This window comes from Hordeum vulgare, chromosome 2H (genome assembly GCF_904849725.1).
Source record: "Hordeum vulgare subsp. vulgare chromosome 2H, MorexV3_pseudomolecules_assembly, whole genome shotgun sequence".
In the NCBI taxonomy this organism is placed as follows: Eukaryota; Viridiplantae; Streptophyta; class Magnoliopsida; order Poales; family Poaceae; genus Hordeum; species Hordeum vulgare.
This window is the reverse complement of record NC_058519.1, coordinates 596,931,379-597,003,467: the sequence shown is the minus strand read 5'-3', so window position 1 is coordinate 597,003,467 and position 72,089 is coordinate 596,931,379. Positions and strand designations below refer to the sequence as shown.

The following is a 72,089-nucleotide window of genomic DNA, read 5'->3' as shown; positions in this document are numbered from 1 at the left end:
ATGATTTTACGAACTCTAAATCTAGGTTCTCGTAATTACTTCCTTCCGGAGAGCCCCTCATCCCAGATGATGACTTGATTCAGCACAAGACTCCGAATATACTCTCTCATGTTCTCCCAAGAACTTGTGCTCATCGCTTTTGCGATTTCCCTTCCTGTGTCAACCCCTATAGATGACTACATACAAATGTCGTTTATACCTTCCTTTCTAGTAGTTGCTCTTCGTTTTACAAGATGCAACAAATTACCTTACCGCGGATTCGTTCGTCCTAAGTTGCCATGGGTTTCACAAGTCACTAAAATTACTATTCGATCTTCCGAAATCCTTAATAGCCTATTGTTCATGACCTTTCTCACCTGCTTGCATTATGGTTAATTCCATGTATCTAGCAACTATCATTTGAATCCTTTGTGATTGTTTTTTGGTCTTATTGATTCAACCTGTGTGTGAATGCACACAATCATCTGTTGGTACTCATAAATTAGCTTTCCGGCTTAGATGTCCTTCGAGACAGGAGCTGGTTCTCAGCAAATCAGCTTATTCATCCTTGATAGAGCATCTGATTATGATATACCAACCTGGAAATCATAATTCCTTTGGTATTTAAGTATCGATATTTCTCATGTGTTCTATAAACCGATGCCTTGTATTTTATCTTCCTTTGATTGAGTATTGTCACTCGCATCCGGTCCTTTGTGGACCGCCAAAACCATTCTTGTGTTATTATCTGATGTCATCCTTCACATTCAAAATTCTTGTGATACTCTACCCCTGATACATGATGCCATTGGTAAATTTTGTCTTCTCCCTCTAATAAGTTGTATCCTATGTTTTTGTCAGACATGCTATGTTGTCAAGCATGTGTTAATTAATCTTGAAGTTTGTGGTATATATATATATGTTGGAGAACGTTGCATGGGAAACAAAAAATTTCCTACGCACACGAAGACCAATCATGGTGATGATCATCTATGAGAGGGAGATCGGATGTGCATACCCTTGTAGATCGCTAAGCGGGAAGCGTTGAGAAACGCGGTTGATGTAGTGGAACATCTTCGTGATCCAAATCGCCGTCGTCCCACGATCCGCCCCGATCTAGCACCGAACGGGCAGCACCTCTGCGTTCAGCACATGTACAACTCGATGACGATCTCCGCCTTCTTGATCCAGAAAGAGAGACGGGGAAGTAGATGAGTTCTCCGGCAGCGTGACGCCAAGCCGGTGATGGTGGTGATCTATTCCTGCACGGCTTAGCCTAAGCACCGCAGAAATCCGATCTAGAGGAGGAACTACAAACTAGAGGAGAGGGTTGCACGTGGCTGAAATAGTGTCTCAAAAACCCTAAAACCTCTAGTATATATAGGAATAAGGAGTGGCTAGCCTTGATCACCAAGGAGAACCTCCTTGGGCTCGACCGAAGCTAGAGAGGAGGAGTCCTTCTCCAATCCTACTTGGAGTAGGACTCCTCCCCAAGTTGTCCAACTCTTTTGGTTTTTTCCACTTTTACGTCATGGGATTTCTTTGGTTGACTAGTCAGCCCACTAAGAGATATTGCGCCACCATCAAGTCCACGTGGCCCTCTTGGGGAGTGGTGGGCCCACCTCGTAGGCCCCCGGTACCCATTCGTCATTCACGGTACACTTCCGGCAATGCCCGAAATTCTTACGGAATCCAAATTCCAACTTCCTATATATCAATATTCGTTTACGGACCATTCCGGAACTCCTCGTGACGTCCGATATCTCATCCGAGACTCCGAACAAAACTTTGGTCACCAACACCTATAACTCAACTATACCGAAACGTCACTGAACCTTAAGTGTGCAGACCCTGCGGGTTCAAGAACTATGAAGACATGACCTGAGACACTCTCCGGTCAATATCCAACAACGGGACCTGGATGTCCATATAGGATCCTACATATTCTACGAAGATCTTATCGGTTGAACCTCTATGTCAAGGATTCATATAATCCCGTATACCATTCCCTTTGTCCTTCGGTATGTTACTTGCCCGAGATTCTATCGTCCGTATCTCCATACCTATTTCAATCTCGTTACTGGCAAGTCTCTTTACTCGTTCCGTTATACAAGATCCCGTGACTAACTTTTAGTCACATTGCTTGCAAGGCTTATATGTGATGTTTTATCACCGAGCGGGCCCCGAGATACCTCTCTGTCACACGGAGTGACAAATCACAGTCTTGATCCATGCTAACTCAACGGACACCTTCGGAGATGCCTGTAGAGTACCTTTATAGTCACCATGTAACGTTGCGACGTTTGATACACACAAGGCATTCCTCCGGTGTCAGTGAGTTACATGATCTCATCGTCATAGGAATGAATACTTGACATGCAAAAAACAATCGCAACAAAATGACACAATCATATGCTACGTTCATAGTTTGGGTCTAGTCCATCACACCATTCTCCTAATGATGTGATCCCATCATCAAGTGACAACATTTGTCTATGGCCAGGAAACCTTAACTATCCTTGATCAACTGGCTAGTATACTAGTGTAACGACTAAGATGCGGTCCTTTCCGATTTAGGGAGCGATGCCCCGAATTGGAAAGAAGCGCATCTAAGCGTTTCGCAAGCACGGTAACATAGCACATACATAATAATAGTAGAATGACAATTCTGGATTCAATTGCCATCTCATAAATATATCAGAGTTACATCACGCATCCAAACAAGGTAGTTCCGCTATGGACTACAAAACATGTGAAATGACTATGCTACCCTGCATGCTTGCCCACGATCACGACCACGCCTCAGTCTTCTGGATAGTTAACGTACATTCGGTCGTTCTCCTCATCGTACTGCCACGCCAGCTGCGTGCCTTCGAGATCACTTGTCTTGGGGGTACCTGAACCTGTTGGTGTTGTGAAGGAATCTGTGAGTCACGGGGACTCAGCAATCTATGACCTCGGTGCCAGAACTAGTCAAGTTATTAGGTAAGGAAGGTGGAGTATTTAGGTTGCAGCATCCTAAGCATATATGGTGACTAACTTGCGTAGAACATATTTTGAGGCTGGTCTATACTAGCGGTCGATGATTAGCTGATCACTAAGTGATCCTGAACACCTACTTACGTCAATCATAACCCCACCGTGTTCCCGATCGAAGAGAGGTCTTCGAAGGGGACAATCACAGTTACGCACACAGTTGGCAATTTTATTAGATTATTTTCAAGTTATCTATAACCGGATGTTAAAAAATATTCCAAGTTGCCACATAACCGCAGGCATGGCTTTCCGAAAGATTAAACCCTGCAGGGGTGCTCCAACTAGCCCATCACAAATGGTCACGGGCCGCAAAGTAATCCTCTATCACGAATCTCGTGATCTCGTCGAATTCCTTAGAGGAAAACCTCAACTCTGGGGAGAACCAAAGCTTCACCGGGATTCCTATACGCAAGATATATCGGTAAGGTAAGACAAGACTAGCAGGACCTCCCGTCGTGTCGATGACCCCGATAAGAGACGCGTATCTCAGTCTCAGGACACGACGGATGGAACTAGCTACGAGAACCAAACCTCAAGTTTCCTTGTGGTGGCCCCGCAGGCAGACTAGGTTGGACCAACACTCATGAGGAGCACTGGCCCGGGTTGTTGATTAAAGTACCTTGGGGTGATCATTCCCTATGCATATTATTATTAAGTGATTAGCAATTAACACCAAGGTTGGGTCCTGCCGGATAAGTCTTAACACTACGCGATTTATCAAGGGGGTTCCCATAACAACCCCGAACGTGTTAGGAGCGATCAGTTATGGAATCAAACACCGGTAGCCGGTAACTATGGCGGAAATAACGGAACAAAACACCCGGCAAAAGGCTAGGCCTTCTGTTATTTACCAAGTATATAGGTGCATTAATTAAATAACAGATTTAACATAATGATATCAAACTCATGTTATCACATGAGAGAACTGCACCTGCAACTAGCAACGCTAACATTAGAAGCTTAGAAAAGCCTACTTAGCCATTCAAGATTTTCTAGGAAGGGATAAGTGTTTGGGTTTCATGGCAATATCAGGAGGCAATTATTTCAGTGGTAGGCAGCGAGCATATGACGAAGAAACGTGAATCTAGCATAACAAGTCTAGAGATGGAATCAAGGTCATATCATCTTGCGTGTGATGTCCTCAGCTTGGAATTGCTCCTGTTCGTCCTGCCCGTACTCTCCCGGATTCATGTACTCGTTCTCCGAACCCGGTGCTACCCAACATAAAAATAGCATCCAATGAACAACAGCACCTCAAGATGCAACAAGCACATGATGCATGAGATGAAATGAACATGCATCTCTATTCTAGTCACTAGAACAAGCATGACAAGTAAATACAAGTTCCTGGACAGAACTGCACTCTAAGCTATCTTGACATGCATGAGGATTACATGAACAGATGAGTCACGCAGAAACGATGCAAAACCATATAAAGAACGTTACAAACGGAGCTACGGATCAACGGGGAACAACGAAACAAGAAATAGAGTCCTACATGTCAGATCCATCTCTACACACACCAATGGCATACTTCTGGTATTCCCAGATTGACAAGACATAAAACAAACCAATATGGGTGGGGTGGTGCAAGTAATATCACCACACCATCATCTATGCACTCACAAGCATCAAAACATCAAAACTACACCATCTGCCATAAACAGCATCATAGTAGTTTGAGGGCTACATGCAAAGCACCTACAGCCACCCAAATATGCCAAATAAGATATGTGGCAGAAGCTATCCAAGAGTACTACAAGCACAAGCCAAAAGATCACACAAAGGAGTTACACATAGAAAGTTACACAACTGCTAACTTGGCCAAAAATATCAGTTTTCAGGGACTTAGTGAAAATTCCAGATTCTCACTAGCTGTTTATGGTGTGAAGCATTTTGACAGCACCCAAAACAATATCTACAGGACTCTAAATGGAATGAAAATTTACAGGATCTAAACAAACACAAAAGCTGCAACTTTCCAGTTGATCGCAAAGGCTGATTCCCAACACATGGACTTCTAAAAGCACAACAAGAGGAGAAGAAAATATAAGAAGATTCTCAGACTTAGTGAAAATCACAGATTTTTACTAAACTGGAATTTAAGCCACATGCCTACTTTGACTAGGCACAACTTGCACATGTGAGTTCCTAGGCATGAAACAAAAGCAAAATGTGGTAGAGGGGTTCACCCTCTACTGCCACAACAAAGAAACAACCTCTTGGGCTCACCACATCTCATGGAACCCAGCTCCAAACATAGAACAAAACTTAAATATGACATTCCCAGAAAGTGGTCCAAAGTGGAAACTAAAGCCACCATTGGATTCTTGGGATGATTCTACCCCAAAAACATATATAACACCTATGTACTTGCATAGAACAAAAGGGCAGAAACTTGAAAAGAAAATCCACATGGAATCACATATAGTGAATAGTGCATCATCACATGTGCTATACACTAGAACATCACTTATGCATGCTCTTGCACATGCCCACAATCCCAATGGTGACATGAGGGTTTAGACATCATGTATGTGTGCCATGGCACATCACCACACACACTCTTGCATCAAGCATGAACAAATAAATACATACACATGCTAGATAGAACACCCACTTACTACACACACATCATGCATCCCTACACTACACATATAACTTGCACATGTGCTACCAAGGCACAACTTGCCTTAGCATGTGTGTGACACACACACAAGCACTCACAACTCCACAAGAACAACTACCACACTCACACACATGTGCACCTATACACACACACAAGCACTCACTTGCACAACATGGTGCATGAGTTCATCACACAAGAGGACAAGAACCACACACATATGCATCACTAGGCTAGTGCAAAACTCACACATATACATGGATGGAGACACACATCTCCACATAAAAACCTAGTGCATACACACCATCACAAGATCTAGCTCACCACCTACACATACATATAAGGCCTACACATGCCATCTAACATGGTAGCAATAATCTAGAGACCACATGTTGTTTGAGAGCTAAAATAAATGCCACACATGCTACCTAGTGCACCACAACAACTACAAGCAGCCAAAGAGAACAGCACAAGAAAAAGATACACAGAGAAAATAAAAGGATGGGGAGAGGGATCGAACCCTGGACCCCCTGGTTCTACAACATGTTGGCCACCACTCTGCTACTGCCCAAGTGCTTGACAGGAACAGAGAAGACAACAAGTTAAGCTACACTCTGCGGTATTGCTACTGTGCCGAAACAAAGGAAAATAAAAAGGGGGGATGGCAACCCTAGGACTCGAACCCACAACGCTCAGGCCAACACACATACCACACAAGCACTGCAAACCACTCGGATACTCTTCGGATCTCGACAGAACAGAGGGGGGGTAACAAGGTATAGCACACAGTTGGGGCGCCCTGCCCTGCTACACAGAGACGGCGACAAAAGCGACGATCGCCAGAGCTCGGCTGACCTAGCTACTGCTGCTCTACGCTAGAGAGGGGAGAAACCACGGCTAATACTACTCTACGTCTACCTGCACAAGCATGAGCACGCATACTACATAGATCACTCATGCACAAATCTGCCGATCTCCTCTCGGAACAGAGGCATGACAACGAGCCCTACTGCGCATCTACCACGGGGAAGGAGGGAGAAGCTAGATCTCACCGAGGGGAAGGAGGGAGAGGCCGATCGGAGGAGCAGGCAGGCTGGAGAGGAACGACGGCGATGTGACGGAGTCGTGCTGCAGACCGAAGTAGAGGAAGAAGGTCGCTGGGTGCACGCCGTAGACGAGGAGTTGCCCGTCGGTGAGGTCGCTCCCTGGCCTCACCGAGTACGGGAATGGAGCACGGGCACCTCTCCCGAGCCCCCGGACATGGTGGCCGGCGCCGGAGACGACGGGAGCAGGCTGGACGACGGCGGCTACTTCTCTGCACTCTCTCTGCTTTCGATCTACAAAGCCTTACCAGGGGAGGAAGAAGAAGGAGGGAGATGGTGGCGACGCAAGGAGGGGAGGCGCGGAACCCTAGGGAAAGAAGGCACGGATGCCAAGGCTTTAAGGGGCCTCTGATGGGATGGACGACATCGTGCCGCACTTCCCCCTCTCTGTACTCGAACGGAAAGCGGGCACGGGGGCAGACGCCATCAGGAGGAGGAAGGAGGGACGCACAGGTGGGCTGCCACGCGAGACAGAGACGAATATGTGCCACATAGGGGAAGGAAGAGGCCCATGCTGGCGCCTGTTAGCGGAAGGGAAACCCTGGGGGTTTTCTAATGGAAATAAACCAGAGAAAAGATTTAAAGCCAAGGAAAAACTGATGGGGTTTAAAATAAAACAAAATACCCCCTGGTCATTAGGGAATTATGACCCATTTGAACAAAATAGAAAAGAATTATTTGGAGCAATTAAATATTTACAAAAAATCATTTATATTATCTGTTTTGGGAATATTTGCACCTTTCAGACTTGTTTTCAAATCAGCAAAACACCTCCTCACAAACACCACAAAACAAAGCTAACACTTGGGCATTTTAGAAATAGGAATGGAACAAGTAATTATTGGTATTGAGATAAAATAGAGAAGGGGAAGTTTTATAAAACTTAGAGCAAACCACATGCTATCTACTAACACTCACTCCACTCCACATCACTACATATCATTACATGATATGCAACACCAACATAAGATCACAAGGTACAAACACCAAGACATGGAATGAATGGTATGCATGCATGCAAAGGACACAAATCAAGGTGACACATGAAATCATAACACATAGAAGCTCTCATATCAATGACAAGGTGGACCCACATAGAGAAGGTTCCAAATAGGGAAAGATAGACACTTGGGGCATTACAACTAGAGACTCACTAGGGACACAGTTTTGTCTATACATCCACACATGCATTTATGTTTCCATTCAATACAGTTATAGCATGGGTAATAGACGATTAGCTTGAAACAAGAAATTTAATAATAATTATTTTATTATTGCCTCTAGGGCATATTTCCAACAATATATATATGTATATATATATATATATATATATATATATATATATATATATGTTCCTAAGATGCCCCGATGGGTTGAACCTATGCCTTCCCGAATCCGTGTGATCCCAAGAGTTTTCACGAGTCTTGCTCTTCTGGTGTTTTGCCAGATAATCTTTCCAAGCTACAACTTCACCAAAGATGAGTAGTAAATGGCAGGTGATCTTATCATAGAAGCTTCTCGTATCAATAATCATTCATTATATGATTTGAACTTGTATCTGTGATTTGGTACTTGGCAACCGTGGTTCCGACCATGGTTGTTCTTCTTTGATCCCATATGTAGAGAAGTTAAAGTGCTTGTCTTCCACAGATCCGTACACTAGTCTAACCTCTATTCTGATCTACCTCCGAGTATTATCCCTGGTATCTCAAGAATATCACGGAGCTATATAACTTCTTATGAGCTCCTCATCAACTATGATATTTCCCCGATTCCTGTTTTCTCGTGTTTTGAGTTGTTGGACATTCAAGGACACCGATAACTAAATTGAGTATGCATTGTGATTCAACAACTCTTAGTACTCTTCTTTGTTCATGATTTTGTACTCGATCATGTCCTTCCAAGATGTTAGACTATATCATCATCTTCATGCTAGAGCTTGACCATGCTATCTCTTTCTTTCATCCCCGGAACACATTTAGAACTGTGTGTTAAGCTTACATCGATATTTCAACATCATGTTTGTTGTCTTGAAAGGCAATTTGGATTCTGAGCTATCAATCTTATCTGTGGTTCCAACAACCATTCGCTTCACCATTCCTTTGCTTGATGTCGTCGCTGATCGATTACATCTTCATGAAACTTCTCGACAAATGTGTCGTGATCATCATCAGCATTCTAAGCTCTTCCAGGATATCGATCGAGTTCATGATGAGAAATACCATCCTTTCCCCTCGATGATTTGTATTATCCTTGACATCCTTGTTGCCTTCCCTCCAACACAAACATGATATGTTTTGTGTTGTCCTTTGAGTTCCTTGCTAATTCAACTTATGTTATCTTCTACCTTGGAGTATCACCATCTTTATGTCAAGGATGTTGTGAGCATCGTTGCACCTCTTAAAGAATTCTTGATATAGTGATACTTCTCGCCATCACCATTCATTTCTTGGTCATGTGTTGTTTCTAACCGGAATACCGACAAGTGAACTCTGATGTGTGTTTCCAATACTTCTCGCAACCCTATTTCTTTGAACTTAATGACTGGTAGCTTTATTCTTAGCGTGTTGGTTGTTGACTCACCCTTTTATCATTGGTCACGCTACTCGGTCCGTATCCGCGAGTGCACCCTTCAATCAATGTTTGATTGTTTATGTTTCCTCAAGCATACATCATTATGTCACTTGATCTGACAAATGGTATCTCCTTGTCCTTATAATTTTGGAAATTCATCCCTATCAAAATCTTGAGGGATTGTTGCTGAGCCCATCGGCCACAGCCTCAACTTCTCCATGTTTCATGATGAAGCTCTTGAAAGTGTTATCTATGTGCCTAGCTCATGAAGAATACGTTAGGTAGAAGAAGTAATTTCCCAAAGTTCACGTGCATTCTTGTTGTCGTGAATATGAGAAAGTTTTTCTCTAGCTTCCTCTGGGATCATCCCAAATCATTCACGCATGTGCGAAGTGTTATATGTTTTGAATATTTGCTATATTCACTTCATATAGTTTTTCTTAGCACCCCAAGCCACTGACTAATCTGATCAAGCAAAATAAGTTCCTTCATAAGATATAATCCAAGCTTACACAAGGACCTTGATATCCTCGAAGATGGTTCCCAACCCGAGCTCGATTGCATTTCATGGTAAGAATCCCATGTGGGCACGAATGTCTTTTCATTGTTTCATGTGTCTTACAATCTGATTCAGGATTCAAGACTTGCTTCTGTAGTTCGTATCCTGAGAATCTTGCATCATCATCTCGTCAATTATTGTTGCCCCCTTTCTTCTCATATATCCTGAGGCCAAGGTGTTCTAACACCAATCAGATCTGAATCTTGGGCAGATATGATGGTTGGAACATTTCCCAATAATTATAACTTTAGTCTTTATGTAATCCGGTACAGTGATGTCTTGTCTAGCACACCTGGTCGAAGGGCCTATTATTGTAGTATCTTGTTCAGCAAGATTCGTTAATTTTCCATGAGGAAATCATATGACTTATTTATATGGATCCTTTGTATACCCAAAGTCCGAACTTTATATGATGACCACGTCGATGTGACCTCGAAGCATGAATGTGGTACTTCAAATGTCAACAGGAACATTCTTAGAAATGCTAAATTGTTCTTGATCAATTATCCAAACACTATTGTATGGATAAGAATCATTATTCTCCTTGCCCCTCTATCTAAATGGTTTGATGACCTATCATGTGTACTATGACTGTTTTCCTTGGGAAAGGTATACTCTAATACTTGTGTGTGAACACAATTTCCTTCTCATTAGTCCGTTCAAACCTTTCTTGAAGTCTAACTTATCTGAGCAGTGATGATTCCGTGCTTAGGTAAAAATCTCGGTGTACAACTTTGTCAGTAAGACCCTGTTAATATTGTGGATAACATTGTGGTAGCCACGGGTGGACGAGAACTTTGCCTAATTGGTTCGCCTCCTTTCAACGAGAAGGAAAATGGTTCTATTCATTCTCCGCCCTTGGTACCAACGTTATTGCCAACGTAACTAACAGGCTATCCTATGACATGTGTTCCTACCAAGACGGTGCAAGATGTCACCGTTGTGCCTACTCTCAACCCACATGGTAGGCCCATAACCCAAAGTTCCACACGGTCGAAACTAGACTCTCCTGTACATCTTTGACTCCAAGGTATCCTTTGCACTTAACTCCATGTGAAGTTTTTGAGCCACCGTCCAATGGGACGATCTATTATTGCATGAGACACAATGTTTATTTTCATTTCTCTAATTGCCCTTTCATATTTTGTTTAGGCACCAAACAATTACCTAACCGTTTGAAACCTTGCTATCCTCGCATGTTACTTTCAATGAATTCCGTAAGTTACAACTAGAGGAATAATTCACGTCCTCTTCCCTAAGTTCGTTGTGAGATGCCTGATATGTCTCCAACGTATCTATAACTTTTAATCGTTCCATGCTATTATATTACCAACTTTGGATGTTTTATATGCATGAATATGCTATTTTATATTATTTTTGGGACTAACCTATTGACCTAGAGCCGAGTGCCAGTTCCTGTTTTTTCCTTGTTTTTGACCTTTTTGAGATAGGAATATCAAACGGAATCCAAACGGAATAAAACTTTCGCCGTGATTTTTTATGGAAAATATCAAAATTATCAGAAGAAAAAGATACCAGAGGGGAGTCCCGAGGAAGCCACGAGCCAGGGAGGCACGCCCACCCACCTGGGCGCGCCTGGGTGGCTCGTGACTCCCTCGTGGGTCCCCCTGACTTGTTCTCGATGCCATCTGGTCTTATAAATACAGGAACCTCCAGAAATAAACCTAGATCGGGAGTTACGCCGCCGCAAGCCTTTGTAGCCACCAAAAACCAATTGGGAGCCCGTTCCGGCACCCTGCCGGAGGGGGAAACCATCTCCGGTGGTCATCTTCATCATCCAGGCGATCTCCATGACGAGGAGGGAGTAGTTCACCCTCGGGGCTGAGGGTATGTACTAGTAGCTATGTGTTTGATCTCTCTCTCTCTCTCTCTCTCTCTCTCTCTCTCTCTCTCTCGTGTTCTTGAGATGTCTTGATCTCGATGTACCGCGGGTTTTGCTACTATAGTTGGATCTTATGATGTTCTTCCCCCTCTCCCTTCTTGTAATGAATTGAGTTTCCCCTTTGAAGTTATCTTATCGGATTGAGTCTTTAAGAACACTTGATGTATGTCTTGCATGTGTCTATCTGTGGTGACAATGGGATATTCATGTGAGTACTTGATGTATGTTTTGGTGATCAACTTGCGGGTTTTGTGACTTCGGGAACCTATGCATATGGGTTGGCACACGTTTTGACTCTCTGATAGAAACTTTGGGGCACACGTTGAAGTTCTATGTGTTGGTTGAATAGATGATTCTGAGATTGTGTGATGCATATCGTATAATCATGCCCACGGAAACTTGAGGTGACAATGGAGTATCTAGGTTACATTAGGGTCTTGGTTGATGTGTGTCTTAAGGTGTTATTCCAGTACGAACTCTAGGATAGATTGAACGGAAAGAATAGCTTCGTGTTATTTTACTACGGAGTCTTGAATAGATCGATCAGAAAGAATAACTTTGTGGTGGCTTCATACCCGACAGTAATCTCTTCGTTTGTTTTCCCCTATTAATGACTTTGGAGTGACTCTTTGTTGCATGTTGAGGGCTAGTTATATGATCCAATTATGTTATCATTGTTGAGAGAACTTCACTAGTGAAAATATGAACCCTAGGCCTTGTTTCCACGCATTGCAATACCGTTAGTGCTCACTTTTATTATTATTTACCTTGCTGTTTTTATATTTTAAGATTACAAAAACCTATATCTACTATCCATATTGCACTTGTATCACCATCTCTTCGCCGAACTAGTGCACCTATACAACTTACCATTGTATTGGGTGTGTTGGGGACACACGACACTCTTTGTTATTTGGTTGCAGGGTTGCTTGAGAGATACCATCTTCATCCTACGCCTCCTGCGGATTGATAGACCTTAGGACACCCACTTGAGGGAAAATTGCTAGTGTCCTACAAACCTCTACACTTGGAGGCTCAACAACGTCTACAAGAAGAAGGTTGCGTAGTACACATCAAGCTCTTTTCTGGCGCCGTTGCCGGGGAGGTTAGCGCTTGAAGGTATATCTTTATATCTTGCAATTGAATCTTTTAGTTTCTTGTTTTATCACTAGTTTAGTTTATTAATACGAAACTAAAAAAATGGAATTAAGGTTACCTCATATGGTTCATCTTTTTAATGTCTTTCGTGAAAATGATGGAAAAGAAAAGTGTGCTCAAGTGCTAGAAGAAGAATTACATAGAATGCTTGGCATAAAATATGTGAACGATGAGCATGATTGCAATGTTGTTAGTATGAATTCTTTGAATACCCATGATGCTAATGATATGCAAAGCCACAAGCTTGGGGATGCTATGTTTGATGAAGATGATCTTTTTATTTCCCCCACTTTGAATGATCAAATTTATTATGATGAAAGCATGCCCCCTATTTATGATGATTATTCTGATGATACTTATGCTATAAAGAAGAAAGATGATAAAACTTGTCACAATTATGAGTACCCTTTTACTGAACATTACTCTTTTAATGTGGAAACAATTCGTAGTGTTCAAGTCTTTTACGATACTCCCACTATTAATCATGAGAATAAATTCACTATTGTGGAGAGTAGTAAAATTTCTATGCTTGTAGATCATGAAAAGAATGCTGTAGGTGCTGGTTATATTGTTGAATTCATTCATGATGCTACTGAAAATTATTATGATAGAGGATCATATGCTTCTACGTATTGCAATAATATCAAGTTTCCCCTCTATGTGTTGAAAGTTTTGAAGCTATGCTTGTTTTGCCTTCCTATGCTAGATGATTCTTGCTCCAATAAGTTGTTTGTTCACAAAATCCCTATTCATAGGAAGTGGGATAGACTTAAATGTGTTAGTCATATGCTTCATGATGCTCCCGTTATGTTTCAATTCTTATCTTCTATGTGAGCATCATTGAAATCATCATGCCTAGCTTGAAAGGCATTAAAGAAAAGTGCTTGTTGGGAGACAACCCAATATGTATCCTTACTGTTTCTGTGTGTTCACATGATTAAGCTACTGTATTAATCATGTTTTATTGCCTTAGTTTCAATAGAGTGCCAAGTAAAGCCTTTATGATTAGTTAGGGTGATAGTTGTTTGATCATGCTGAAAAAGACAGAAACTTTGCGCTCACGAAATTATTTTTCATTCCTATAAAGGGAGAGATATTGAGCTGATTCTTTTTGATGCTTATTGATATACAAATTGTATTAATTCTCATAATTGTTTCAGAATTTTTGGAGGTGCATAAGTATGGTTATTATTCAGATCATTACAGATTGTTCTGTTCTTGACAGATTCTGTTTTCAATGCATAGTTTGCTTGTTTTAGTGTTTCCATAGATTATATTAAGTGATATAAATTGTGGAAATGATAAGATACAGTAGTCATTGTGTGGGAACATTTATGTATCTTGTCTTGACAGTACCAAAATGAATGATTTGTCTTCATTATACTAACCCATCTCACGAAGTTCCGTTAAGTTTTGTGTTGTGAAGTTTTCAAGTTTTGGGTAAAGTTCGGATGGACAAAGGAACAAGGAGTGGCAAGAGCCTAAGTTTGGGGATGCCCAAGGCATCCCAAGACATATTCAAGGATACCAAAAAGCCTAAGCTTGGGGATGCCCCGGGAAGGCATCCCCTCTTTCGTCTTCAATCCATCGGTAACTTTAATTGGGGCTATACTTTTATTCACCACATGATATATGTTTTGCTTGGAGCGTCATTTTATTTTATTCGTACTTTCTTGATGTTATTTATATTAATGTTTTTCATCATTTAGTTCAATAAAAATATCAAGGATAGCCTTTACCATGCTTAATTTGCAAGTTTAGGAGTTGCTGTTCCAAAACAGAAAGTTTGCTTGTAGTGCACAAATTCCCTAGAATTTTCTGTATGTCAGAATAACTTGAAATTTGGATACAGTATGCCCTTATAAATTATATACAGTGTGGAAGTTTTTCATATTTTTTGGAGTTAATTAAGTATGGATCTTGCTACATTCTTCACATACTGTTCTGTTTAGGCAGATTGTTGTTATGTTTGGATTGTTCGCATATGTTTGCTTGTTTAATGATTCCATTTGAGGATGGGAGTTTTAAATATGCAGAGGCATTTAGTATGAAATGTCAAATAATGATTTTAGTGATTTTCTATAGTAGAGTATGATAAAGTTTTGCATTGATTTATACTAACCTATCTCACGAGTTCTTGATTGAGTTTTGTGTGGATGAAATTTTTAATATTTTGGAGACCATCATATGAGAGGAATTAAGGAGACACAAAAGCTCAAGGTTGGGATGACCATGTCATCCCCAATACATATTTCAAGAAGTCTCAAGCACCTAAGCTTGGGGATGCCCCTGTTGGCATCCCACCTTTCTTTTTCAACAATTATCGGTTAGTATCGGTTGAACCTAAGTTTTTGCTTGTTCACATGATCCGTGCTATCTTTGGAGTGTCGTTTTATTTCGTTTGAATAAGGTACTTAGGATCTGAAATTCTTAGATGGGAGAGTCTTCACATAGCCAAATAATTATTCAACTACTCATTGATTTTCACTTATATCTTTTGGAGTAGTTTTTCTTTTACTCTCATGCTTCACTTATATCATTTTGAAAGTCTTAAACAACATGGTAATTTTCTTAGGTTATGAATCTAGTCCTAATATGATGGGCATCCAAGAGGGATATAATAAAAACTTTCATATAGAGTGCATTGAATACTATGAGAAGTTTGATTCTTTGCATATAGTTTTGAGATATAAATATGGTGATATTAGAGTCATGCTAGTGAGTAATTATGGATTGGTAGAAATGCTTGTGTTAGAGTTTGTGATTCCCGTAGCATGCACGTATGGTGAACCTCTATGCTAGGAAGTCGGAGCATGATGTTTTTATTGATTGTCATCCTTTGTGTGGTGGCCGGGATCGCGCGATGGTTAACTCCTACCAACCCTTCCACTAGGAGCATGCGTCTAGCACGTTGTTTTGATTACTAATAAAACTTTCACAACAAGTATGTGAGTTCTCTCTAACTAATGTGAGTCCATGGTATATACGCACTCTCACCCTTCCACCATTGCTAGCCTCTCTAGTGCCGCACAATTTTTGCCGGTGCATAAACCCACCATATGCCTTCCTCAAAACAGCCACCATACCTACCCATCATGGCATCTCCATAGCCATTCCGAGATATATTTCCATGCAACTTCCATTGTTCCGTTTATTATGACACGCATCATCATTGTCATATTGCTTTGCATGATCATGTAGTTGACATCGTATTTTTGGCAAAGCCACCATTCATATCTTTCATACATGTCACTCATGACTCATTGCACATCCCGGTACACCGCCGGTGGCATTCATATAGAGTCATATCTTTTGTTATAGGAATCGAGTTGTAAGTAAATAAAAGTGTGATGATCATCATTATTAGAGCATTGTCCCATGTGAGGAAAGGAAGGAAGCTATGATTCCCTCACAAGTTGGGATGAGACTCCGGACTATAAAAATAAAATAAAAGAGGCCAAAGAGCCCACCAAAAAATGAATGAAAAAAGAGAGGCCAAAGATCCCAAACAAAAAAAGAGAAAAAGAGTGAAGGGACAATTCTACTATCCTTTACCACACTTGTGCTTCAAAGTAGCACCATGATCTTCATGATAGAGAGTCTCATATATTGTCACTTTCATATACTAGTGGGAATTTTTGTTATAGAACTTGGCTTGTATATTCTAGTGATGGGCATCCTCAATTTCCCTAGGTCTTCGTGAGCAAGCGAGTTGGATGCACACCCACTTAGTTTCTTTTTGAGATTTCATAAACATATAGATCTTGTGCATCTCTTGCATGGCAATCCCCACTCACTCACATTGATATCTATTGATGGGCATCTCCATAGCCCGTTGATACGCCTAGTTGATGTGACCATCTCCTTCTTTTTGCTTCACAACCACCACCATATTCTATTCCACCTATAGTGCTATGTCCATGGCTCACGCTCATGTATTGCGTGAGAGTTGAAAAGGTTTGAGAAATTAAAAGTGTGAAAACAATTGCTTGACTAATACCGGGGTTGTGCATGATTTAAATACGTTGTGTGGGGAACATGGAGCATAGCCAGACTATATGATATTGTATGGATAACTCTCTATGGCCATGTTATTTTGAGAAGACATGATTGCTTTCTTAGTATGCTTGAAGTATTATTATTATTATGTCAGCATTAAACTTTTTGTCTTGAATCATATGGATCTGAATATTCATGCCACAATATATGTTAGGTAGCATTCCACATCAAAAATTCTGTTTTTATCATTTACCTGCTCGAGGACGAGCAGGAATTAAGCTTGGGGATGCTTGATACGTCTCCAACGTATCTATAATTTTTGATCGTTCCATGCTATTATATTATCAACTTTGGATGTTTTATATGCATGAATATGCTATTTTATATTATTTTTGGGACTAACCTATTGACCTAGAGCCCAGTGCGAGTTCCTGTTTTTTCCTTGTTTTTGACCTTTTTCAGATAGGAATATCAAACGGAGTCCAAACGGAATAAAACTTTCGCCGTGATTTTTTATGGAAAATATCAAAAATACCAGAATAAAAAGATACCAGAGGGGAGTCCCGAGGAAGCCACGAGCCAGGGAGGCGCCCCCACCCCCCTTGGGCGCGCCTGGGGGGCTCGGGACTCCCTCGTGGGTCCCCCTGACTTGTTCTCGATGCCATCTGGTCTTATAAATACAGAAACCTCCAGAAATAAACCTAGATCGGTAGTTCCGCCGCCGCAAGCCTCTGTAGCCACCAAAAACCAATTGGGAGCCCATTCCGGCACCCTGTGGGAGGGGGAAACCATCTCTGGTGGCCTTCTTCATCATCCCGACGATCTCCATGATGAGGAGGGAGTAGTTCACCCTCGGGGCTAAGGGTATGTACGAGTAGCTATGTGTTTGATCTCTCTCTCTCATGTTCTTGAAATGTCTTGATCTCGATGTACCGCAGGCTTTGATACTATAGTTGGATCTTATGATGTTCTTCCCCCTCTCCCTTCTTGTAATGAATTGAGTTTCCCCTTTGAAGTTATCTTATCGGATTGAGTCTTTAAGAACACTTGATGTATGTCTTGCACGTGTCTATCTGTGGTGACAATGGGATATTCATGTGAGTACTTGATGTATGTTTTGGTGATCAACTTGCGGGTTTCGTGACATCGGGAACCTATGCATATGGGTTGGCACACGTTTTGACTCTCCGATAGAAACTTTGGGGCACTCTTTGAAGTTCTATGTGTTGGTTGAATAGATGATTCTGAGATTGAGTGATGCATATCGTATAATCATGCCCACAGATACTTGAGGTGACAATGGAGTATCTAGGTGACATTAGGGTCTTGGTTGATGTGTGTCTTAAGGTGTTATTCTAGTACGAACTCTAGGATAGATTGAATGGAAAGACTAGCTTCGTGTTATTTTACTACGGAGTCTTGAATAGATCGATCAGAAAGAATAACTTTGTGGTGGCTTCGTACCTGATAATAATCTCTTCGTTTGTTCTCCGCTATTTGTGACTTTGGAGTGACTCTTTGTTGCCCATTGAGGGCTAGTTATATGATCTAATTATGTTATCATTGTTGAGAGAACTTCACTAGTGAAAGTATGAACCCTAGGCCATGTTTCCACACATTGCAATACCGTTCGTGCTCACTTTTATTATTATTTACCTTGCTGTTTTTATATTTCCAGATTACAAAAACCTATATCTACTATCCATATTGCACTTGTATCACCATCTCTTTGCCGAACTAGTGCACCTATACAACTTACCATTGTATTAGGTGTGGTGGGGACACAAGAGACTCTTTGTTATTTGGTTGCAGGGTTGCTTGAGAGAGACCATCTTCATCCTACGCCTCCCACCGATTGATAAACCTTAGGTCACCCACTTGAGGGAAAATTGCTAGTGTCCTACAAACCTCTGCACTTGGAGGCCCAACAACGTCTACAAGAAGAAGGTTGCGTAGTAGACATCAATGCCCAAGTCGGTGGAGATACGTTATCCCAAGCTTTCCCTATTATCGCATTCGTAGGACGATGAAGATCTCGAAGGAAGGATGACGAATTCATGAGGGTGACCTAAAGGAGAGAATTGAAGACAACAGCGAAAGGGGTCAATTTGTTTGGGAAGAGCAAACAAGACTGATAGATCCGTTAGAATTTCGTAAGTAAACGTTTCCTCCTTACCCCTACCTTCTAATTCTCGGGACGAGAATTTATTTTAGTGGTGGAGAGTTGTGACATCCCCGATTTATGCTATAGTATTTCCCGTAATTATGCTACAGTAGCCTCACCCTAATGTGCCATGTCATCAAGTTAACTAAGCCAAATTTCCATGTGATAAAATTAAAGTCAATTTCAAATTTAAAAATGAAGTCAAATAAATAATGTCTTCAAACTTTAAAGAAAAATCTTGGTTGGGTTGCAAATACTCTTGAAGTATTTGTCAAATTGAAACCAACATTTGTTGTGAGTACCTAAGTGCCTCATAACAATTAAAACCGAGCCCAAAACCATATTTTAAATGCTTTTTAAATTATCTAAATTTCCAAACCACTTCAATTAAATCATGAAATTTTTGTGGCATTGTCTATTAATACATTATAATTTTTGGTGCAAGTTATATATTTTATAAAACTAAAATATTCTTGTTTTTTAAGAAAAAGAAAAGAAAAGAGAAGGAAAAGTTTAAAAGAAAAGGGACAAACCGATCCCCCCACTCGGCCTCGGCCCAGCTCGCCACAAGGCCGGCCACGTCGGCCCCGCCGACGCCTACTAAGGCCACCCCTGAAACCCTGACAACCTCCCCCGAGCCCCACACGCCCCACCTCTTTCCTCTCCTCTACCCCTCCCGATCCAGATCGGATCGGGGCCGATGCCCCCCCACGCCGCGACGTCGTCAGCGCTCCGCATCACCCCTCCAGCATCAGACCTCCCAGCCGGCGCCAACCGTGCCTCCTTGCCTCCTCACCACGACGCCCCACCGTTGTCGCACCACAGCCGGCCGCTGCACCACCTCCCCATGCCTCTACCTCCACTACATCCGTGGGTGAGCCTCGGGCTCCACCCCCTTTTCCCTCTTCCCCCCTCTGACCACACACCAGCGACCCCGGCCCCCGCAGCCCCGTCCCGCTCCAGCCGCTCATCGCCCCCCCTCGCGTTGGCCTTGGTACTCCCCGCCGCCTACTTCTGCCATCGTGCCGCTTTGGCCCGTGCCGGCTATGCACGCGCCCACTCCTCGCTGTGCACACGTTGTTGGCCGCCTGTCGCACCTGCCGGTCACTGCTAGCCTTGCGCCATCGTGCAGCTCGCCTCGTCGCCGTGTGGCCCGATTCGGTTAGTCGGGATTAGGCCCCCACAAACCCCTCTCCCTCCGTGTCACACTGACATAGGGCCCACACCCCCCTAAATGTTTTATAAAAATGTTAAAAAGAGATAATATATAAATTAATAAATATAATAAATAATTAGATAAAATAATTAATTAATTAATTAATCAGCTTAATTAGAGTATTAATAAGCACTATATTAACTAAGGAGAGGATGACATGTGGGCCCAGCCCAATTAGGACTAACTAAAATGGTTTAAATTAATCTATTGTAATTAAATTAAGATATTGTAAAAATCTGAGTCCATGACATATGAGGCCCACTGGTCAGTTTGACCAGTTAACTAAGACTGTTGAGTGCTGATGTGAGCATGACATCATGTTGATGTCATAACTATTTATTGAATTAAATAAAATCAGGTTAATTTCTAAATAATAATAAAACTTTAAAACTTAATATAAAATAATCCATAATCCGGATGAGAATAATTTGTACATGAAAGTTGATCCGAAAAACGAGATGAACCCGGATACACTATTTGTTCGTTTGTCACTCGTCCCTAGCATAGTGAACATGGAACTTTTCCATCATTTTCGCCTCTCCAGTAGTAGCGAGAGACCTGAGAAATATCGTCAGATATTTTCCCGATCCGTCCATGATGACTAATACTATGTTAGTGTATGCCTAGCTTTGCATATTACCATGTCGTGCATCGTGTTGCATCTATGCTTTATATTTATTGTTTCTTCCCCCTCTTCTCTCCGGTAGACTCCGCGACTAACGCTGCTGCCAAGTACGACTACCCTCCTGACGACCAGCCCTTTGCCACACAACAATAAGGCAAGCAAACGCCCCTTGATCATTCCTATATCGCCTATTCTTTCTCCCTCATGCTTGCATTAGATTTTGATATTGTTGTAGATAGCTCATATTCTGATGCATAGCCTGTTTTAGATGAACTATTAATTCACTCTACCACACTTTAAACTGTTTAGTATAGGTGGAGCAGTGATCCCTATGTGCCCCTTAGTCCAGTTGCCCTGCTTTATCACCAAGTCTCGATCTACTGATCGACGATCCAAGACCCGTCACATCACTCACACCCCCTTAGTTGTATGACTCTTTAGAGATACGATCGAGTATCGAGGGTGACACCTCGTTACGTACTCCGATGTTAGCACCATAGTGTAGTTGATCGACGGTGGTTCTCGAAGGGTGATTCCTCCTTCACCACCTCCGATAACGACTATGTCGTATAACCCATCAAGTGTGGTCCATCGAGGGTGATTCCACCCTGGCCACCTTGACGATTTACATTGTTCGGAATCCATCGAGGGTGATACCTCGGATCCCTCTGATGTTACAACCACATAGTTACTTGACCTTACTACTAGGTACACGAAAGGTGTGTTGCGGGTGGATTCCCACGTGGTTGTGATGAGGCGTGGTCGGGCATTCTGGGCCCTTCCCACACATCCTTGAGACGGGGCGACGGGACCACATATCATGGGTTGTTGATCTTCGCCGCAGTGTTAATTAAAATGCTAATGGATTTGGGTATTTGATCTGAGTTGGTCAGGAGACCTTTTCGCACTAACCTTCACGTGGGAGAAGTTATGGGTAGTCGACATCGTGGTATCGGCCGAAGCTCTTCAGACGTCAGCAATGCACTACAAGAAATATGCTAACTTGCGACCTTCAATATTGCTCACCGAATGGTCGTTGAATTCCATTTGCAACCTTTTATGACCAAAAACAGACGGTCAAAAGTTGAGCGTCTCTAATGAACTATAACGACCTTTCTTCTGGATTGGTCGTAGACATTTACGACCAAAAAAAGGTCGTTGGTTCTACGACCAATCATTTTGGTCGTTAGAAGTCTGCCAACACCACATGGATCCACCGTGGCAAGCTGACCTGGCAGAATTACGACCAAATCGATTGATTGTTGATAAGAATCAGCCCAGTCAAATTCGATGTATATATGGGCCAAGCCCATTAATTCATCCCATATATCTATTGTTTTTCACTCAAATTTGGTCAGCTACACAGGCCAAGCCCAACATTTTTGCATTTTTATTTTTTAGACCATGGCATTTTACTATCCATTTCCTTTTGGGCCTCGGCCTTTTTTACACATTTCTATTTAATTTTCAGCCTTAATTCCTGCCAATATATGTTGGGCTTCTTTTGAAAGCCTAGATAGATTTGGTCCAATGGACATTTCAGCACCTTTTCCATTTGGACCATGCCTCTTGTTTTGTAGAATAGAAATACACAACCAGCGAAAATTCAATATAACATATACCTTTTTATCACTTTCAATCCAGGAACGCATTTTAACTGAACAACACAAGTACATAAAAATTCTCCACAAATTTAGCATTACAAGTTCAATAACATATAAAGCGGCAACAACGCCAGCTCCGCGAGGTGCAGCGGCAACACCTCCGACAACCACAGCAACAACAGCAACACCAATAATTACCTGCGTGACTGGGCTAAGAGAATGACAACATGCCTTCCACAGTCGCCTGTTTACATGAATCAACAGAGAAGAATCAGAAAACTGGAGCCAATATATAAAGAAGAGACCAATTAAAAAAGATATGTTATTTAGAATGATAACAAAAATTCAGATAGTACAATGCTTTTGTTATCATCTAGTTAATACAAGATACTCATTCATATAAGAAAGGTGACTCGGGAAAATAGAGCATTCTACTCATAGCTCGCAGAGTATCAATATTTTGTTCTTATAAGCTTATTCTTATGCCTGAAGCAAGTAAGATAATCTCACCAAATAAGCAACACCTCCATAAACTAAAACATCAAGACTGATTAAGAACACAATCCTTGCATTTAGCAAGAACATGACGCACAACATTCACAAAACTTGGGAGAGCAACTAGAGAAAAAACATAGTTCATGGTGGAGAGAGTGGTGAACTACCTCGATACCGATGCCAGTCTTTCTCAAGGAAGTACTGATCATCCACGGCCTGGCCGAGTAGAGGATCAAGTACACTTCCTCTCATGCATCCCACCAACATTTAGAGTTGGCCCTTGCATTCATGTTGTACTTAAGACATTGCACAATGGGGCAAAAAGATCCAGATGTCTCGCGTGGGAAGATCTTCACAGCCTTATTTTGGCGAGTTGTACATGAAAAATAAAATAAGATGATGGTTCGGTAAATGGTAAACTTGGTAGTCAATAAAACCACAACATTCTATTGAGTTCACAGTTATATGTTGGCACTCACTAGTACTTAAGTCTAAAATTCAGTGAGTCATCTGGAGTTGGCACGAAAGGGACAAAGGGAGCAGGAGAACCGAATTCGCCCTAATTAAAGGTACCCGTAGGCTACTACTAAACAAAAAAGAAACAAATAAAAACCATTTGACTGAATTAGAGGTGCAGATTGTTGATCCTTTTAATTTAGAAATTACATGTAAACTTAACTTGCTAATACAGTACAAAATAAATTGGAAGTAAACATAATTTTTGATGGCCAAAATAAATTAGCACTGAACTAAATTTATAAAGACAATAATGTGCAAGTTTCATCAGCTAGCTCTAAGTGCTAGTGCCACCAAAGATAACTGCAGCAGGCGAATTTTGTCTGCTAACTACAATGATATGCATCGATCAGTACAAACAAAAAGCAGAGAATAGCCTATACCTTGTGGTGACCTGCCGGGATGAAGAAGTCCTCAAGCTGGGGAGTGGAGCACCTGGACTGGATAGCGACCAGTAGGGGATGGAGGCTTCCATCAGGAACTAGGAGAGGGATGACGGTGTTGAGATTCAGCACCACCGTCCTACAGGGGTACTGCCCGCCGGCTTGCCGTGTCGGCCCGTGGTGACCCACAAGTATAGGGGATCAATCGTAGTCCTTTCGATAAGTAAGAGTGTCGAACCCAACGAGGAGCAGAAGGATCTGACAAGTGGTTTTCAGCAAGGTAAAATCTGCAGACACTGAAATTGTCGGTAACAAGTGATTGTGTGGTGAGATGATTCGTAGCAAGAAACAAGTAACAAAAGTAGAAACGATGCAGCAAAGTGGCCCAATCCCTTTTGTAGCAAGGGACAAGCCTGGACAAAGTCTTATAGGAGGAAAAAACGCTCCCGAGGACACACGGGAATTTCTGTCATGCTAGTTTTATCATGTTCATATGATTCGCGTTCGTTACTTTGATAGTTTGATATGTGGGTGGACCGGCGCTTGGGTACTGCCCTTACTTGAACAAGCATCCAACTTATGATTAACCCCTCTCGCAAGCATCCGCAACTACGAAAGAAGAATTAAGACAAAGTCTAACCATAGCATTAAACTAGTGGATCCAAATCAGCCCCTTACGAAGCAACGCATACACTAGGGTTTAAGCTTCTGTCACTCTAGCAACCCATCATCTACTTACTACTTCCGAATGCCTTCCTCTAGGCCCAAATAATGGTGAAGTGTTATGTAGTCGACGTTCACATAACACCACTAGAGGAAAAACAACATACAACATATCAAAATACCGAACGAATACCAAATTCACATGACTATTATTAGCATGACTTATCCCATGTCCTCAGGAACAAAACTAACTACTCACAAAGCATAATCATAATCATGATCAGAGAGGTAATGAGTAGCATCAAGGATCTGAACATAAACTCTTCCACCAAATAATCCAACTAGCATCAACTACAAAGAGTAATCAACACTACTAGCAACCTTACAAGTACCAATCGGAGTCGCGAGATGGAGATTGGTTACAAGTGATGAACTAGAGTTTGGAGATGAGATGGTGCCGATGAAGATGTTGATGGTGACGAGTCCCCTCCGATGAGAGGAGTGTTGGTGATGACGATGGGGATGATTTCCCCCTCCGGGAGGGAAGTTTCCTCGGCAGGATCGTCCTGCCGGACCTCTAGATTGGTTCTGCTCAAGTTCCGCCTCGTGGCGGCGGCGAAACCACGATAAAGCTCCTCAATGATTTTTTTCCTGGACGAAACCCTCCATATAGCAAAAGAGGGGACCAGTGGGCTGCCCACAAGCCCCCATGGCGCGGCCTGGGGTGTGGCCGCACCGTGTAGGCTTGTGGGCACCCCGTGGTGCCCCTCTGGCACTTCTTCGACCCAGTATTTTTGATAAATCGGGAAAAAAATCCCTGTTGATTTTTACGGCGTTTGGAGTTGCGCAGAATAGGTATCTCAACTTTGCTCCACTTTCAGGCCAGAATTCCAGTTGCCGGTATTCTCCCTCTTCATATAGACCTTGCAAAATAAGAGAGAAAAGGCATATGAATTGTACCGTGAAGTGAAATAACAGCCAAAGAAGCGATAAATATCAACATGAAAACATGATGCAAAATGGACATATCAACTCCCCAAAGCTTAGACCTCGCTTGTCCTCAAGCGAAAGCCGAGCTCAATAAATATGTCCACATGTTTAGGGAGAGAGGTGTCGACAAAACAAGATACGAACATGCATGCATAATGATCAACATGAGAACAACAATACCGACATATAATCTCTCATGCTAAAGTAATAATTCCTTCACAACGTAAAGCATGGATCAAGAACCTTACCGAGAAGTAACACCCGACAGCCTTTAGTCAATGAAGCAATTGCAATTTATCACAACATCAGAAAGGGTCAAGTAAGAGCTTGTAAAGCAAATCCACATACTCAATCATTCTTTTGTTCTCTACAATTGCTACAACTCACATGGTACTCATGAGATCAAAGTTTCAGCTGGACACAGAGAAAGATAGGGGCTTATAGTTTTGCCTCCCAACTACTTACTTCAAGGGTAATGTCAACAATAATAATTCATGAGTACTTACCTCCAAGTTGACATATGAATATAGATCTTTCCTAAGCATGTGACGGTAGCCAAGACAAAGGCAAAATAAGGAATTGGTGAAGATCACCATGACTCTTTCAAGGGCAAAAAGTAAAGGTACAAGATAGGCCCTTCGCGGAGGGAAGCAGAGGTTGTCATGCGCTTTTGAGGTTTGGATGTGTGTCCTCTTAGTGCGGAGGAACGTCACTTTATATTGCCCCCTGTGATAAAGAACTTTATTATGCAGTCTGTCGCTTTTATGTCTTCCTCATCACAGGTTCGTATAAAGCTTATTTTCCACACACTAATAGATCATACATATTAGAGAGCAATTTTTATTGCTTGCACCGATGACAACTTACTTGAGGGATCTTATTCAATCCATAGGTAGGTATGGTGGACACACATGGCAAAACTGGGTTGATGGTTTATGGATGCACAAGTAGTATATCTACTTAGTGCGGGAGGTTTTGGCTAATATGAGGTGGAAGCAATCGTCACATGCTAAGGGATCTCTAATCATATAACATTGTTCAGAGCCAAGCAAACACAATCCATTACGTTGTCTTCCTTGTCCAACTTCTACTTTTAGGCATGCAATTGTTTGGTGAGTGTTCACAATCATAGATGGTGTCAGAGATGATATATTTATATGTGAACCTCTCCTTCTTTATCACTTCCTATTAATTGCAACAATGACCAAGGTCTACGTTTGCCTACCCTCAACAAGTTTCAATCCTCATTCTTTTTATATGTGAAGCCATTACTTCCCATAAGACCATTACATGATCTTTCATGCTTTTGTTCTATTCTCACTCTTTTGATCATGGCAAAAGGCAAAGCCCTTCAACTAAGACACTCTTTATTATATGGCTCATGAGCAAGAATTCATCGGGGGTGACACAAAACAAGACTCAAGACTAAAACACTAAGACTTTTAATCTACTAGAGAAAGAGAAAACTGAAAAGGAAAACTAAAACAAAGCTAAAGGGAAAAGATGTGATGGTGATACGATACCGGGGCAACTCCCCCAAGCTTGGCACAAGCCAAGGGGATTGCCCATACCAATGCTCAGTTGTCTTCCTTTGGTGGTGATGGTGGTGGAGTTGTTGCAATCTTTGACTTCAAGAAGGCCATTAATCTTTGATTTATACCTTGGAGATCTGCAATATGTTTTTCCAGCAAAAAAACTTCACGAGTGAGACAAGTATTGCGAGCACGAGTTGTTTCACAAAACCTAAAGAGTTCAATCAAAGATGGATACAGTAGGTGGAGGTAGGGTTGGAGGAAATCCACTTCCTCAACTTCTTCCTTGTTGAGCACAGATTGCACTTCGTCCCATGCCTGATCCTTCTCCTTAGCTTTGCCCTCGGTTTCTTTAGGTAGCCTTTCCTTAGCCTCCATGACCTCCATCCTTTTTAGATCAGCATGAACTTCTCCATAGATTTGACGGAGGTTGTTCTCCCCCAAAGATTCCTGGGACGACATCTTGCTCTAAATCTGCGGCAGAAAACAGGCTCGAAACGAAAAACAGAGGAAATCTGCGTGATGCAGGGGTCAGACCAAACGGGAGTATATATAATGATTTTTTCCACATCAGAAGGAGTACTCCGCACGAAAACGGAGTCCGGGAGGCGCACAAGGTGCCCACAAGCCCTCACGGCGCGGCCAGGGTGTGGGCCCGCGCCGTGCAGGCTTGTCGCCTCCTCGCGCACTTTCTGGACTACTTCCAATTTTTGTATTTTTTCAAATATTCCAAAACGGAGAAAATTTCTTAGTGGAAAAGTTTTGGACTTTGTTTTCTTACCGAATCACATACCTCTTCGTTTTCGGAGTCTGAAATAGGCTGATAAATGTCCCTTAGGTATTCTTCCGGAGTTATGGTATTGATGATATTGATTTCAACATTTATGGGAGTACCTGAGATATAATGCTTGATTCTCTGCCCATTTACCACTCTCGGACAATTACCTTCCGTGTTGTTGATCTTGATAGCACCGAAACGATATACTTCCTCAACAACATAGGGACCTTCCCATTTAGAGAGAAGCTTGCCTGCAAAGAATCTTAAACGAGAGTTATATAGCAAGACATAATCACCTACATTGAACTCACACTTTTGTATCCTCTTATCATGCCACCTCTTAACCTTCTCTTTGAACAGCTTGGCATTCTCATATGCCTGAGTTCTCCACTCATCAAGCAAGCTAATATCAAATAACCTCTTCTCACCGGCAAGTTTGAAATCAAAGTTGAGCTCTTTGATTGCCCAATAAGCTTTATGCTCTAGCTCAAGAGGTAAATGACATGCTTTACCGTACACCATTTTGTACGGAGACATGCCCATGGGATTATTATAGGCAGTTCTATAAGCCCACAGTGCATCATCGAGCTTCTTAGACCAATTCTTTCTAGACCTGTTGACAATCTTTTGCAGAATTAGTTTAATCTCTCTATTACTTAGCTCTACTTGACCACTGGACTGAGGGTGATAGGGAGATGCAATTCTTTGGTTGACATTGTACTTAGGGAGTGTTTTGCGGAAAGCACCATGAATGAAGTGTGAACCACCGTCGGTCATTAGATATCTAGGGACTCCAAATCTAGGGAAGATAACTTCTTTCAGCATCTTGATAGAGGTGTTGTGATCAGCACTACTAGTGGGGATAGCTTCTACCCACTTAGTGACATAATCAACATCAACTAAGATGTGAGTATACCCATTGGATTTTGGAAAAGGTCCCATATAATCAAAGCCCCAAACATCAAATGGTTCAATGACAAGTGAATAGTTCATAGGCATTTCCTGACGTTTGCTAATATTACCTATTCTCTGACATTCGTCACAAGACAAGACAAACTTACGGGCATCCTTGAAGAGAGTGGGCCAATAGAAACCTCATTGCAATACCTTGTGTGCAGTTCTATCTCCCGCATGGTGTCCTCCGTAGGCCTCAGAGTGACACTTCTGTAGGATCGGTCCCTGTTCATGTTCAGGTACACAATGTATAATAACACCATCTACTCCTTCCTTATAACGGTGAGGATCATCCCAAAAGTAATGTCTCAAGTCAAAGAAGAATTTCTTCTTTTGCTGGTACGTGAAACTAGGTGGTATATATTTGGCAACGATATAGTTTGCATAATCAGCATACCACGGTGCACTACATGAGGCATTGATGACACTCAATTGCTCGTCGGGAAAGCTATCATCAATAGGTTGTTGGTTATCAAGAGCGTTCTCCAACCTAGACAAGTTATCGGCTACTGGGTTATCAGCACCCTTTCTGCCGACAACGTGCAAATCAAATTCTTGTAGAAGGGAACCCATCTGATAAGTCTAGGTTTAGCGTCCTTCTTCTCCATGAGGTACTTAATAGCAGCATGATCAGTGTGAATAGTGACTTTGGAATCAACTATGTAAGACCTGAACTTTTCACATGCAAACACGTGTGCTAAAAATTCCTTTTCCGTAGTAGCATAGTTTCTCTGGGCACTGTCTAGAGTTTTACTAGCTTAGTGAATAACATTCAACTTCTTATCAACTCTTTGCCCTAGAACAACACCAACAGCATAATCGCTAGCGTCACACATGATCTCAAAAGGCAAGTTCCAATCAGGCGGTTGAACAATAGATGCAGTTATCAAAGCCCTCTTAAGTATTTCGAAGGCTTCCTCACAATCATCGTCAAAGACAAAAGGAATATACTTTTGTAAGAGATTGGTAAGAGGCCTAGAAATCTTAGAGAAGTCTTTGATGAACCTTCTATAGAAACCAGCATGACCAAGGAAACTTCGTATACCCTTGATAACTGTGGGGTTTGGCATTTTCTCGATTGCATCAACCTTAGCCTTATCAACTTCAATACCTCTTTCAGAAATTTTATGTCCTAAGACGATGCCTTCATTAACCATAAAGTGGCACTTCTCCCAATTCAAGACAAGATTGGTGTCTTCACATCTCTGTAAGACTCGATCAAGGTTGCTGAGGCAATCATCAAAGGAAGACCCATAAACTGAAAAGTCATCCATGAAAACCTGACAATCTTTTCACAAAAGTCAGAGAATATAGCCATCATACATCTTTGAAAGGTGGCAGGTGGATTACATAAGCCAAAAGGCATACGTCTATAAGCAAAGGTATTGAAAGGGCAGGTGAAAGTAGTTTTCTCCTGATCAGATTGTGCAACTGGTATTTGGGAGAAACCAAAATAACCGTCTAGAAAGCAGAAGTGTGTGTGTTTGGACAGCCTTTCTAGCATTTGGTCGATAAAAGGCAGAGGGTAATGATCTTTCCTAGTGGCCTTATTCAATTTCCTAAGCCAGTAATAATCCTATAGCCAGTAATAATCCTCTGTGGGATCAATTCATCCTTATCATTAGGGACAACGGTAATGCCTCCCTTCTTAGGAACATAATGCACCGGACTCACCCAATCGCTATGAGCAACAGGATAGATAATACCCGCTTCCAGGAGCTTTAGTATTTCTTTTCTTACTACTTCTTTCATCTTAGGATTTAATCTCCTTTGATGATCAGCAACTGGTTTGAAATCAGGATCAGTTTTAGTCTTGTGCTGGCATAGGGTAGGACTAATGCCCTTAAGGTCATCAAGAGTATATCCAATAGCAGCACGGTTCTTCCTCAAAGTTTTTAGTAACTTATTTTCTTCATGCTCTGAGAGGGTAGCACTAATAATGACATGATATATCTCCTTTTCATCAAGATAAGCATACTTAAAGAGTATCAGGCAACTGTTTAAGCTCGAACACAGGATCCCCAAGCAGTTCAACAGGCAAGTTATTCTTAAGGATAGGATATTGTTCTAAGACAACTCTATCTATTTCATCCCTTTCATCCATATGCATATCATTTTCATGCTCAAGCAAGTATTGCTCTAAGGGATCAGTAGGAGGCACGACAATAGAGGCTAAGGCAATAGTTTCATCCCTATTAGGCAACTCCTTTTCATGAGGTTGTCTACCAAACTTAGAGAAATTGAACTCATGTGGCACACCTTCAAAGCCAACAGTGACAGTTTGCTTCTCAAATCAATATGAGCATTGACGGTATTGAGGAAGGGTCTGCCAAATATGATGGGACAAAAGCTATCTTGTGCGGTAGTAAGAACGAGGAAATCAACAGGATACTTCGTTTTACCGCACAAGACTTCAACATCCCTAACAATTCCCACAGGGCAGATAGTATCTCTATTGGCAAGCTGAATAGTGACATCAATAGGTTCTATCTCAACAAGTGCAATCTCATCTTTGATTTCATCATATAAGGATTGAGGTATTGCACTAACACTAGCACCCACGTCACATAAACCATGATAACAATGATCTCCTATCTTAACAGAAACCACAGGCATGCCAACAACAAGCCTATGTTTGTCTCTAGCGTGAGGTTTAGCAATTCTAGTAGCATCTTCACAGAAGTGAATATTATGTCCCTCAACTTCTTCAGACAGAAGATCTTTGATAATAGCAATGCTAGGTTCAACTCTAATTTGCTCAGGGGGTGTAGGTGTTCTAATATAGCCTCTACGTATCACAGTTGAAGCTTTAGAATGATCCTTTATCCTAACAGGGAAAGGTGGTTTCTCAATGTAAGCACTGGGAACCACACGATCATTATAGGAAATGACTTTCTCTTCAACTGGAGTGGGTTTAACTACATTGACTTCTAAAGGAGGATGATATTTAAACCACTTCTCTTTGGGGAGATCAATACGAGCAGCAAAAGATTCACACAATGAAGCTACTATCTCAGAGTCAAGTCCATACTTAGCGCTAAAGTCACAAAAAGTATTTGTCTCAACAAAGGATTCAACGCAATCAAACGTGAAATTCATACCTGACTCCTTACCTTCTTCAAGCTCCCAATCTTCAGAGTTGCGTTTAATTCTCTCCAATAAATTCCATTTGAAGTCAATATCTCTCTTCATAAAAGAACCGGTACAAGAAGTGTCAAGCATGGTGCGATCATCATGAGAAAGCCGAGCATAGAAGTTCTGAATGATAATTTATCTCGAGAGCTCATGATTGGGGCATGAATATAGCATTGATTTAAGCCTCCCCCAAGATTGAGCGATGCTTCCTCTGTCACGAGGCCAAAAATTGTAAATATAATTTTGATCACGATGTACTAAATGCATAGGATAAAACTTTTGCTGAAATTCCAATTTCAACCGATTGTAGTCCCATGATCCAGTATCATCACATAGGCTATACCACGTCAACGCCTTATCCTTCAAAGATAAAGGAAAGACCTTCTTCTTGACCTCATCCTCGGGCACACCTGCAAGCTTAAATAAACCACAAACTTCATCTACATAGATTAGATGCAAGTCTTGATATGATGTTCCATCTCCTGTCAAAGGATTAGCCAGCAGTTTCTCAAGCATACCCGAAGGAAATTCAAAGCAAATATTTTCAGTAGGTGCAACAGGTTGAGGAGCAACTATTTGTGCTTCCGTTCGAGGTGAAGATACCCCAAACAAGCCCCTCAAAGGATTAGTATCCATAGTGACAAGTGGCAATAAATTTCAGCACACTATATGAATGTTTCCTTACCAATTTCCGCTTACCAAAGGCGCTTCACTCCCCGACAACGGCGCCAGAAAAGAATCTTGATGACCCAAAAGTATAGGGGATCAATCATAGTCCTTTTGATAAGTATGAGTGTTGAACCCAACGAGGAGCAGAAGGATCTGACAAGTGGTTTTCAGCAAGCTAAAATCTGCACGCACTCATATTGTCGATAACAAGTGATTGTGTGGTGAGATGATTCGTAGCAAGCAACAAGTAACAAAAGTAGCAACGGTGCAGCAAAGTGTCCCAATTCCTTTTGTAGCAAGGGACAAGCCTGGACAAAGTCTTATAGGAGGAAAAGCGCTCCCGAGGACACACGGGAATTTCTGTCATGCTAGTTTCATCATGTTCATATGATTCGCGTTCGTTACTTTGATAGTTTGATATGTGGGTGGACCGGCGCTTGGGTACTGCCCTTACTTGGACAAGTATCCCACTTATGATTAACCCCTCTCGCAAGCATCCGCAACTACGAAAGAAGAATTAAGACAAAGTCTAACCATAGCATTAAACTAGTGGATCCAAATCAGCCCCTTACGAAGCAACGCATAAACTAGGGTTTAAGCTTCTGTCACTCTAGCAACCCATCATCTACTTACTACTTCCCAATGCCTTCCTCTAGGCCCAAATAAAGGTGAAGCTTATGTAGTCTACGTTCACATAACACCACTAGAGGAAAGCAACATACAACATATCAAAATACCGAACGAATACCAAATTCACATGACTATTATTAGCATGACTTATCCCATGTCCTCAGGAACAAAAGTAACTACTCACAAAGCATAATCATAATCATGATCGGAGAGGTAATGAGTAGCATCAAGGATCTGAACATAAACTCTTTCACCAAATAATCCAACTAGCATCAACTACAAAGAGTAATCAACACTACTAGCTAGCAACCTTACAAGTACCAATCGGAGTCGCGAGACGGAGATTGGTTACAAGTGATAAACTAGGGTTTGGAGATGAGATGGTGCTGATGAAGATGTTGATGGTGACGAGTCCCCTCTGATGAGAGGAGTGTTGGTGATGATGATGGTGACGATTCCCCCTCCGGGTGGGAAGTTTCCTCGGCAGGATCGTGCTGCCGGAGCTCTAGATTGGTTCTGCTCAAGTTCCGCCTCGTGGTGGCGGCGAAACCACGAAAAAGCTTCTCCCTGATTTTTTTCCTGGGCGAAACCCTCCATATAGCAAAGAGGGCCAGTGGGCTGCCCAAAAGCCCCCATGGCGCGGTCTAGGGGGGGTGGCCGTGCCGTGCAGGCTTGTGGGCACCCCCTGGTGCCCCTCCGGCACTTCTTCGGCCCAGTATTTTTGATAAATCGGGAAAAAATCCCCGTTGATTTTTTACGGCGTTTGGAGTTGCGCAGAATAGGTATCTCAACTTTGCTCCACTTTCAGGCCAGAATTCCAGTTGCCGGTATTCTCCCTCTTCATGTAAACCTTGCAAAATAAGAGAGAAAATGCATAAGAATTGTACCGTGAAGTGAAATAACAGCCAAAGAAGCGATAAATATTAACATGAAAACATGATGCAAAATGGACATATCAGCCCGCACCAACCCGTTGTCGACAAGGGAAGAGCATTGAGCACGAGCTGGTCGTCCTTCTGGTTGTCGCCTCATGGCCTATGTGGGAAGGGGAGCTAGGGTAGTTGCATCGTCCGGTGAAAGTCGACCTTGCTTTGCAGGTACTCCCACGCCACATAGCCCTGCACGGGAAAAACCATGATGTGATATCCGGAGAGATGGTGGATCAAACCTCCCAAAATCAAAACAATGCAAGGGAAGAAAGAGAAGGGTTCGACTCTACCTGTGTTGTATGCTGTGGTCGGTCGCCATGTTGGCCATGGATGGTGGTGGTCGCCATGGTCTTGGCCTTGTTGCGTGCGTCAGGAAGAGGAACATAGAGCAAATCAAATGGTGAACTTGATGGTGCGTGGGGAAGAGGAAGAGGAAGGGGAGGGGATGAGGAGGGGAAGGGGAGATACCTTGAAGAGCAGCTCTGCTCCATGGCATTGGTGTGGATGGCATGAAGCAGGGAAACGCCGGCCTTCTCGTGAATCTTCTCGATTTGGCCCCCGCCATGGCCATGGCCTGCTGGATCTCGCCATGGTCGTGCGGATAGGTATAGGGCGCGAGGATGGCAGGTTTAACCGCGGTCGTGCCCCCCACGCCACCGGAGGCGAGCAAGAATACATCAGCGTGGTGGATCTTGTGGCAAGGAGGAAGGCACGGGCAGAGGGATCTGTTGATCTAGATCGGGAGAGAGAGGGAGGCGGCGGCTAGGGTTTGCGCAAGACAGAGGGAGAGGAGGGCTGTGGTGGGTTGGGTGGGGTTCGCATTTGAGGGAGAGGGGTTTGCTGTGGTGGGATGGATGGGAGGATGGATGAACGGATGGATGGCTAGATGGATGGGAGGATGGATGAACGGATGGATGGCTAGATGGATGGATGGCCGGATGTTTACCATGTGAGCGATCCATGTCACAACTCATTCCACCAATCAAACTTAAGCTTGTGCAATTTTCTTTTTGCTTTTTTGTTTCTCTTATACTTTTCACCCTCTTATTCAGGGTAAACATACAATATATTACCCTCTTACAATTTGTCAAAATTTACCAATATTATGCACATGTGTGTATCTTGGGATAACAAAAATGTTGATTTGGGGGGTTTCATTTTCTTTGCACAAAAAATTCATTTCCCATTTTTCGAGTGTCCAAAATGAGTTTTTTTGTGAAGGACCTACCATATATTTGTTGCAAAATTGGACCAGATCATTTTTATAGAATACTAGGCCATATTTAATTTACAAATGACCAAATGGTTGGGTGTAAAAATATTTGAGCCACCTCTCGTGAAAAATACAAATTTCCGTCGATTCAGTACGAAGCGGGTCAAATTTGAACTACAGCTCCCTCATAGTTTTCTCATGATTTTTTCCAAAAACAATTTATAGGTAGATAGGTATCTTTTTAATCAGAGAAACACCAAATTTTTTCAATATTCAACCACTAGCTAGGAACGGTCATGCCCACTGTTTTGACAGCATTTTGAAACGGACATGAAAAAATAAAAAAAATATCAAAAAATTGGAAAACCTTCGCATTGTGTCATTATATGTGACCAAGTTACCAGGAAAAATAATAAACTTGTAATACGGTAATTATTTTTAAAAAGTTTTCTCAAAAATGAGCTATCATGTGTGAAGATTCATGGCTTTCAAGCCAAATGATCAATCTTATGGCCACATTATGGCATAGTTCGTTCAAATGATCTAATATTGTGCACAACGATGCATATTAGAATGGCAAACAATGTTGCTTAAGGAAGTTTTCATTTTCCTTGTATGTAAAAATTCATTTTCCATTTTTCAAGTGCCCAAAATGAGTTTTTTGTGAAGGACCTACCATGTATTTGTTGCCAAATTGAAGCAAATCATTTTTTAAAATACTATGTCATATTTAATGTACAATTGACCAAATAGTTGGGTGTTAAAAGCTTTTATCCACCTCCCGTGAAAAAAACAAATTTCCGTCGATTCAGTAGGAAGCGGGTCAAATTTGAACTACAGCTCCCTCATAGTTTGCTCATGATTTTTTCCAAAAATAATTTCTAGGTAGATAGGTATCTATTTAATCAGATAAACACCAAAAGTTTTCCAATAATCAACCACTAGCTAGGAACGGTCATGCCCACCGTTTTGATCACATTTTGAAACGAGCATGAAAAATTAAAAAACATATCAAAAAATTGGAAAACCTTCACATTGTATCATTATATATGACCAAGTTACTAGGGAAAATACTAAACTTGTAATACGGTAATTATTTTTAAAAAACTGTTCTCAGAAATGAGCTATCATGTGTGAAGATTCATGGCTTTCAAGCCAAATGATCAATCTTATGGCCACATTCATGGCATAGTTTGTTCAAATGATCTAATATTGTGCAGAAGGGTGCATATTAGAATGGCAAACAATGTTTCTTAATGAATTTTCTTTTTTCCTTGTATGAAAAAATCATTTTCCATTTTTCAAGTGCCCAAATTGAGTTTTTTTGTGAAAGACCTACCGTATATTGGTTGCCAAATTGAATCAGATCATTTTCTAAAATACTATGTCATATTTAATGTACAATTGACCAAATAGTTGGGTGTTAAAAGCTTTTATCCACCTCTCGTGAAAAAGACAAATTTCTGTCGATTCAGCTGGAAGCGGGTTAAATTTGTACTGCAGCTGCATTATAGTTTGCTCTTTATTTTTCCAAAAAATCATTTATAGGAACATAAGTATCTATTTAATAAGAAATACGTGGTGTGGTGGCTTGACGTCGAGTTTTGGATGGTGGTCGAGGGTCCCAACTCCAGAGCGCGTAAACTAGCATGCCAGCCGCGTCGTCACCGCCTGACCGCGGCGTTGCCACGTGTTCTGGGTGGACTAGGCATGTCTGGTGGGTTGTACACTCCCTAGGTAGGTGTTAGGAAGAAGAATAAAATAGAATAATCTCATGAGGAGACTGAACTAAGCTCAAACATGAATTAGCACCCCAAGTGTTTGATTAGCGGTGCGGGAAATGCACATGGACAATGGGCCTAAGTTTTCGCTGGAGATGATCATCTACTAAGGAGACTCTTGTCAAATTTTTAGCTCAAATTGATGAACCTAGGTTGCATTTGCTTTGCAAAGTACCACACTATGCAGAAATGTGGATGTTGAAGCTGGGATCAAATGAATAAATTGATTGAGCTGGAATTTTGTGGATGATGTTAATTTGGGAATATGAAGGCACTGTAAAAAAATATACCATTTGGACATGCCAAGGTGACACTTCCTTCACAATGTGCCAATCTGGACATAAAATGGTAATTGAAACTGGGCTCACATAGATGATTAGATGGAGCTGCAATTTGGAGGAGGACGATAATTTGGGCACATTAAGGCTGTAAAAAATTCATAAAATTTGGATAAACAAAAATTATACTTCCTTCACAATTCTCTCTACTGAACAGAATATTGGGAAAAATATTGAGGGAAACTGGCTAAATTAAATGAGCTAAAATTTGGTGGAGTGTGGTCACATGGTCAGTTTCATGCCGTGGTAAATTTGCATCAACTATAAAGCAATATAAAATGTAGTTGCTTCACAAACTGAAAATATTACCAGAAACAAAGATTGGATGATGAGCTCACATGGAATGTTAGATGGGGCTCAAATTTTGTGGAGAGCTATGGTTTGGGCATATAGAAGATGCGGCAAAAATGCAACTCATTAGGATATTCCTAGCTAGTACTTCCTTCACAAAGCTGTTAGCTGAACACAAACTTTGGAAATTAGTTGAGAAAGATTTACTAGGCAAATGGATACGAAAGTTTTCATGAGGCAATGATTTGGATAGGCAAGAGTGCCCATTTTTTGAGGGCAATAAAAAAAATAGAAATAACACTTCCTTCACAAAGTGCTATTCTGAACCCAATAGGAAAATGAATATTGCTGAATTATTCTCAAACTATGGAAGGAAGGGCTTTCACATATTTGAGGAATATATGATCCAAAGTATTTATGAGAATTTTTTGAGAATTTTCGGAATGACAGAATAGTAGGTTGCTTCACAAACTAGGGAAAAAATTGACACATGGACATGTCACATAGGAAAAACTGATGATGTGGCACCTAGTCATAGCTATGACCATCTATATTGGTCGTAATTAGCTACAAATTAGGCAGCGGGCTAGGGCTATCCGCTTTACGACCATTTCCAGTAAGGAAGTTACGACCTTTCTGATGAAAATGGTCGTTAGTTTTTAGGGTTAGGACCCCTCCGGACATCTTACGACCAATTGGTCTCAAATAGTCATAGATTTACGACCAATTCTGTCAGCGTCATTGCCAGAAGGTCGCTAGTTGACATATTTCTGTAGTGATGGAGCGGCACGCGCCCGAGTTGCCCAAATAAGCATCGTTCTTGTATAAGAGGTGTCGGGACTGACATTGGCCGCCCTTGCATCGTGCAGGAGCTCAAAGGGTGATGGGCCCATGACCCCTACACGCTTAGGATTTAGGCCGGCGGGCTGGCCTCTCTGTTGAGCCTAGGTAGGGTTGCGACGTGTTGATGTTCTGAGGCCGGGCATGACCTAGGAGAGTGTGTCCGACCAAAGTTTATCAAGCGAGTTGGGTACTATGGTGCACCCCTGCGGGGATGAAAATTAACTATTCGAATAGCCGTGTCCACGGTTACAGGACAACTTGGGGTTGTGCCTCGATCTTATACAACCAACTGTTACTTGATTGGAATGTTTGCTCCGGGATTGCTTTCTCGTAGGGAGTCGAGGAAGAATCTCTAGACGTGATCTTAATTAATATTGCTGCAACAATATGACTATTTAATTGTGTTACTTGCTCTACTCTCGTCTATTGCTGCCAGACGCTGAAGATGCTAGTCTTCGACAGGACTAGTCCCCTCTCTCTATTCTCGCATTGCTGCAGTCAGTCCATATATAACCCCTTTCCTTTGATATTGATGCATACTTAGTATTAGTACTCACAGTTGCTTTGCTCCCCCTTTTCCACTTGATACGATTGTTGCGACCAGATGACGGAGCCCAGGAGATGGCGTATCCAGCCTACGACGTCTACTACCCCGACGGTGCCTACTAGTGCGTGGAGGCCGCTGACGACCAGGAGTAGTTTAGGAGGTTTCCATGCAGGAGGCCTCGCCTCGGTTGATCGTTTTATCTTTTGTGCTAGCCTTCTCCAAGCATCCCCTTGTTTTATGTGTGTAGTCAGATATTTGTTGCTTCCGCTGACTTGTGTGTTTTTCGAGCTTCTGTATTCTAACCCTCGAGGCACCTGGTTTGTAATATGAAGCTTGTCTGTTTTTATTTGTGTCTAGAGTTGTGTTGTTATATCTTTCCGTAAGTTCTTGAGCTTGGTCGTACGCATTTACGTGTATGATTAGCGTATGATCAAATCGGGTACACTTTTTTTCCAGGAAAGTTAGAGTACACTTCTTTGACAAGTGATGGGCCGGCCTGGCAAATATATCCATCCGGGCATGCACAAACACAAAGTTCAGTGTGGGGGGACTTCCATCGGCCCAAAGAGCAACATATTATTCTGCAAAGTTGTTACTACTACAAAGGGCCAAGGCCACAAACAAGCTAGATACTGCCCTTCTTCATAGGTGGGCGCAGAAGGAAGTGGCCTAGTGCCCATATGAGTTCGTGGTACTGCCGTTTGTCAAGTGCTCGAACTTTGCATTGCCTGACAGTATTTCCTCCACAGCTTTCTGAAAACAGAGCAACAAATCAGTGATATCCACACACCAACCAGAGAGCGTCGCTGATAGAAGTTCAAAGGAATCCATGGTAAGACCGTTGTACCTCGATACATGTCAAAATATACTGGACGTCACTATCTGAAATTTGGTAGTGAATGACAAGTCTGACGCTGCAAATTAAGGGAGTTCAAAATGGAGAAGTTAGTATGAAGCATACATCATACTACATATGAAATAAGGCCGAGTTTCGTTTCGATGCAGTCTGAAGTTCTAGAGAGGCCAATACATACAGGCATACGATGATTAGACTGAGCAGCTGAGCTTGATAATACTAATAAGCAGATAAAAGAAATGCAGTTGAGCAAACTGAATTGAACCTCTTGGAGGTTCCTGGCATCGCAAGCACATTGCGCCGTTCCAGGAGTTGACACAGTTTGTCAGATGTTATGCGTGGATCCGCGATATCGAAGAATACCTAGAGAATACACCACGGGAGTTTATGAGTATGACCTTCAAAGGCGACATATATTGGAAAATATCAGACTCAATTGATTGACTGGCAGGCTAACCATATTGGTCTCCACTGAAGTTAAATCAACTGTAAACTGTTTAATTTTCTTCAGCCCATCTGAACAATTGGACAAGGCAAGCAAATTCAGGGTTGTATGCCTTGTGATATAATTGGAAGAAGTGTGAATCCACAAGGAAAAGATCATATGAAACCTGCTAATACTTTAGCCTTCCTGTGGTCATCGGCAAGCTTGCCTACGTTGTCGCGAACTGCAACATAGGCAGCAGCACATAGAACTCCTACCTGCCTCATTCCACCACCTAGTGTCTTCCTCAGTATCCTAGCCTGAAAGTATTCTTCAGATTTCCGTTACATGTTCTCTTATAAGCAGCTTAAACTTAGTAGTAGCAGAGTATCCATCGTCACCTGGTCTATGAAGGCCTTAGAACCAACAATAACCGATCCAACAGGAGCACCCAAACCTTTCGATAGGCATACCGAAACTGAGTCGGCAGCTCTCACAAGCCTGTCAACAGGAACCCCAAGTGCCTGACACGACAACAGAACAGTGATGGAAAATGTCAGGAGAAGATATGAATACTTGGTACTTACTCATGCCGGTTTACTCGATCGCATACTACTTACCACGGACGCGTTAAAAATACGAGCTCCGTCGATATGAAGCTTTAAGCCATGGCTTTGAGCAACTTCACCAACCTTGTCGATGTATTCAGCTGACAGACACTTTCCACCAGATCTGCAGCAGCAACAATAAGAAGTGAAATATATATCAACCAGGTAAGCACTACCATCCCGGCCAGTAGCATCAGCAAAATGTATGAGAGCAACTCACTCACCTTCCATGCGTGTTCTCCAGGCAGATGAGCCTGGTGGTGGGATAATGCAGAGCCCCCGCCCCGACCCGATGCCTAATCGCAGCAACGATCCTGTCAATGTCCATGGTGCCGTCGGGATTGTTAACAACGGGCATGGAGTGGACGCCGCCGATGGTGGAGATGCCTCCGTTCTCGCACATGTGGATGTGGGAGCTGTCCCCGAGGATGACCTCGCTGCCCCTGGTGTCGCAGTGCGTGAGGACGGAGACGAGGTTGCCCATGGTGCCCGACGGCACGAACAGGGCGGCCTCCTTGCCCGTGATCCTGGCCATCTCCGCCTCGAAGCGCTGCGCGGTCGGGTCCGCGCCCAGGACGTCGTCGTCCACCTCCGCCGCGGCCATGGCGGCACGCATGGCCTCGGATGGCTTGGTGACCGTGTCCGAGCGGAGGTCCACCACCTTGGTCACCATCCTGCCTGCGTAGCCCGAGCTCACGCTTCAGCAGGAACACGTAGTGCTCTGCTAGCAGGTGCTTTTTACCTTGGAGGACAAATGCATTAATGCGAAATCTACATCTTGCGGTGGAATGGAAACTGGCCAACTAAAATGAGTAAACTAGCAGAATTCTTTCGTGAAGGCGTTGCAAGCTGTCATTTTTTACATCGCAATGGGTGAAAACTGAAACGAGGAAAGCCAAATAGGAGAAGTCATATCGCAGAGGACAAGATCACAATAGTGCCTTACCACAGTCGGTGGAGGACCCCAGGAAGGATACATACAACTCTACTGGTCCAACAACCGCAAACTTTAGCGCCTTTTGGGGGGCCATGCATGCATGGCACGCACTTCCTCGGAGCATTTAGAAAAGTGGCGAAAGGATAAGCACTCGGCGGCTCCAAGAGCAATGGATCCAAGAACAATGGATCGATGGAGGGTTGGAAGGGGAGGGGCAAATTAACATGGCACAACACACGTTTTATTGCAATCTAAACGTAGTACATACATGGTATACGAAACAAGGACGGGAAGAGACGAGGGCGCGCGTTCATCATATCGATTCGTAATGCAATAAAACTTTGTAAAAGAAGATGAAGAGGGGGATCTGAGGAACTGCGCACCAGAATCCGTGGATCAGATGGAGCCCCAGCCGAGGCGAATGGGAATGGGGGGCGCGGGTTGGGCCAGCGAAGATGAGTGGAGTGGAGAGAGACTTCGGTGGCGTCGCTGCCACTGCGGTGCGGGCTCGCGCTTTATAGAGGAGGAAGTGCTGGACGAGACGACATAGCACCATCCCAATATAGTTCCAAAAAAGGCCCCCCCAATGCCAATAACCCTTTAGTTTCTTCCCCGGCCAAATAATATTATTTCAGGCATCTCTAACGGTAATCCGTAAATTTTCTTACACGTCCGTTCACGGACAAATGGATCAGTCCACTGACACGAATACGGGATCAGTCCACTGACACGAATACGGGACGACGACATTCAACGCTAGCCGCATACATTTTGACGACAACTCGAACTAATCGGACGAAATTCATGCAAACATGGCCGGATTTCATACAAACACGACGGATTTTATTACATTTTGAACACATTTGGGATAGCCTAAAGATGAAACCCATAAAATCTTGAAATCAACTCATGATTCTCGCATGTGGATAGCTAATTTTCCTGCACCTATGTCAATGGCTAGTTCTTTCGTGATATTCGAGTCCTTCTGATCTCTCTCTTTCTCTCTCTTTACGAACTCCTTACATGTCAAGTTTAGTCTATCGTGATCTCTCGTTTTTTAAGGAGGAACATCCTTGGCCTCTTCATCTGGACGATGCATGAAATTATTTATTAATTATTCACAAAGACCTTACAAAGCAATACATCGGTAAGTATGAAGCCACCATCTTAGCAACATTTGTCACTACTCCTATCTGTTGGGGAACGTCGCATGGGAAACAAAAAATTTCCTACGCGCACGAAGACCTATCATGGTGATGTCCATCTACGAGAGGGGATATTCGATCTACGTACCCTTGTAGATCGCACAGCAGAAGCGTTAAGAAACGCGGTTGATGTAGTGGAACGTCCTCACGTCCCTCGATCCGCCCCGCGAACCGTCCCGCGATCCATCCCACGATCTAGTGCCGAACGGACGGCACCTCCGCGTTCAGCACACGTACAGCTCGACGATGATCTCTACCTTCTTGATCCAGCAAGAGAGACGGAGAGGTAGATGAGTTCTCCGGCAGCGTGACGGCGCTTCGGAGGTTGGTGGTGATCTAATCTCAGCAGGGCTCCGCCCGAGCTCCGCAGAAACGCGATCTAGAGGTAAAACCGTGGAGATATGTGGTCGGGCTGCCGTGGCAAAGTTGTCTTAAATCAGCCCTAAAACCTCCATATATATAGGTGGGAGAGGGGGGGCCTTGCCTTGGGGCTCAAGGAGCCCCAAGGGGGTCGGCCGAGCCAAGGGGGGGGAGTCCTCCCCTTCCAAACCGAATCCAACTAGGTTTGGAAGGAGGAGTCCTTCCCCTTTTTCCCACCTCCTCTTTTTTTTCTCTTTGATTTTCTTCCTATGGCGCATAGGGCCTTCTTGGGCTGTCCCACCAGCCCACTAAGGGCTGGTGCACCACCCCCAAGACCTATGGGCTTCCCCGGGGTGGGTTGCCCCCTCCCGGTGAACACCCGGAACCCATTCGTCATTCCCGGTACATTCCCGGTAACTCCGAAAACCTTCCGGTAATCAAATGAGGTCATCCTATATATCAATCTTCGTTTCCGGACCATTCCGGAAACCCTCGTGACGTCTGTGATCTCATCCGGGACTCCGAACAACATTCGGTAACCAACCATATAACTCAAATACGCATAAAACAACCTCGAACCTTAAGTGTGCAGACCCTGCGGGTTCGAGAACTATGCACACATGACCCGAGTGACTCCTCGGTCAATATCCAATAGCGGGACCTGGATGCCCATATTGGATCCCACATATTCTACGAAGATCTTATCGTTTGAACCTCAGTGCCAAGGATTCATATAATCCCGTATGTCATTCCCTTTGTCCTTCGGTATGTTACTTGCCCGAGATTCGATCGTCAGTATCCGCATACCTATTTCAACCTCGTTTACCGGCAAGTCTCTTTACTCGTTCCGTAATACAAGATCCCGCAACTTACACTAAGTCACATTGCTTGCAAGGCTTGTGTGTGATGTTGTATTACCGAGTGGGCCCCGAGATACCTCTCCGTCACACGGAGTGACAAATCCCAGTCTCGATCCATACTAACTCAACGAACACCTTCGGAGATACCTGTAGAGCATCTTTATAGTCACCCAGTTACGTTGCGACGTTTGATACACACAAAGCATTCCTCCGGTGTCAGTGAGTTATATGATCTCATGGTCATAGGAACAAATACTTGACACGCAGAAAACAGTAGCAACAACACCTTGTTCATAATCAGAAGACCCTGACTATCTTTGATCAACTGGCTAGCCAACTAGTGGCTTGCTAGGGACAGTGTTTTGTCTATGTATCCACACATGTATATAAGTCTTTATTCAATACAATTATAGCATGGATAATAAACGATTATCTTGATACAGGAATTATAATAATAACTATATTTATTATTGCCTCTAGGGCATAATTCCAACAGTCTCCCACTTGCACTAGAGTCAATAATCAAGCCCTCACATCATCATGCGAATTATTGTAATAAATCTAACACCCATACAGTTCTGGTGTTTATCATTCAGATCCGTGTGCCCTTTGCCCGTGGAAGAGGCTTAGTCAGTGGGTCTGCTACATTCAGATCCGTGTGCACTTTGCATATATTTACGTCCTCCCCTTCGACGTAGTCTTGGATGAGGTTGAAGCGTCGTTTGATGTGTCTGGTCTTCTTGTGAAACCGTGGTTCCTCTGCTAAGGCAATGGCACCCGTGTTGTCACAGAACAAGGTTATTGGATTCAGTGCGCTTGGCACCACTCCAAGATCCGTCATGACCTGCTTCATCCAGACACTCTCCTTAGCCGCCTCCGAGGCAGCCATGTACTCCGCTTCACATGTAGAATCTGCTACGACGCTTTGCTTGGAACTGCACCAGCTTACCGCACCCCCATTAAGAATAAATACGTATCCGGTCTGCGACTTAGAGTCCTCCGGATCTGTCTCAAAGCTTGCATCGACGTAACCCTTTACGGCGAGCTCTTCGTCACCTCCATACACGAGAAACATCTCCTTAGTCCTTTTCAGGTACTTCAGGATATTCTTGACCGCCGTCCAGTGATCCACTCCTGGATTACTCTCGAACCTGCCTGCCATACTTATGGCCAGGCTAACGTCCGGTCTAGTGCACAACATTGCATACATGATAGAACCTATGGCTGAAGCATAGGGGACGGTGCTCATATGCTCTCTATCCTCATCAGTTGCTGGGCACTGAGTCTTACTCAATCTCGTACCTTGTAAAACTGGCAAGAACCCTTTGTTGGACTGTTCCATTTTGAACCTCTTCAAAACTTTATCAAGGTATGTGCTTTGTGAAAGTCCTATCAGGCGTTTTGATCTATCCCTGTAGATCTTAATGCCTAGAATGTAAGCAGCTTCTCCTAGGTCCTTCATAGAGAAACTTTTATTCAAGTAATCCTTTATGCTCTCCAAAAACTCTACGTTGTTTCCAATCAGCAATATGTCATCCACATATAATATTAGAAACGCCACAGAGCTCCCACTCACTTTCTTGTAAATACAAGATTCTCCAACCACTTGTATAAACCCAAATGCTTTGATCACCTCATCGAAGCGTTTGTTCCAACTCCGAGATGCTTGCACCAGTCCATAAATGGATCGCTGGAGCTTGCACACCTTGTTAGCATTCTTAGGATCGACAAAACCTTCGGGTTGCATCATATACAACTCTTCCTTAAGGAAACCGTTAAGGAACGCCGTTTTGATATCCATCTGCCAGATTTCATAATCGAAAAATGCAACTATTGCTAACATGATTCTGACGGACTTAAGCATCGCTACGGGTGAGAATGTCTCATCGTAGTCAACTCCTTGAACTTGTGAAAAACCCTTTGCCACAAGTCGAGCTTTATAAACGGTCACATTGCCGTCAGCGTCCGTCTTCTTCTTAAAGATCCATTTGTTCTGAATAGCCTTGCGGCCCTCAGGTAGTATTTCCAAAGTCCACATTTTGTTTTCATACATGGATCCTATCTCGGACATCATGGCCTCCAGCCATTTGTTGGAATCTGGGCCCACCATTGCTTCTTCATAATTTGCAGGTTCATTGTTGTCTAACAACATGATTGACAAAACGGGATTACCGTACCACTCTGGAGCAGCACGTGGTCTCGTCGACCTGCGTGGTTCGATAGGAATTTGAACCGGAGTTTCATGATCATCATCATTAACTTCCTCCTCAACCGGCGTCGCAACGACAGAGGTTTCCCCTTGCCCTGCGCCACCATCTAGAGGGATGAGAGGTTCGACAACCTCATCAAGTTCTATCTTCCTCCCACTCAATTCTCTCGAGAGAAACTCCTTCTCGAGAAAAGCTCCGTTTTTAGCAACAAACACTTTGCCCTCGGATTTGAGATAGAAGGTGTACCCAACTGTCTCTTTTGGGTAACCTATGAAGATGCACTTTTCCGCTTTGGGTTTCAGCTTTTCAGGCTGAAGCTTTTTGACATAAGCATCACATCCCCAAACTTTAAGAAATGACAACTTTGGCCTTTTGCCATACCACAGTTCGTATGGTGTCGTCTCAACGGATTTTGATGGTGCCCTATTTAAAGTGAATGCAACTGTGTCTAATGCATAACCCCAAAACGATAACGGCAAATCGGTAAGAGACATCATAGATCGCACCATCTCTAATAAAGTACGATTACGACGTTCGGACACACCATTACGCTGTGGTGTTCCAGGCGGTGTCAACTGTGAAACAATTCCACATTGTCTTAAGTGAGCACCAAACTCGAAACTCAGATATTCACCCCCACGATCAGACCGTCGGAACTTGATCTTCTTGTTACGATGATTTTCAACTTCACTCTGAAATTGCTTGAACTTTTCAAATGTTTCAGACTTGTGCTTCATTAAGTAGACATAACCATATCTACTCAAATCGTCAGTGAAGGTGAGAAAATAACGTTATCCGCCGCGTGCCTCTACGCTCATCGGACCGCACACATCGGTATGTATGATTTCCAACAAGTCACTGGCACGCTCCATTGTTCCGGAGAACGGAGTTTTAGTCATCTTGCCCATGAGGCATGGTTCACACGTGTCAAGTGAATCAAAGTCAAGTGACTCCAAAAGTCCATCGGCATGGAGTTTCTTCATGCGTTTTACACCAATATGACCTAAGCGGCAGTGCCACAAAAATATGGCGCTATCATTGTTAACTCTAACTCTTTTGGTCTCAATGTTATGTATATGTGTATCACTATCAAGATTCAATATGAACAATCCTCTCACATTGGGTGCATGACCATAAAAGATGTTACTCATAGAAATAGAACAACCATTATTCTCTGACTTAAAAGAGTAACCGTCTCGCAATAAACAAGATCCAGATATAATGTTCATGCTCAACGCATGCACTAAATAACAATTATTCAAGTTCATAACTAATCCTGATGGTAACTGAAGTGAAGCTGTGCCGACTGCGATTGCATCAACCTTGGAACCATTTCCTACGCGCATCGTCACTTCATCTTTCGCCAACCTTCGTCTATTCCGCAGTTCCTGTTTCGAGTTGCAAATATGAGCAACAGAACCGGTATCGAATACCCAGGCACTACTACGAGAGCCGGTTAAGTACACATCAATAACATGTATATCAAATATACCTTATTTTTCTTTGGCCACCTTCTTATCAGCCAGATACTTGGGGCAGTTGCGCTTCCACTGACCCATACCCTTGCAATAGTAGCACTCTGTTTTAGGCTTAGGTCCAGCTTTGGTTTCTTCGTCGGATTGGCAACAGGCTTGCCGCTCTTCTTTGAATTACCCTTCTTGCCTTTGCCGTTTATCTTGAAACTAGTAGTCTTATTCACCATCAACACTTGATGCTCTTTACGGAGCTCAGACTCTACGACTTTCAGCATCGCAAACAACTCGCCGAGTGACTTGTTCATCCCTTGCATGTTGTAGTTCAACACAAAGCCCTTATAGCTTGGCGGCAGTGATTGAAGGATTCTGTCAGTGGTATCCTCTTGCGGGAGTTCAATCCCCAGCTCAGCTAGACGGTTTGAGTACCCAGACATTTTGAGCACATGTTCACTGACAGACGAATTCTCCTCCATCTTGCAAGCATAGAATTTATCGGAGGTCTCATACCTCTCAATCCGTGCATTCTCCTGAAAGATAAACTTCAACTCCTGGAACATCTCATATGCTCCATGACGCTCAAAGCGACGTTGAAGTCCCGGTTGTAAGCCATACAAGACTGCACATTGAACTACTGAGTAGTCCTCCTTACGTGTTAACCAAGCGTTCTTAACATCCTGGTCAGCCATAGCGGGTGGTTCATCTCCTAGCGCAGCATTAAGGACATAATCCTTCTTCCCAGCTTGTAAGATTAGCTTAAGATTACGAGCCCAGTCTACAAAGTTGCTTCCATCATCTTTCAACTTAGCTTTCTCTAGGAACGTATTAAAATTCAGGGTGACTGTCGCGTGAGCCATGATCTACAACACAAATATATTCAAAGTGGACTTAGACTATGTTCAAGATAATTAGAGTTTAACTTAATCAATTTACTTGCTAAACTCCCACTCAAAAAGTACATCTCTCTAGTCATTTGAGTGGTTCATGACCCACTTACACTAGCTCAAGTCCGATCATCACGTGAGTTGAGTATAGTTTCAGTGGTAAGCATCCCTATGCTAATCATATCATCTATATGATTCATGATCGACCTTTCGGTCTCATGTGTTCCGAGGCCATGTCTACACATGCTAGGCTCGTCAAGCTTAACCCGAGTGTTCCGCGTGTGCAACTGTTTTGCACCCGTTGTATGTGAACGTTGAGTCTATCACACCCGATCATCACGTGGTGTCTCGAAACGACGAACTGTAGCAACGGTGCACAGTCGGGGAGAACACAATTTCGTCTTGAAATTTTAGTGAGAGATCACCTCATAATGCTACCGTCGTTCTAAGCCAAATAAGGTGCATAAAAGGATTAACATCACATGCAATTCATAAGTGACATGATATGGCCATCATCACGTGCTCCTTGATCTCCATCACCAAAGCACCGGCACGATCTTCTTGTCACCGGCGCCACACCATGATCTCCATCAACGTGTCGCCATCGGGGTTGTCGTGCTACTCATGCTATTACTACTAAAGCTACATCCTAGCAAAATAGTAAACGCATCTGCAAGCACAAACGTTAGTTTAAAGACAACCCTATGGCTCCTGCCGGTTGCCGTACCATCGACGTGCAAGTCGATATGATCTATTACAACATGATCATCTCATACATCCAATATATCGCATCACATCGTTGGCCATATCACATCACAAGCATACCCTGCAAAAACAAGTTAGACGTCCTCTAATTTTGTTGTTGCATGTTTTACGTGGTGACCATGGGTATCTAGTAGGATCGCATCTTACTTATGCAAACACCACAACGGAGATATATGAATTGCTATTTAACCTTATACAAGGACCTCCTCGGTCAAATCCGATTCAACTAAAGTTGGAGAAACTGACACTTGCCAGTCATCTTTGAGCAACGGGGTTACTCGTAGCGATGAAACCAGTCTCTCGTAAGCGTACGAGTAATGTCGGTCCAAGCCGCTTCAATCCAACAATACTGCGGAATCAAAGAAAAGACTAAGGAGGGCAGAAAAACGCATGGGAAACAAAAAATTTCCTACGCGCACGAAGACCTATCGTGGTGATGTCCATCTACGAGAGGGGATATTCGATCTACGTACCCTTGTAGATCGCACAGCAGAAGCGTTAAGAAACGCGGTTGATGTAGTGGAACGTCCTCACGTCCCTCGATCCGCCCCGCGAACCGTCCCGTGATCCGTCCCACGATCTAGTGCCGAACGGACGGCACCTCCGCGTTCAGCACACGTACAGCTCGACGATGATCTCGGCCTTATTGATCCAGCAAGAGAGACGGAGAGGTAGATGAGTTCTCCGGCAGCGTGACGGTGCTCCGGAGGTTGGTGGTGATCTAATCTCAGCAGAGCTCCGCAGAAACGCGATCTAGAGGTAAAACTGTGGAGGTATGTGGTCGGGCTGCCGTGGCAAAGTTGTCTCAAATCAGCCCTAAAACCTCCGTATATATAGCTGGGAGAGGGAGGCCTAGCCTTGGGGCTCAAGGAGCCACAAGGGGGTCGGCCGAGCCAAGGGGGGGAGTCCTCCCCTTCCAAACCGAATCCAACTAGGTTTGGAAGGAGTCCTTCCCCTTTTTCCCACCTCCTCTTTTTTTTCTCTTTGATTTTCTTCCTATGGCGCATAGGGCCTTCTTGGGCTGTCCCACCAGCCCACTAAGGTCTGGTGCACCACCCCCAAGGCCTATGGGCTTCCCCGGGGTGGGTTGCCCCCTCCCGGTGAACACCCGGAACCCATTCGTCATGCCCGGTACATTCCCGGTAACTCCGAAAACCTTCCGGTAATCAAATGAGGTCATCCTATATATCAATCTTCGTTTCCGGACCATTCCGGAAACTCTCGTGACGTCTGTGATCTCATCCGGGACTCCGAAAAACATTCGGTAACCAACCATATAACTCAAATACGCATAAAACAACGTCGAACTTTAAGTGTGCAGACCCTGCGGGTTCGAGAACTATGCAGACATGACCCGAGTGACTCCTCGGTCAATATCCAATAGCGGGACCTGGATGCCCATATTGGATCCCACATATTCTACGAAGATCTTATCGTTTGAACCTCAGTGCCAAGGATTCATATAATCCCGTATGTCATTCCCTTTGTCCTTCGGTATGTTACTTGCCCGAGATTCGATCGTCAGTATCCGCATACCTATTTCAACCTCGTTTACCGGCAAGTCTCTTTACTCGTTCCGTAATACAAGATCCCGCAATTTACACTAAGTCCCATTGCTTGCAAGGCTTGTGTGTGATGTTGTATTACCGAGTGGGCCCCGAGATACCTCTCTGTCACACGGAGTGACAAATCCCAGTCTCGATCCATACTAACTCATCGAACACCTTCGGAGATACCTGTACAACATCTTTATAGTCACCCAGTTACGTTGCGACGTTTGATACACACAAAGCATTCCTCCGGTGTCAGTGAGTTGTATGATCTCATGGTCATAGGAACAAATACTTGACACGCAGAAAACAGTAGCGACAAAATGACACGATTAACATGCTACGTCTATTAGTTTGGGTCTAGTCCATCGCGTGATTCTCCTAATGACGTGATCCAGTTATCAAGCAACAACACCTTGTTCATAATCAGAAGACACTGACTATCTTTGATCAACTGGCTAGCCAACTAGAGGCTTGCTAGGGACAGTGTTTTGTCTATGTATCCACACATGTATATAAGTCTTTATTCAATACAATTATAGCATGCATAATAAACGATTATCTTGATACAGGAATTATAATAATAACTATATTTATTATTGCCTCTAGGGCATAATTCCAACACTATCCACTTGATGAAGGGGTGCCTATTGTGCGAGCTGAATACCAAACATACATCGCACCAAGGGCTAACATCTAAAGCCAGAGGCCCCAACCAACCCAATGCTCGATCTAGAACACACACTCATCCGGCACGCTCTTAGAGACCCCTGCCGCCATCTTCAACCAATCCATCTTCAGAACAAGTCCCGACACATCGAGATTGCGAGGTCTGTCATTGACACCACCATGGCGCCAGACAACGCCACCTTCCTACGCGCGTCCATCATTATATATCCGTCGTCGAGACCGTGCCGCGCCACGCCACCGACACTCCACATCCTCGATGCATGACATGAGACGTCGCTCCGTCGCCAAAACTGTCCACTGGTCCTTCGAGCCAATGCACACCTCCTAGAATGACGCCCCAAGGAGGGAACGACACACAAGAACGCCATCATCATCTGATTATCTGATGAAGGATTTCCCCCGAAGGTATCGGGAGGAATTGTGAGATTCACCTCGATATGCCTTCATGAACGAAACGATGCTAAGGGTGTCACCATCACCGGCTCCGGCCACTGACCGAAGACCAGGTTTCACCCGGATCTGTCCCAAGAACATCCAACCGACAACCTGTGCACCAGCCGGGCCGCCTACAAAGAACGAGATCTGACCGCCTAGATCCGGCGACCATCCATAGAAACATTGCCATCATGGGAGCCCTAGCAAACCGTCCACTGCCTATGTGTGCCACCACTAGAGACTGGGAGGAGGGCTGCCACCCCACCACGTCAAACCGCGAGAGCCACCGAAAGGAAACCCACACGCTCATCATCGTCTTTGATCCGAACCATTCCAGAGACAAAGTCACGGGATCGTCGAAGCAGGTCCGCCTTGGACAGGGAAATCAACACGACATGCCGCTGCAACAAGTGCGAGCTTCCATTGCCGCCACCTTCCTGTTGGAATTATGCCCTAGAGGCAATAATAAATATAGTTATTATTATAATTCCTCTATCAAGATAATCGTTTATTATCCATGCTATAATTGTATTGAATGAAGACTCATTTACATGTGTGGGTACATAGACAAAACACTGTCCCTAGCAAGCCTCTAGTTGGCTAGCCAGTTGATCAAAGATAGTCAGTGTCTTCTGATTATGAACAAGGTGTTGTTGCTTGATAACTGGATCACGTCATTAGGAGAATTACGTGATGGACTAGACCCAAACTAATAGACGTAGCATGTTGACCGTGTCATTTTGTTGCTACTGTTTTATGCGTGTCAAGTATTTGTTCCTATGACCATGAGATCATATAACTCACTAGCACCGGAGGAATACTTTGTGTGTATCGAACATTGCAACGTAACTGGGTGACTATAAAGATGCTCTACAGGTATCTCCGAAGGTGTCCGTTGAGTTAGTATGGATCGAGACTGAGATTTGTCACTCCGTGTGACGGAGAGGTATCTCGGGGCCCACTCGGTAATACAACATCACACACAAGCCTTGCAAGCAATGTGACTTAGTGTAAGTTGCGGGATCTTGTATTACGGAACGAGTAAAGAGACTTGCCGGTAAACGAGATTGAAATAGGTATACTGATACTGACGATCGAATCTCGGGCAAGTAACATACCGAAGGACAAAGGGAATGACATACGGGATTATATGAATCCTTGGCACTGAGGTTCGAACGTTAAGATCTTCGTAGTATATGTAGGATCCAATATGGGCATCCAGGTCCCGCTATTGGATATTGACCGAGGAGTCTCTCGGGTCATGTCTACATAGTTCTCGAACCCGCAGGGTCTGCACACTTAAGGTTCGACGTTGTTTTATGCGTATTTGAGTTATATGGTTGGTTACCGAATGTTGTTCGGAGTCCCGGATGAGATCACAGATGTCACGAGGGTTTCCGGAATGGTCCGGAAACGAAGATTGATATATAGGATGACCTCATTTGATTACCGGAAGGTTTTCGGAGTTACCGGGAATGACGAATGGGTTCCGGATGTTCACCGGGGGGGGGGGGGCAACACACCCCGGGGAAGCTCATAGGCCTTAGGGGTGGTGCACCAGCCCTTAGTGGGCTGGTGGGACAGCCCAAGAAAGCCCTATGCGCGATAGGAAGAAAAATCAAAGAGAAAAAAAAAGGGGAGGTGGGAAAAGGGGGAAGGACTCCTCCTTCCAAACCTAGTTGGACTCGGTTTGGAAGGGGAGGGCTGCCCCCCTTGGCTCGGCCGAAGCCCTTAGGGGTCCTTGGAACCCAAGGCAAGGCTCCCCCTCTTCCCCCTATATATACGGAGGTTTTAGGGCTGATTTAACACAACTTTGCCACGGCAGCCCGACCACATATCTCCACGGTTTTACCTCTAGATCGCGTTTCAGCGGAGCTCGGGCGGAGCCCTGCTGAGACGAGATCATCACCAACCTCCGGAGCGCCGTCACGCTGCCAGAGAACTCTTCTACCTCTCCGTCTCTCTTGCTAGATCAAGAAGGCCGAGATCATCGTCGAGCTGTACGTGTGCTGAACGCGGAGGTGCCGTCTGTTCGGCACTAGATCGTGGGACTGATCGCGGGACGGTTCGCGGGGCGGATCGAGGGACGTGAGGACGTTCCACTACATCAACCGCGTTCACTAACGCTTCTGCTGTACGGTCTACAAGGGTACGTAGATCACACATCCCCTCTCGTAGATGGACATCAGCATGATAGGTCTTCGTGCGCGTAGGAAAATTTTTGTTTCCCATGCGACGTTCCCCAACAGTGGCATCATGAGCTAGGTTCATGCGTAGATGTCTTCTCGAGTAGAACACTAAAGTTTTTGTGGGCGGTGATGTGCGTTTTTCTGCGCTCCTTAGTCTTTTCTTGATTTCGCGGTATTGTTGGATCGAAGCGGCTCGGACCGACATTACTCGTACGCTTACGAGAGACTGGTTTCATCGCTACGAGTAACTCCGTTGCTCAAAGATGACTGGCGGGTGTCAGTTTCTCCAACTTTAGTTGAATCGGATTTGACCGAGGAGGTCCTTGGATGAGGTTAAATAGCAACTCATATATCTCTGTTGTGGTGTTTGCGTAAGTAAGATGCGATCCTACTAGATGCCCATGGTCACCACGTAAAACATGCAACAACAAAATTAGAGGACGTCTAACTTGTTTTTGCAGGGTATGCTTGTGATGTGATATGGCCAACGATGTGATGTGATATATTGGATGTATGAGATGATCAAGTTGTAATAGATAATATCGACTTGCACGTCGATGGTACGGCAACCGGCAAGAGCCATAGGGTTGTCTTTATACTAATGTTTGTGCTTGCAGATGCGTTTACTATTTAGCTAGGATGTAGCTTTAGTAGTAATAGCATGAGTAGCACGACAACCCCGATGGCGAAACGTTGATGGAGATCATGGTGTGGCGCCGGTGACAAGAAGATCGTGCCGGTGCTTTGGTGATGGAGATCAAGGAGCACGTGATGATGGCCATATCATGTCACTTATGAATTGCATGTGATGTTAATCCTTTTATGCACCTTATTTTGCTTAGAACGACGGTAGCATTATGAGGTGATCTATCACTAAAATTTCAAGACGAAATTGTGTTCTCCCCGACTGTGCACCGTTGCTACAGTTCGTCGTTTCGAGACACCACGTGATGATCGGGTGTGATAGACTCAACGTTCACATACAACGGGTGAAAAACAGTTGCGCACGCGGAACACTCGGGTTAAGCTTGACGAGCCTAGCATGTGCAGACATGGCCTCGGAACACATGAGACCGAAAGGTCGATCATGAATCATATAGATGATATGATTAGCATGGGGATGCTTACCACTGAAACTATGCTCAACTCACGTGATGATCGGACTTGAGCTAGTGTAAGTGGATCATGAACCACTCAAATGACTAGAGAGATGTACTTTTTGAGTGGGAGTTTAGCGAGTAATTTGATTAAGTTAAACTCTAATTATCTTGAACATAGTCTAAGTCCACTTTGAATATATTTGTGTTGTAGATCATGGCTCACGCGACAGTCACCCTGAATTTTAATACGTTCCTAGAGAAAGCTAAGTTGAAAGATGATGGAAGCAACTTTGTAGACTGGGCTCGTAATCTTAAGCTAATCTTACAAGCTGGGAAGAAGGATTATGTCCTTAATGCTGCGCTAGGAGATGAACCACCCGCTACGGCTGATCAGGATGTTAAGAACGCTTGGTTAGCACGTAAGGAGGACTACTCAGTAGTTCAATGTGCAGTCTTGTATGGCTTAGAACCGGGACTTCAACGTCGCTTTGAGCGTCATGGAGCATTTGAGATGTTCCAGGAGTTGAAATTTATCTTTCAGAAGAACACCCGGATCAAGAGGTATGAGACCTCCGATAAATTCTATGCTTGCAAGATGGAGGAGAACTCGTCTGTCAGTGAACATGTGCTCAAAATGTTTGGGTACTCAAACCGTCTAGCTGAGCTGGGGATTGAACTCCCGCAAGAGGCTATCACTGACAGAATCCTTCAATCACTGCCGCCAAGCTATAAAGGCTTTGTGTTGAACTACAACATGCAAGGGATGAACAAGTCTCCCGGCGAGTTGTTTGCGATGCTGAAAGTCGCAGAGTCTGAACTCCGTAAAGAGCATCAAGTGTTGATGGTGAATAAGACCACTAGTTTCAAGAGAAATAGCAAAGTCAAGAAGGGTAATTCAAAGAAGAGCGGCAAGCCTGTTGCCAATCCGACGAAGAAACCCAAAGCTGGACCTAAGCCTGAAACAGAGTGTTACTATTGCAAGGGTATGGGTCACTAGAAGCGCAATTGCCCCAAGTATCTGGCTGGTAAGAAGGCGGCCAAAGAAAAATCAGGTATATTTGATATACATGTTATTGAGGTGTACTCAACCGGCTCTCGTAGTAGTGCCTGGGTATTCGATACCGGTTCTGTTGCTCATATTTGCAACTCGAAACAGGAACTGCATAATAGACGAAGGTTGGCGAAAGATGAAGTGACGATGCGCGTAGGAAATTGTTCCAAGGTTGATGCAATCGCCATCGGCACAGTTTCACTTCAGTTACCATCAGGATTAGTTATGAACTTGAATCATTGTTATTTAGTGCCTGCGTTGAGCATGAACATTATATCTCGATCTTCTTTATTGCGAGACGGTTACTCTTTTAAGTCAGAGAATAATGGTTGTTCTATTTCTATGAGTAACATCTTTTATGGTCATGCACCCAATGTGAGAGGATTTTTCATATTGAATCTTGATAGTGATACACACATACATAACATTGAGACCAAAAGAGTTAGAGTTAACAATGATAGCGCCATATGTTTGTGGCACTGCTGCTTAGGTCATATTGGTGTAAAGCGCATGAAGAAACTCCATGCCGATGGACTTTTGGAGACACTTGACTTTGATTCACTTGACACGTGCGAACCATGCCTCATGGGCAAGATGACTAAAACTCCGTTCTCCGGAACAATGGAGCGTGCAAGTGACTTGTTGGAAATCATACATACCGATGTGTGTGGTCCGATGAGCGTAGAGGCACGCGACGGATATCGTTATTTTCTCACCTTCACTGACGATTTGAGTAGATGTGGTTATGTCTACTTAATGAAGCACAAGTCTGAAACATTTGAAAAGTTCAAGCAATTTCAGAGTGAAGTTGAAAATCATCGTAACAAGAAGATCAAGTTCCTGCGGTCTAATCGTGGGGGTGAATATCTGAGTTTCGAGTTTGGTGCTCACTTAAGACAATGTGGAATTGTTTCACAGTTGACACCGCCTGGAACACCACAGCGTAATGGTGTGTCCGAACGTCGTAATCGTACTTTATTAGAGATGGTGCGATCTATGATGTCTCTTACCGATTTGCCATTATCGTTTTGGGGTTATGCATTAGAAACAGCTGCATTCACTTTAAATAGGGCACCATCAAAATCCGTTGAGACGACACCATACGAACTGTGGTATGGCAAAAAGCCAAAGTTGTCGTTTCTTAAAGTTTGGGGATGTGATGCTTATGTCAAAAAGCTTCAGCCTGAAAAGCTGGAACCAAAGCGGAAAAGTGCATCTTCATAGGTTACCCAAAAGAGACAGTTGGATACACCTTCTATCTCAAATCTGAGGGCAAAGTGTTTGTTGCTAAAAACGGAGATTTTCTCGAGAAGGAGTTTCTCTCGAGAGAATTGAGTGGGAGGAAGATAGAACTTGACGAGGTTGTCGAACCTCTCATCCCTCTGGATGGTGGCGCAGGGCAAGGGAAACCTCTGTCGTTGCGACGCCGGTTGAGGACGAAGTTAATGATGATGATCATGAAACTCCGGTTCAAGTTTCTGTCGAACCACGCAGGTCGACGAGACCACGTGCTGCTCCAGAGTGGTACGGTAATCCCATCTTATCAATCATGTTGTTGGACAACAATGAACCTGCAAATTATGAAGAAGCAATGGTGGGCCCAGATTCCAACAAATGGCTAGAAGCCATGAAGTCCGAGATAGGATCCATGTATGAGAACAAAGTGTGGACTTTGGAAGTACTGCCTGAGGGCCGCAAGGCTATTCAGAACAAATGGATCTTTAAGAGGAAGACGGACGCTGACGGCTATTAGACCGTTTATAAAGCTCGACTTGTGGCAAAGGGTTTTTCACAAGTTCAAGGAGTTGACTACGATGGGACATTCTCACCCGTAGCGATGCTTAAGTCCGTCAGAATCATGTTAGCAATAGCTGCATTTTTCGATTATGAAATCTGGCAGATGGTGTCAAAACGGCGTTCCTTAACGGTTTCCTTAAGGAAGAGTTGTATATGATGCAACCCAAAGATTTTGTCGATCCTAAGAATGCTAACAAGGTGTGCAAGCTCCAGCGATCCATTTATGGACTGGTGAAGGCATCTCGGAGTTGGAACAAACGCTTTGATGAGGTGATCAAAGCATTTGGGTTTATACAAGTGGTTGGAGAATCTTGTATTTACAAGAAAGTGAGTGGGAGCTCTGTGGCATTTCTAATATTATATGTGGATGACATATTGCTGATTGGAAACAACGTAGAGTTTTTGGAGAGCAAAAAGGATTACTTGAATAAAAGTTTCTCTATGAAGGACCTAGGAGAAGCTGCTTACATTCTAGGCATTAAGATCTATAGGGATAGATCAAAACGCCTGATAGGACTTTCACAAAGCACATACCTTGATAAAGTTTTGAAGAGGTTCAAAATGGAACAGTCCAACAAAGGGTTCTTGCCAGTTTTACAAGGTACGAGATTGAGTAAGACTCAGTGCCCAGCAACTGATGAGGATAGAGAGCATATGCGCACCGTCCCCTATGCTTCAGCCATAGGTTCTATCATGTATGCAATGTTGTGCACTAGACCGGACGTTAGCCTGGCCATAAGTATGGCAGGTAGGTTCCAGAGTAATCCAGGAGTGGATCACTGGACGGCGGTGAAGAATATCCTGAAGTACCTGAAAAGGACTAAGGAGATGTTTCTCGTGTATGGAGGTGACGAAGAGCTCGCCGTAAAAGGTTACGTCGATGCAAGCTTTGACACAGACCCGAACGACTCTAAGTCGCAAACCGGATACGTATTTATTCTTAATGGGGGTGCGGTAAGGTGGTGCAGTTCCAAGCAAAGCGTCGTAGCAGATTCTACATGTGAAGCGGAGTACATGGCTGCCTCGGAGGCGGCTAAGGAGGGTGTCTGGATGAAGCAGTTCATGACGGATCTTGGAGTGGTGCCAAGCGCACTGAATCCAATAACCTTGTTTTGTGACAACACGGGTGCCATTGCCTTAGCAAAGGAACCACGGTTTCACAAGAAGTCCAGACACATCAAACGACGCTTCAACCTCATCCGCGATTACGTCGAAGGGGACGACGTAAATATATGCAAAGTGCACACGGATCTGAATGTAGCAGACCCGCTGACTAAACCTCTTCCACGGGCAAAGCATGATCAACACCAGAACTGTATGGGTGTTAGATTTATTACAATGTAATTCGCATGATGATGTGAGGGCTAGATTATTGACTCTAGTGCAAGTGGGAGACTGTTGGAATTATGCCCTAGAGGCAATAATAAATATAGTTATTATTATAATTCCTCTATCAAGATAATCGTTTATTATCCATGCTATAATTGTATTGAATGAAGACTCATTTACATGTGTGGGTACATAGACAAAACACTGTCCCTAGCAAGCCTCTAGTTGGCTAGCCAGTTGATCAAAGATAGTCAGTGTCTTCTGATTATGAACAAGGTGTTGTTGCTTGATAACTGGATCACGTCATTAGGAGAATCACGTGATGGACAAGACCCAAACTAATAGACGTAGCATGTTGATCGTGTCATTTGGTTGCTACTGTTTTATGCGTGTCAAGTATTTGTTCCTATGACCATGAGATCATATAACTCACTAACACCGGAGGAATACTTTGTGTGTATCAAACATCGCAACGTAACTGGGTGACTATAAAGATGCTCTACAGGTATCTCCGAAGGTGTTCGTTGAGTTAGTATGGATCGAGGCTGGGATTTGTCACTCCGTGTGACGGAGAGGTATCTCGGGGCCCACTCGGTAATACAACATCACACACAAGCCTTGCAAGCAATGTGACTTAGTGTAAGTTGCGGGATCTTGTATTACGAAATGAGTAAAGAGACTTGCCGGTAAACGAGATTGAAATAGGTATACGGATACTGACGATCGAATCTCGGGCAAGTAACATACCGAAGGACAAAGGGAATGACATACGGGATTATATGAATCCTTGGCACTGAGGTTCAAACGATAAGATCTTCGTAGAATATGTAGGATCCAATATGGGCATCCAGGTCCCGCTATTGGATATAGACCGAGGAGTCTCTCGGGTCATGTCTACATAGTTCTCGAACCCGCAGGGTCTGCACACTTAAGGTTCGACGTTGTTTTATGCGTATTTGAGTTATATGGTTGGTTACCGAATGTTGTTCGGAGTCCCGGATGAGATCAAGGACGTCACGAGGGTTTCCAGAATGGTTCGGAAACGAAGATTGATATATAGGATGACCTCATTTGATTACCGAAAGGTTTTCGGAGTTACCGGGAATGACGAATGGGTTCCGGGTGTTCACCGGGGGGGGGCAACCCTCCCCGGGGAAGCCCATAGGCCTTCGGGGTGGTGCACCATCCCTTAGTGGGCTGGTGGGACAGCCCAAGAAAGACCTATGCGCCATAGGAAGAAAAATCAAAGAGAAAAAAAAAGAGGAGGTGGGAAAAGGGGGAAGGACTCCTCCTTCCAAACCTAGTTGGACTCGGTTTGGAAGGGGAGGGCTGCCCCCCTTGGCTCGGCCGAAGCCCTTAGGGGTCCTTGGACCCCAAGGCAAGGCTCCCCCTCTTCCCCCTATATATACGGAGGTTTTAGGGCTGATTTGTCACAACTTTGCCACGGCAGCCCGACCACATATCTCCACGGTTTTACCTCTAGATCGCGTTTCTGCGGAGCTCGGGCGGAGCCCTGCTGAGACGAGATCATCACCAACCTCCGGAGCGCTGTCACGCTCCCGGAGAACTCTTCTACCTCTCCATCTCTCTTGCTGGATCAAGAAGGCCGAGATCATCGTCGAGCTGTACGTGTGCTGAACGCGGAGGTGCCGTCCGTTCGGCACTAGATCGTGGGACTGATCGCGGGACGGTTCGCGGGGCGGATCGAGGGACATGAGGACGTTCCACTACATCAACCGTGATCACTAACGCTTCTGTTGTACGGTCTACAAGGGTACGTAGATCACACATCCCCTCTCGTAGATGGACATCACCATGATAGGTCTTTGTGCGCGTAGGAAAATTTTTGTTTCCCATGCGACGTTCCCCAACACTTCCAGGGCCTCCACCACGGGATCCAGGACAAATGTCACCACCGCCACCGGCTACATCCCTCCGCTATCGCACCGCCAAGCCGCCGGACACCGCAGTCATGGCCGCTATGATCGCGTGAACGCATCCAGCGGCCAACACCACCCGATTTTCCAAGTTGTCATGCAGCTCCGCCGCCTCCACCCATCATCAGCCGTCACGTTACGGCATCATCGGAGTTGAGCCGCCGCGCCACTGTGATCCAGATCCGGGAGAAGCATCCCGACATTGTTGGGTGACCCTGTTGGGGAACGTTGCATGGGAAACAAAAAATTTCCTACGCACACGAAGACCTATCATGGTGATGTCCATCTACGAGAGGAGATTAGATCCACATACCCTTGTAGATCGCTAAGCGGGAAGCGTTAAGAAACACGGTTGATGTAGTGGTACAGCTTCGTGATTCAAATCACCGTCGTCCCACGATCCGTTCTGATCTAGCGCCGAACGGACGACACCTCCGCGTTCAGCACACGTACAGCTCGATGACGATCTCGGCCTTCTTGATCCAGCAAGAGAGACGGAGAAGTAGATGAGTTCTCCGGCAGCGTGACGGTGCTCCGGTGGTGGTGATGATCTACTCCTGCAGGGCTCCGCCCGAACTCCGTACAAATCCGATCTAGAGGAAGAACTATGTGGTATAGGTTTGAGTTGCACGTGGCAAAGTTGTGTCTCAAAAGCCCTAAAACCACCAATATATATAATAGGAGGGGAGGGGCTAGCCTTGGGGCTCAAGGAGCCCCAAGGGAGCCGGACGAAGGGAGGAGGTGGACTCCCACCCCAATTCGGTTTGGGGGAAGAAGTCCACTCCTTCCTTCCCACCTCCCTCTTTCCTTTTTTTCTTTCCTTTGGTATTTTTCCACTTGTGCCGCCATGGCCCTATTGGGCTGGCCTCACCAGCCCACTAAGGGATGGTGCGCCACCCTAGGGTCACTGGGCTCACTCTCGGGTGGGTGGGCTCATCCCGGTGAATACCCGTGAAAGGATCGATATGGTTGACTAGAGGGGGGTGAATAGGCAACGACCACTTTTTAATTAATCTTAACAAGTTAAGGTAAACAACATATGGGTTCACAAATAATACAACAATGGGGTGAACCCTAATGAAGCTAATAACGAGAGTTACTAAGACAAGTAAGAGATAGACGACAACATAAGCATACACAAAGTAAAGGTTAGAGATAACCACAAGTGGAACCGGTGGAGACGAGGATGTGTTACCGAAGTTCCTTCCCTTTGACAGGAAGTACGTCTCCGTTGGAGCGGTGTGGAGGCACAATGCTCCCCAATAAGCCACTAGGGCCACCGTATTCTCCTCACGCCCTCGCACGATGCAAGGTACCGTGATTCCACTATAGGTGCCCTTGAAGGCGGCGACCAAACCTTTACAAACAAGGTTGGGGCGAACTCCACACAAAGCTTGGAGGCTCCCAACAAGACCACGAAGCTTCACCACAATGGAATGTGGCTTCGAGGTGACCTCAACCGTCTAGGATGCTCAAACACCCAAGAGTAACAAGATCCGCAAGGGATTGGTGGGGGAATCAACTTTTCTCTTGGTGGAAGTGTGGATCTAGGCCTTCTCAACCAATCCCTAAAGAATCAACAAGTTTGATTGGTTAGGGAGAGAGATCGGGCACTTTTGAGCTTAGGGAGCAACAATGGAGCTTGGGAGAGGAAGAGATCATGTTCCACAGCTAGAAGAACCCTTTATATAGTGGGGAGAAAAATCCAACCGTTTTCCCCACTCTCTGCCCGAGTCTAGCGGTACTACCGCTGGGTGCAGCGGTACTACCGCTGGCACTCCAGCGGTACTACCGCTGGCCCCTACTAGTGCATAATAACTACCACCGCCAAGAAAGTCTTTGCAAAAAGGTCCGTCCACGAACAACCGATAGGCAGGCGGTACTAAGCTCCTGGAGCGGTACTACCGCTGACCAGGGGCGGTACTACCGCCAGCTAGCGGTACTACCGATAGCACTCCAGCGGTACTACCGCTAGGGGTAGCGGTACTATCGCTAGGCCCAGCGGTACTACCGCTGGGGGACCATTTGCAAAGAAGAAGGAAACACAAAGGCGGGAGCCACTCCAAAGATGCTGGTAAGGGAAAATATGTGACGTGTGTGCGTGCAAAGATTGATTCCACCCAAACCTTTCCACTACGGTTCCCCTCTTAATAGTACGGCTTTCCTATGACTCAAATAAAGAGAATCGTAGAGAACGCCGGTCTTCTGTTCCACGAACGAGGGGGCGAGTCGTCTTGTGTCGTTGACGTGTGTTATCTGAAATCTTAATCACACACACGGTTAGTCCTTTGCGGTACTGTCATCAATCACCAAAATTACTTTGGCATAAACTATGCCCCAACAATCTCCCCCTTTTTGGTGGATTGATGACAATACCGGATTTGCACATAGAATAATATGAGAACTAAAAGATAGAGATATATGACAATAAGGAGCATATGACTCACAACATATGATGGAAATAAATCTCAGACAAGTTCATGTCTCACAAAAGATAGCAAAATAGAAGCAAACCAAGTTCGAAGCAAAACACGAAAGATAAGCAAAGCAAAGCAAAGTTCGACTCTCTTAAAGCAAATCTCCTAGACTCTCTCCCCCTTTGGCATAAGACACCAAAAAGGGGCACACCTAACGCCACAGGTGGTTACTCCTCATCCTCAGCATCGCCAGACTCGTCTGTGCCCTCAGGATCGTCCTGCTCCTCCTCTTCCTCCTCGGTGCCAGACCACTGGTAACCTTGAGCCCGCATCCAAGTAGCCTCTGGAGTTATGTCATCCTGTGATCCGCTGGAGATGTCAACATCAAGAGTCCTTAGGACACGCTTGTGCCTCTGACGGTTCTCCTTCTGAGCCACGTGCGTCTGATACTGGCCCTTAGCCTGCATACAGAAGAGAGTCTTCATCTTATCCTGCAGTTTGATGGCCCAAGATGGCATAGCAGAAGAGCGGGACTGAGAGGCGGTTCCTCTGTCAGCAGCAGTCTCTGTGTCAGTGTCCATGTGCTGAGAGGAAGTTGATGGGTTGGCCCATTTATCCTTGACGCGAAGCTTGACAGGATCGTGCACAATGTAGTCAGCCTGAATGTATAACTCCTCCTGCGTATAGGTGTCTTGCCACTTCTGACGGATATAAGCGAACAGATAGGGCCCGTAAATGGGAACCTTGCGCATCATGATGCAGTTCCAGAGCTCAGTGAACATCACATCAGAAATATCAAGAGGGGCAGACTCCTTAGTCATAGTCTCCTCACAGAGCAGCAGCATCTCAGCCAGAGAGCCATGTACCTCGTCGAAGTTGCCAATGCGAGGAAAGAGGGTGTTGCGGAAGATTCGATGCATGATGTCCAGATGCTTGGGGAGCACACCCTTCTTCACATAGAGTTGCTGCAATCTGTCCTTGGCGGGGGCCCTATCAATGGGAGCTGCAGCATGAGGACGCGACCCAAGTGGAGTGTCAGCTCCCTGGAACTCAACCTTGAGGAATGCCATGAATTCACGCCAGGTACCGGTCATCTTCTGAGTCCCAGTCATCCACACCATGGAGCGCTCGTCATCAGGAGAGAAGTGAACCGTGACATAGAACTGGGAAACAACATTGGGGTCAAAGTCTGTCTTGAAAGTGATGATGTCCTTGATGCCCAGTTTGTCAATCAGAGAAAGAGCATCACCAAAGTAGTCCATGTTCCGCTGAAGGTGAGCTAGGCCAATCCACTGAACGGGGACAAAGTTCTTCTTGAAATTCATGACAATATCACGGTAGATCCTGCAGTGATCCCTTGCCCAAACATGCTCAACATTCTTGATCACAGCCCGCTCTTGGAGGTAATGGTTTTGAGTGCGGAACCGCAGAAAGTCCTTAGGGGGCATTGTGCGGACGTTGATCCCCTTATCCTTGTGAGCGGTCTTCTTGAAGGCCTGCTTTTTGGGTTGCAGACCTGACGTGGCGGAACCCTCTGGAGCCTCTGGATTGCGAAAGTGCTTTCACTGTGTGTCCCGTGGAGGGTTCGAGCGGCGAGCACCACCTGTGACACAAAACGCACACCGAAACAGAGCGACAAAAGGAGTCAAGGCAATGAACCAGAGAAGGCAGAAAAGTAAACACACATTGCCAAGCATATGAATAGAATACACAGAGAATCCTGTTGGCGGTAGTACCGCTACCCCTGGCGGTAGTACCGCTGGGGTTTGATTTTCAGATCTTGTAAAAAAATAGACCCCATAGATATGGCTACACGGATTTTACAGGGGGCATGGGCTGTGTATGAACACTAAGAACTCCACCACAGCCCTAATCACATGAGGAACACACGTACCACCTAAATAAGCACATGACTAGTCAAGGGAGAGCAAGTTTTAGATCTAATCCAAACATGGTTCAAGTGCTTGATCTAAAACATGTAAATCCTAGTGCATGGCAAAATAAACAGCACGATTCATAAGGCCTACACTCCCCTCAAATATCTCCTTCATGCCATCCAAGAACAAGGCAAATACATGGATCCAAACCACCAATGCTCCTAACCCTAGAACAAGAACATCAACGAAGAGAAGAAGGAGAGGAGCTTTACCGGGGTCCATTGCACTTGGAGGAGGAAGGAGAAGTGAAGCAAATCCTCCAACTCAACGGAGAGAAGGGGCTCCACGAATAGAGATCGAAATAGGAGGAGTTCGGGGTTGGGGAGGGAGGAGCCGCGAGAAAGAAGAAAGAGGCAGCAAAAAAACGGGCTCCCCCTCCTTTATATAGCCCAAGGGGTACGGGCCAGCGGTAGTACCGCTGTGGTCCTGGCGGTAGTACTGCTCCCCCTGGCGGTAGTACCGCTCCCCCTGAGACAGCCCTAGAAATTTCCTAGTTAGGTCGTGGTAGATTGGGATCCTGACGGTAGTACCACTATCCCTAGCGGTAGTACCGCTGGGGCCCTGGCGGTAGTACCGCTACCCCTAGCGGTAGTACCGCTGCAAATGACACAACGGGACCTAGGAGAAGAGAAGAACGTGGGCAAATGACAAGTAAGTGAAAAAAAGATAGCACCAGAAATATATACTAACTTGTCATTTTATATCCTTTGTTCGATATGAGAGAAAGGTGGGGCGGGCCGAGGCCACCTATGTTTGAGACAAAGGTATGACACCGCGAAGAATTATCCTTGGGTTCATGACCAATGCTCGTCTTTGAAGCACAAGTGCCATTTGACAACGGCTAAAGTGAAAGACTAGATTGATTTATGCATAATGGGGGAGGAAAAGTTCATTGAGAGAACAACACCCCCCCTATGTCCATGCCTACATCTAGACCAAGATAGAATGCAAAGTGAGGTGCAACATGCCTAGCTTCAATCCACATTACTTGAATCAATGATATTTAGCTCATGCCTTAACTCCCGGAACCTTGCTTCATCTAGAGGCTTAGTGAAAATATCTGCAAGTTGCTCTTCAGTGTGGATGAAGTGAACCTCAATATCACCTAGCTTGATATGTTCACGAATGAAGTGATGACGAATATCAATATGCTTGGTTTTGTTATGTTGCACTGGGTTGAGGGGAATCTTGATAGCACTTTGATTGTCACATAGAAGAGGCACTTTGTCACAAGTGACACCGTAATCCTTTAAAGTTTGCCTCATCCATAGCAATTGTGCACAACAACTTGCAGCTGCCATATACTCAGCTTCGGTGGATGATAAGGAGACACAGTTCTGCTTCTTTGAAGACCAACTTACCAAAGAGCGACCAAGGAATTGGCACCCTCCAGATGTTGACTTCCTCTCCACACAATCTCCAGCCCAATCTGAGTCAGAATAGCCAACTAGATTGAAGTTTGCTCCTTTGGCATACCAGAGGCCAAAGTTTGGGGTATGAGCCAAATATCGAAAGATTCGTTTGACAGCCATGTAATGACTTTCTTTTGGTGCGGATTGAAACCGTGCACATATCCCTACACTCAACATAATATCCGGTCTAGATGCACAAAGGTAAAGGAGGGATCCAATCATGGAGCGATATACCTTTTGATCCACTGCTTTACCATTGGGATCACTGTCAAGCTTGCATCTGGTTGGCATGGGGAACTTGACCGGTTTGACATCTTCGAGCTCGAACCGTTTGAGCATGTATTGAGTGTACTTGGCTTGTTTGATGAAGGTCCCTTCTAGGCCTTGTTTAATCTCGAACCCGAGGAAGAACTTCAACTCTCCCATCATGGACATCTCAAATTTCGCAGTCATTAGAGGAGCAAATTCTTCATTTAAGGAAATGTTAGGAGAGCCAAAGATAATATCATCAACATATAGTTGGCATATGAACAAATCCCCTTTAACCCTCTTAGTAAAAATAGTGGGATCTATCTTCCCAATTTCAAACCCACGATCTTGTAACAACTCAGTAAGATACTCATACCACGCACGTGGGGCTTGTTTAAGGCCATAGAGTGCCTTATTAAGTTTGTACACATGATTGGGGAGCTTGGGATGTTCGAATCCCGGGGGTTGTTTGACATAGACCAACTCATTTAAAGGACCATTAAGAAAGGCACTTTTCACATCCATTTGTTGTAATTTGAAGTTATGATGAGAAGCAAATGCAAGCAACATGCGAATAGATTCTAGACGAGCAACAGGGGCAAATGTTTCACCATAGTCGATACCCTCGACTTGGGAGTAGCCTTGAGCCACCAGTCTTGCCTTGTTTCGAATCACAATTCCATTGGAATCTTGCTTGTTCTTGAATATCCATTTGGTCCCGATGACATTATGTTCCTCCGTTGGCCTAGGCACAAAATCCCAGACTTGGTTGCGCTCGAAGTTGTTAAGTTCTTCATGCATGGCCATAAGCCAATCCTCATCATCGAGCGCTTCTTGTACCTGTTGAGGTTCACAATACGAAACAAACGTGTGATGATCACAATAATTCCAAATCTGTTGATGGGTGGATACTCCCCTTTTCAAACTGCCAAGTACATTCTTCATAAGATGTGACTTGACTTTCAGCTTGTTCGCAATCTTGGCTGCTCGACGCTCCAAGAGTTCTTCATTGGATAACGGGGGAGCATCGACTTGTTTACTTTGCTTGCCCTTGCGTCTTGAGCCTCCCTTGGCACCGGCTGTTGGTGCTGCAGAAGGGAATTGTGAGACAGTATCCTGATCATCTTGTCCTTCGATTTGAGCAGGTTCACTCGTTTGTTCTTGTATTTGTGATTGCTCTTGATCTTGATCTTGTGCTTCTACTTGGTCTGGATCTCGTGGTTGCACTTGATCTTGATCATGAGCAGGTTCGGAGTCTTGGGAGAGTGCTTGAATATCATGGGACACATCATCATTGTTGGGCAATTTATCTTGACCTTGAGCTTGTTCATTTTGTTGAGAGTCTTCTCTTTGTTCATCGGAAGCGTGTGGGGCTTGTGAAGGTGATGGCTCCACTTGAGTAGAGCAATGTCCTTCTCCTTCGGCCACAAGGGGTTCCTCAATGGGGAGTATTTGACCAATCCCCATTCTTCTTATGGCTTGGGGAGGAATTTCATCACCTACATCACAAAGACCACTTTGCTCCACTTGGGAGCCATTATTTTCATCAAACTCCACGTTACACGTCTCCTCAATGAGTCCGGTGGACTTGTTGAGGACACGGTAAGCATGAGAGTTTGTAGCATAACCAACAAAGATGCCCTCATATGCTCTAGAATCAAATTTAGCTAAACGTGCACCTTTCTTGAGAATGAAACACTTACAACCGAATACCCGGAAGTACTTGAGATTGGGTTTGTTTCCAGTTAGAATCTCATACGGAGTCTTGTTCAAGCCTTTGCGAATATAGAGCCGATTGGATGCATGACATGCTGTGTTGATGGCCTCTGCCCAGAAGTTATATGGAGATTTGAATTCTGCCATCATTGTCCTTGCAGCGTCTATCAAGGTCCGATTCTTCCTTTATGCCACGCCGTTTTGTTGAGGGGTATATGGTGCAGAATATTGGTGTTTTATTCCCTCATCACCTAGAAACTCATCCAAGGTGTAGTTCTTGAACTCGGTGCCGTTGTCACTTCTAATCATCAAGATCTTTGCTTCATGTTGACGTTGGGCTCCATTAGCAGAGTTGATGAAAGTTTGTTAAGTTTCACTCTTCTTTTTGAAGAAATATACCCAGGTATATCTTGAGTAGTCGTCAACAATCACCAAGCAATACTTTCTGCCTCCAAGACTATCAAATGACGGAGGGCCAAACAGATCCATATGGAGAAGCTCCAATGGCCTCTTAGTGTAGATAAGAGTCGTTGGACGATGAGCAGTTTCATGAATCTTTCCTTCAATGCAGGCACTGCAGACACGATCTTTAGCAAAACTCACATTTGTTAGTCCACGAATATGGTCCCCTGTCAGAAGACTTTGCAAAGATCTCATATTGACATGAGCTAAACGGCGATGCCAAAGCCAGCCCACATCAACTTTAGCCATTAAACATGTCGCGGTCTTAGGGGGTCGCTTTGAGAAGTTCACCACATAAAGACCATTTTCGACAGATCCAACATAGGCTACTTTAAGAGTCTTGCTCCTCAGGAGGACCACAGTATCAAGATTAAAGAATGTGGAAAAACCCATAATTGCAAGTTGACGAACCGAAAGTAAATTGTAGGCAAGTGACTCAACAAGCATGACCTTCTCAATAGATAACTCTTGAGAGACGACCACCTTACCGAATCCCAATACCTTTGACGAGGATGCATCGGCGAATTGGACATGGGTGGGCATAGATGGAGAAGGGTGCACATGCACCACAAAGTCCTTGCTTCCGGTCATATGATTTGTTGCTCCACTATCGAGCAACCATGACACCCCACCGGAAGCAAACTCATGCAATAGATCAAGGCTTGGTTTTAGGTACCCATTTTTTAATGGGTCCTTTCATGTTAGAGACAAGGGTCTTAGGAACCCAGATAGCCCATTCAATATACTCATCGTAGGAACCAACAAATCTGGCATAAACATGCCCATCACTAGCACAACATAAGACATAAGAAGAATTGAGTTTGTCGGCTGTGTTAATAGGAATGGTTTTGCCCTTCTTGTGGTTTCCATAGTCCACCTTGTTCCTGTTCACCTTCTGAGTCCCCTCACCCTCTTTGACAAAGATGTCCATGAGGGTAGGAGATCGTTTGTTCCTGTTCCTCCTTTTACCTTTTGACTTGGAGGTAAGTCCAAGTCCCTCCTTTCCTACAACACCCTTTTGAGTGCTCAAGAGGTCGTTCAGGCTCTTCTCACCTTGTATGCATGCCACAAGGCCCTTCTCAAGTTTCTCCTTTAACTTGCCATTTTCCTCCACAAGATGTACATGCTCACCACAGGGGTTAGTTGTACAAGCATTATCAATTAACACAAAGGGAGGACAAGTAGAGATCTCCTTGGTAAGCTTTGCTTGGAGTTGATCATGAGACTCTTTCAGAGAGAAATGAACACCTTTCAAGACCCTGTGGGCCTTGTCAAGTGTGTCATACTCCTCTTTGAGTCTGTCATGGCCAACCCCAAGAGCATACTTTTCAGACTTAAGCATACGAGTAAGAACAACATCATGATCTAGTTTCTTTTGCATTTTAGCGCAGTCATCGTTATATGACTCTTCAAGTGCCAAACGAAGAGTGCGCTCCTTTTCTAGAGCATTAGATAATTCAGCAATTTCATCGGCATAGTCACGACTGTGTCCCTGAAGCTCAGAGATGGTCTCCTCATGAGACTCAATGAGGTCAGTGGCCTCACCCAGTTGTTCCAAGAGAGCAACAAAGTGCTTCTTGGGTTCTCCCTTAATAGTGCACAGAAACTTGTCAAGATCATGCTCATTAAGTTCCCCAACATCACTATCTTCAACACAATTTAACAATGAAGGAGCAGAAGCAATGTTGGTCTTAGTGATGGGAGTTACCTGATTGATACCTTTTACCATGAGGCACTTGGTGACGTGGTTCTCGTTGGGGGCATTGAAGAGAGACACCTTCTGGGGAGAGGTAGTGGCAATAGCAACAGTTGTCGTTGCCACTGTATCATCATCATCATCATCGGAAGGGTACTCTTCAAGGGCCACCATTCCTTTTGGGTGGGTTTCTTCACAAAGTTGTTCTTGATTGGAAATGATTTGGTTTTGTCTTTGCAAATGAGCTTGCCCCCGTTGTCTTCCCTTTTCTCATAGGGACATTCGGCCACGAAGTGACTCACGTTACC

The 72,089-nt window shown here is 44.1% G+C and overlaps 1 protein-coding gene across 1 annotated transcript; it reads right to left on the bottom strand.

Annotated features, from left to right (window-relative positions):
- Positions 1-39,773: 39,773 nt before the first annotated feature.
- Positions 39,774-42,586, bottom strand: LOC123430695 (probable low-specificity L-threonine aldolase 2). Its single transcript, XM_045114542.1, has 9 exons — positions 42,442-42,586; positions 41,346-41,863; positions 41,134-41,245; positions 40,915-41,037; positions 40,701-40,833; positions 40,547-40,605; positions 40,355-40,452; positions 40,081-40,147; positions 39,774-39,986 (listed from the first exon to the last, which is right to left on the bottom strand). Exons 2-9 carry the CDS (start codon positions 41,792-41,794, stop codon positions 39,903-39,905), a joined length of 1,125 nt encoding a protein of 374 aa, XP_044970477.1. The 5' UTR covers positions 41,795-41,863; positions 42,442-42,586; the 3' UTR covers positions 39,774-39,902.
- Positions 42,587-72,089: the final 29,503 nt, after the last annotated feature.

Excerpts from the sequence above, each read along its gene's own strand:
- LOC123430695 (XM_045114542.1), bottom strand. The coding sequence starts at position 41,794 with ATGGTGACCAAGGTGGTGGACCTCCGCTCGGACACGGTCACCAAGCCA. Across the intron at positions 40,606-40,700 it reads GAAGGCTAAAGTATTAGCAG|ATGGGCTGAAGAAAATTAAA; the intron begins GTTTCATATGAT and ends CCAATTGTTCAG. Across the intron at positions 39,987-40,080 it reads ATATTTTGACATGTATCGAG|AAAGCTGTGGAGGAAATACT; the intron begins GTACAACGGTCT and ends CTCTGTTTTCAG.